The sequence below is a fragment of the Carcharodon carcharias genome, chromosome 5, assembly GCF_017639515.1.
Source record: "Carcharodon carcharias isolate sCarCar2 chromosome 5, sCarCar2.pri, whole genome shotgun sequence".
NCBI classification, from domain to species: domain Eukaryota; kingdom Metazoa; phylum Chordata; class Chondrichthyes; order Lamniformes; family Lamnidae; genus Carcharodon; species Carcharodon carcharias.
In genome coordinates this window covers 139253325-139325413 of record NC_054471.1, presented here as the reverse complement: position 1 = coordinate 139325413, position 72089 = coordinate 139253325, and the positions used below count along the sequence as shown (strand labels likewise).

General features: G+C 44.6%; 1 protein-coding gene across 1 annotated transcript; it reads left to right on the top strand.

Annotated features, from left to right (window-relative positions):
- The first annotated feature begins 39189 nt into the window (after positions 1-39189).
- LOC121278263 (amine sulfotransferase-like) lies at positions 39190-69528 on the top strand. Its single transcript, XM_041188506.1, has 6 exons — positions 39190-39328; positions 44562-44764; positions 50922-51048; positions 52444-52538; positions 60280-60451; positions 69413-69528. Exons 1-6 carry the CDS (start codon positions 39190-39192, stop codon positions 69526-69528), a joined length of 852 nt encoding a protein of 283 aa, XP_041044440.1.
- Positions 69529-72089: the final 2561 nt, after the last annotated feature.

Below are 72089 nucleotides of genomic sequence, written 5' to 3'. Positions count from 1 at the left end.
ATGTAGACTTGAAGGGAGGGAGAGGGAAGGGGGATGTGGATGGAAAGTGATGTAAGGAAGTGCTCGGGTATGGACTTAACTCTGAATGCCACAATAGGGGTAGCAAGGCCATGTGATGTGGCAGTTTTAAGGGGGAGGGGGTGGCCGTGAATATGAATTAGTGAGTTTATATGGACTTATTAAAGGAGGTTGGAGTACTCAGACATGAGAGAACCATGATGAGTTGAGCAGAAGGTTCAAATCACTGAGGAAGAACAATCACGATATGGATGCTGAGGGAAGAAAGCAGTGAAGATATATTGGTGTGAAATTTGGCATCGTATTTGTATGGATAGTGTGGATTTTAAATGAAAGATGATGAGATGGGACAAGGATCCAGAGGAGGAGAAAGTGCCAAAGGAGTAGAGAGACAAGCCAAGGTGTAATTTGGTGGTAAGGATCACAACACCACCACAACAGCCTGGGCTGTGCAAGTGGGGGAAGGTAGAGCCAGAAGAGAAGGCTTCATTTTGGGGGAAGTTGTTAAACCCTGCATGCCCCCCTACTCCCAGCTAGGTTTTTATCAAGGCCATGATGTTGATGCAGTCATCCATAATACGTTAATGCAGCAAGGGCCTTGTTCACAAGTGAGTGGACATTCAGGAGACATGCAGGGAAGGAGAGTGAGAGCTGATCCACTGGTCACTGTCCACAGGGTCAACTCTGGGAGAGGTGATAGGCAAGGTTAGCCACCAGTGGATACAATGGACGATGAGCGGGTAGGGTGGAGCAGTTAATATTCTTTTCGTAAAGAGGCAGTAATGAGTGCCTCAATGGACAATTGAGAGGCTGCCAGGCAATGGTGGGTGAGCACTCTTGGGGCAGGCCACATATCAGGAGATGAAGAGTGGGGGTCAATTATGTGACAAACACAAGATCGGTGATGTGGTGGGGTGGGGAGTAATTGAACCTGCAACACCCTGAGATGAGGGGTTTGAGGGTGGCCAGTTGCAGACAGAAGAAGGAATTGGCAAAAGGAAGGCTGAAGGTGTGCATAAGGGCATGGGATAGAGAGGATGGGCTAAAAAGTTCATGATTCAGGGTCACAATGTGTGGATAAAGGATCTGAGGTAAGAGATAGATGGTTCAATGATTATTAATAGAGTTAATGGCTACAGCTAGCACTGTTATGGAAGCTTCAAAATTGGCCATCAGATACTGCGTAAACCATTTTGTCCACCACTTTCCTGCTGGAAAGGATGAGTTTGAGTTCCAACTCTTCAGAAAGTTTTTTGAGGAGTTGGTGCTGCACCCATCAGTGTCCTTGACATTCACCACAGGATTTCTGGCAAGTTTTGCAATGCAGCAAGTATTTCATTGTGCATTTGCTTGGTTTGACTTTGAATCTGCTTATTTTCAATGGTGAAACAGATGTTTGCAACATCTGATGTAAAAATTGTCAGTAAAATGTTAAGCAGTTGATAATACAAGTAAGTAACATTTTTTTTATTCATTCACGGGATGTGGGCTTCACTGGCTGGGCCAGCATTTATTGCCCATCCCTAGTTGCCCTTGAGAAGGTGGTGGTGAGCTGCCTTCTTGAATCGCTGCAGTCCATGTGGTGTAGGTACACCCACAGTGCTGTTAGGAAGGGAGTTCCAGGATTTTGACCTAGCAACAGTGAAAGAATGGCAATATATTTCCAAGTAAGGATGGTAAGTGACTTGGAGGGGAACCTGCAGGTGGCGGTGTTCCCATCTATCTGCCCCTTATCCTTCTAGATGGTAGCGGTCATGGGTTTGGAAGGTGCTGTCTAAGGAGCATTGGTGAATTCCTGCTGCCCATCTTGTAGACCATGCACACTGCTATTGCTGTGCATGGGTGGTGGAGGGAGTGAATGTTGTGGATGTGGTGCCAATCAAGCCAACTGCTTTGCCCTGGAAGGTGTCAAGCTTCTTCAGAATTGTGGGAGCTGCACTCATTCAGGCAAGTGGGGAGTATTCCATCACACTCCTGACTTGTGGCTTATAGATGGGTGACAGGCTTTGGGGAGTCAGAAGCTGAGTTACTCGTCGCAGGATTCTTAGCCTCTGACCTGCTCTTGTAGCTACAGAATTTAGATGGCTAGTTCAGTTCAGTTTCTGGTCAATGGTAACCTCCATTACCAGGGTGTTGTTAGTGGGGGATTCAGTGATGGTAATGCCATTGAACATCAAGTGGCAAAGGTTGGATTCTCTCTTGTTGGTCATGGTCATTGCCTGACACTTATGTGGCAAGAATGTTACTTGCCGCTTGTTAGCCCAAGCAGCTGAAGATGTTTGGGCCTAGGTCACAACCCTGTGGAACTCCTGCAGTGATGTCCTGGAGCTGAGATGATTAACCTCCAACAGCCACAACTATCTTCCTTTGTGCTAGGTATGACTCCAACCAGCAAAGAGTTTTACCCCTGATTCCCATTGACTCCAGTTTTGCTAGGGCTCATTGAAGCCACACTCAGTCAAATGCTGCCTTGATTTCAAGGGCAGTCACTCTCACCTCACCTCCGGAGTTCAGCTCTTTTATCCATGTTTGAACCAAGGCTGTAATGAGGTCTGGAGCTGGGCGGCCCTGGCGGGACCGAAACTGGGCATCAGAGAGTAGGTTATTGCTAAGCAAGTGCCCCCTTGATAGCACGGTTGATGACCCCTTCCATTATTTCACTGATGATCAAGAGTAGACTGATGGGATTGTAATTGGCTGGGTTGGATTTGTCCTGCTTTTGGTGTACAGGACATACCTGGGCAATTTTCCACATAGCCGGGTTGATGCCAGTGTTGTAGCTGTACTGGAACATCTTGTCTATGGGCGCAGCACATTCTGAAGCAGAAGTCTTCAGCACTATTGCTGAAATATTATCAGGGCCCATAGACTTTGCAGTATCCAGTGCCATCAGCCATTTCTTGATATCACTTGGAGTGAATCGAATTGGCTGAAGACTGGCATTTGTGTTGTTGGGGACCTTCAGAGGAGGCTGAGATGGATCATCCATTCAGCACTTCTGGCTGCAGATTGTTGTGAATGCTTCAGCCTTATCTTTTGCACTGCTGTGCTGGGCTCCTCCATCATTGAGGATTGGGGCATTTGTGGAGCCTCCTCCTCCAGTGAGTTGCTTCACAACTGGATGTGGCAGGACTGCAGAGCTTAGATCTAATCCGCTTGTTGTGGGATCACTTAGCTCTATCACTTGCTGCTTATCTTGTTTGGCACGTGATTAGACCAGTGTTGTAGCTTCACCAGGTTGACACCTCATTTTTAAGTAAGCCTGGTGCTGCTCCTGGCATGTCCTCATGCACTCTTCATTGAACCAGCATTGATCCCCTGGTTTGATGGTAATGCTGGAGTGGAGTATATGCCGGGCCATGAGGTTACAGGTTATGTTCGAGTACAATTCTGCTGCTGCTGATGGACCATGTCGCCTTATGGATGTCCATTCTTGAGCTGCTAGATCTGTTCGAAATCTATTCCATTTAGCACGGTGGTAGTGCTACACAACGCAATGGAGGGTATCTTCAATGTGAAGGCGGGTCTTAGTCTCCACAACGACTGTTCTGTGGTCATTCCTACCGATACTGTCATGGACAAATGCATCTGCAGCAGGTAGGTTGGTGAGGATGAAGTCAAATATGTTTTTCACTCTTATTGGTTCTCTCACCACCTGCCACAGACCCAGTCTAGCAGCTGTGTCCTTTAGGACTTGGCCACCTACGTCAGTATTGGTGCTACCAAGCCATTCTTGGTGATGGACATTGAAGTCCCCCACCCAAAGTACATTCACCCCCCAGTGCTTCCTCCAAGTGATGTTCAACATGGAGGAGCACTGATTCATCAACCGAGGGAGGGTGGTACGTGGCAAACAGCAGATTTCCTTGCCCATGTTTGACCAGATGCCATTGGGTCCGGATGCAATGTTGAGGACTCCCAGGGCAACTTCCTCCTGACTGTATACACTGTGCCACCACCTCTGCTGGGTCTGTTCCGCTGGTGAGACAGGACATACCCAGGGATGGTGATGGTAATCACAATAAATAAGTATGAGCATCTTAAAATATAGATATTAAGATTTTAGATGAGTCATAGATGAGCAACAAAAGCCAGCGACACACACATCCCATGACAGAAAAAGAATCTGCTTGAAGATCCTGGCTGGTTGCCTCTCAATCTCTGATTGCAGCTCAACAACAAAGAAGAATGAAATTGTTGCTTTATTCTGTGTTTCAGGCCTTGTAAATTTAGCAAAATATCTTTAGGTTTTCGCCTTCAGTGCAATTCATATGGCAGTCAGGAAAGACTCCGAACTCTCGATGGATTCCAGTGCGGTTAGACAAGGCAAGCAGGAGGTAGGTCAGCGGGGAAGTCGGCCCCACATTTCTCCGGCCTCGCAGCCCTCCTGGAGGAGGTGGCAGCCAGGAGGGAAACCCTAGTCCCCAGAGACGGGAGGAGGAGGCCCACGCAGGTCACCAAAAAGGCCTGGGAAGAGGTGGCATCCAGGGTGAGCCGCCACGACCTGGCGAGGCACACACGGGTGCAGTGTCGGAAGCGCTTCAATGCTCTGCTGCGATCAGAAAGGGTGAGTACTGTGTTGACATGGGTCAGTGTGGAGAACCGTTAAGGGCTGGCCATCCCCCCGAAATCTCAGGCGTGTTAGAGTGTGAGTGGCAATCGTCAGTGACGCTGGAGCTGGCCAAGGGGTTGAGCCCTGGCCGCTTGAACTGAGTGCTTTGCAGCTTAACGGCCATGAATGGGTTGAGCCCAGCCAGGCATTCCTCAGCTGGGTTTGGCCAGGCTGCAATGGCGATGCAGATACAGAGTGAACTAATCAGTGCTCCTCTATGCTATCAGGAGAAGATATCCCATAACAATATTGAGGGGCCACAGGCTGGCAGGGGACCTCACATCTCCTAATCCTGACGCGCTATGAGCAGGAGGCACTGGAGCTCGAGAGGGGGCATGTGCCTCGGTCAACCAGCCGTGGTGATGTTGGGGTGCCAGACAAAGGTAAGAGTGCATTGAGGTGAGAATATCGGATATTGCAACCATTCTAGTGTGGTCTCTATATTGATGTGAGCCTCGTAACTGGATTCCTCATTGATAATGGGAAGACGAGGGCACCATGATGCAGATATTTGTTGTCTCACCAGGGTGCCTGGCATGCACACTAACAGTGTGATGACTTAAACTAGTGACATGTCCTTCTTCTCACTTTTAGGCTCACAAGCATGCACTAACAATGAGGACCCTGAAGACCCACCCCTGATCCCAGAGTTCCACCATGCTCAGCATGCAGATGTGTCACACCCTCTCTGTCAAGCAGGCACCAGTGCAGATACCAGCACCTTGATGGGCATAAGATTGCCGCCTAGTATCTCGGTGCACGTTGATGAGTGAATTTCACACTTGCTTGAGTTGCAGGCGGAGGCAGAGAGTTCCAAGAGTGCCAGCAGTCAGAAGACTGCTGGGGACCAGGACAATGCTCAGTCGTTGGCTGATGATGGGCTTCTGGAGTCGTACATTATGCAGCAGATGCTGGATGTCCAGCGGGGTGTGCGGGATGATCTGGCAAAGATACATGAGAGTATGAGTGCCAGGCTGTCTGTTTTGGAGGAGTCCCTGTAGAACATGACCAATTTGTTGACCCTCATGCTCGATCCTCATGTAATGCCTCCTTCATAGAGAGAATGGCGATTCTCATGGAGAGGCACAATCAGGGGTACCTGGGGATGCACTCGGACCTGCAAGCAAACACACCAACAATAACGTCAGCTGCTCAGTGTCAGTGTGGGAGATGAATTGGGCACCCAGTATCCCAGCTAGAGGCCCATCCATCAATGGTGAGCAGGGAGGAAAAAGCGACCTCACATTGGTGCACAAGCTGCCTGTCGTCTCTGCGGGGTCCTCTCAGGACGTTCTGGATGACACCAGCAGCTCCTCCACCCCACTGCCAGTGACAATGGCATCTGAGAGGCTGCAGGGCCTGGGGAGATGCCAGCCATGGCACTGGCCACTCCCTCCTTCACAAGCTCCATGGGCCAGAGGACAACTGCCAAAGTCATCCAGGCCAAACAAGACAGCAGAGTGAGCAGGCTGTCTCCAATGCCGGTGCCAGCGAGGGGGCAGCACCTAGACACAGCACCCACAAATGGAAATGTAGAGCACGTTAAGCACAAGGCCGCCATATCACGGGTGATATTTGTTCTTCCATTTTGCTTTAACTTTTTTAATGTATGATAAAGGCTGGTTAATGTTCATTTCGGCTATGTGTCACATGCACAATTAAATGAGATGATATTTTGTGCTGTTGGTCTCTGTAGGCTTCATTTGTTCTGTAGGTGCAGGGTAGGCCATTGTGTAATCGTGGACTTGTGTCTCCTGAAACTTTGTTGCACAGACACAGGCTGTATGTTGCTGGCCAAGGAAACGATCTTGTCAGAGATCGAGTATGGAGCCTGCAGCATCACCTTGTGGTGTTTCTTATTTGCTTAGCGAGCTGAAGGAGCATTGGATCAAAGCATCCCGGGTGACACTGCGTGCCTGGAGGTTACCCAGGTCAGCGTCCATGCCCTCAGCATTCTCCTCACCGTGCTCGTCCTCGGACTCACTACTGGACTCATCATCTGTTACTTGTGCAGCCACATCAACCTCCTCTTCCTCCACTGGGTCCCCCCTTGTCAGTGCCAGCTTGTGCTGAGCACAGCAGGAAACCACTATCAGTGACATATCCTCTGGGGGGTATTGGAGTGCACCCCCTGCACAGTCCAGGCATCGGAAGCGCATTTTGAGAAGATCTATGGTTCTCTCTATCACTGCCTTGTAGAGGCATGACTCCTATCGTACCGCTGCTCGGCTTCTGTTCTTGGGTGGCGGAGAGGCATCATAAGCCACCTTTTCAGGGGATAGGACTTGTCACCCAGCAGCCATCCATACAGTTGGGCTGGAGCACTGAAGAGACCCTCAGGATGTAAGTGTCATGGGATCTTCCAGGGTACACTGCACAAACTTGCAGAATCTGCATTTTGTGATCACATACTATCTGCATGTTCAGGGAGCAGAATCCCTTCCTTTTGACAAAGGCATCGGGCTCACCCGCTGGCGCCTTGTTGGCCACATGTGTGCAGTTGATGGCATCATGGACATGGGGGAACCCAGCAATCGCTGCAAGCCTTTAGTTCACTCAGCCTGGCTGGCCTCATCCATATGGTAATGAATGAAAGTCAATGCACGCCTGAACAGAGGGTCTGTCACCAGCTTGACGCTACTGTGGACAGCTGATTGGCACACTCAACACAGATTCCCCAATGAGCCCAGGAAAAAGCCAGAGACATAGACATTGAGGACCACAGTGACCTTCAGAGCAACTGGCATGGGGTGTCCACCCACACAGTTGGAGGTGATCTCAGGCCCGATCATCTGACAAATGGAGATCATGGTCTCCCTTGAGAGATGGAGCCTTTTCAACATTGCACCTTGGACATATTGAGGTAGCTGCATCGCCACCTGTAAGCCATGGCAGCAGGATAGAGCTGTCTTCTGTGACCCCTTCCGCTTTGGCTTGCCAGCTGGCCCTGCCCCCTAGTACCTGCGCCTCTCCCCCCCAACAGGTGTCTCCCCTGGAAGCTGCATTCAGACACCTGGCCTCCTCTCCCTTCTGTCCCTCTCTTCCTCCTCAGAGGAGGTGCCAGCAGCAAAGATCAGAATCCCCATTACCAGAGTTATGGAAGGCTGTCTGATACCTGGAAGGGCCCACATGGTATGAATCCTTTGGGGGCCTGGAAGACAATTATGAGTTCTGAAATGAAGCCTAGAAATGCTCTGAAAGCATCTCTGAAGCGAGATGAAGCTGTCCAGTTCACAAAAGTAACCAGTAGCACATGAGCTCCAAAACCCCTCATTACTGATATTGACAATGCTGCTGACCCTTCTTATCCCACCTGTGGATGAGCTTTTGCAAGTTGTGACCTGCCCGCCTGCCCGTTTTGCCCTTGCAACGGTCGAAAATTTGCATGAGCTATGTAAACTCAGAAACAAGCGGTGCGTCAAGGGCCGTAACTGGCCTCACAATTAATGGTTGGCACACTTCCATTGCCCTCACACACCTGTCTAGCAAAATATCACAAAAGTGCATGTTGACATCAGCACACTTGACCGAAGTCAATGCGTGTCATTTCATGCTCAAGCGGGTTGGGCACACGCCTGTCCACCAAGCAAAAAACTCTGCCCCAGATCAATCTGGAGGAAAATATCTGGGAAATTCCTCTCCGATCTCACTGGCTGATTGAAACTAAGCTCAGAGATCAGCCTGAATTCATTACAGTATCTATTTGATCTAAGAGGTTATTTCTGACCCAGACAAAATACTGGTCCAACTTTCGGTTCAAGGAATTCAGCGAATTGCTGTCTAGTGCACGAGCAGTGAGCCTGTTCCTGAAGTCCACTATTCCCTGGGAAGAAATCAATCTCCGGACATCTAACTTAGATCTGAACACAGATATCTTAAAATTGTAACCCCTGTTTCTCTATAATATATTTCATTGTAAAACAAAGTCAACTTGAACACAATCTAGCTCTTTCATCATCTTATAAACTTCAATCAGAGTGCCCCTAAGCCTATGTTTCCCTAAAGTTTAGAGTCTCAGCGCTTTTAGCTTCTCTTGATAACTGGGAATTAGTCTAGTGGCCCTGTTATGCACCCTATCGAAAGCCTGAACATCAACTAATATGTGAAGAGACCTAAACTTAGCACAGTATTCCAAATGAGGCCTGCCAAAAGCCTTGTACAAGGTATGCCTTATCTTATAATCAATTATTCTATGAATGTACCCAAACATCCTATTCCCTTTACATCACAACATTGCTCATGAACATCTAGAACATCAAGATCTCTTATTTGCTCCACCTACATCCATGTCTTTCACTGAAGGCTGTAGGTATGTTGAACATTCAGCCTGCCCACACACATAACACCACATATTTCTAAATTAAACATCATTTCTCAGGCATGAACACAATCCTTCAGATCTTTGAAGCAACACAGCATCACCTACAGACCTAACACGCACAGAGATCTTGGTATTATCTGCACATTTTCAGAATGTGCTCACAACACCTACATCTAGATCATTAATAAAAATAGTAACAGCAACATTCCAGACACACATCTTTACAGCCAGTTTTCAATCCAGCTCCATATATTACTACTAAAACCAAAAGCCTTGATCTTAAAGAAGCCTCTTGTGTGGTACCTTATCAAAGGATTTTAGGAAGCCGAGGCAGACAATGCCCACTGGGCTTGCCACATCCACTATTGTTCTTCTTCAAAAATTAGAGTCAAGTTTGGAAGCCAGCTTTCATGATCCCAGCTGGTGTTACCGCTGGACAAGTCAGATCCCAGGGTGGAGTCTGGCTCGATAGATTCTAAGTTTTATTTTTTGTTTAGAAAGCTGGAGGGTGGCTACAGAACAGAGTCACAGGGTGAAATATTCCCACTGGAGTTGGGCGTGCTTGGTAGCATGAGTGGACAATATGGGCGTGAAGGATAAAAATCAGTTTCAAGTTATGAAACTGGTTTGCAATCGCCCGCTCTGCCCGTCAATAGTGAGCCGCATTTCCCACCGTTGGAAGCTGGGAACTTCATTGCAATACATTTGCTTATCATTATAAGCCCAGCTCACCGGGATCATCACCCCTCACGCTGCATCAGCCGTGCAATCACACTGACGTGTTTCACAACTGCACACAAGCAACGTGCACTGGGTGAGCTGCACTTCACGTGGGTCTTTGAGGTTTGTTTGCCTACCTTGCTTCAGGCAGCTTTTGTAAACATCAGCATAAGGCTTTGCAGACAGCACCACATCACTTTTAGGGGGACTCTGGGGCCAATCTCTACCTACCGGACCCACCATAAGGCAGGGGTAGCTTCTCAATGGCTGCAGGACTAGGGCTTGCTTGGGGAAGGGGCCTCAGGCAAGTGAAGAGGCTGCAGGGCAAGTGCTGTGCAGAGGAAGGAGGTATCCTAGGATGTGCATGGGACACATGTTGATCTGTTCTGGTGGTCTCAAGATGGTGAAGGCTAAGCAGGCAGTCTTCAGAAGAGATGAGGCCAGATGGAGTTGTGAGGGAATACGTGAAAGAGTGAGTGGTGATGTCCCTTGAGCTGGCAATGAATGAGATGCCATGAATACCTGATGGGCTTGAGTGTTTGAGTTTAGAAGGATGAGATAGGTGACTTACCTTGGCTGCACAGAGGAGATCATTCATCCTCCATCTGCATTGGTTGGCCAATTTCTTCCATGTAACATTGGCACTGGTCACCACTGCCATCGCCTACCAAGCCAGCATGGTAATGTTGCTGCCCCTCCTGCGGCCAGAGCAGGGGTAGAGCATATCACAGCAGACATCCTAAAGGCACTCAAGGGATGTGTCACTGAACCGGGGGCTGCAGTCTTCTTGCCTTTTGGGGCCATGTCTTCTTTGCAGCAGTCCTCGGCTGGAAGCACTGAGAGGTGTGCGCATCGCTACAATTTAAATATGGCGCCCGGCATGATGAAGCAGCGAGGTGATGGTGTGGTGGGTGAATCAGAGCACGCCCACAATCAAAATGGCGTGTTTCCCAGGAATGCATGATTAACGAGGCAGGATTGGGATGATGCAGCGTGAAAAGCCACCATTGTGGCTGACAGGTAAAACGTCCTTTTTCCTGCCAATACTGCACTTAGTGCAAATTTGGGACAATTCCACCCACAGTGTCTGCTGATGTACTTTTGACAAAAAAAAACATTTATTAAATAAGAAAAAGATGAGCAAGATTACACTACTCCTTTACCTGTAATCATACATTTACCGACGTGTACAGATTTGTAAGAATAAGATAAGTTACAAAAATTCTATCCTATACGTTAATGTTAACATTAAGTATACAGTCCATGTAAACCAATAGGCAACCTGTGGTCAGACATACCACACTCCAAGATCAAATAACAATTGCCACCCCAAACAGATGCTACGGATCTCTCATCAACTTCCCCCAGACGCTTTTCATGCCATGAGCCAAAGGGACTCATTGAACTCTATCTTTGACATGAGGGTTCCAATTTCCAATCTCAAAGAACTCATCTTTGAATTTTCTCCCAAATTATGCTTTCTCTTGAACGTCTTCAACAAATATCCATCCCCAAGCTTTGATCTCTCCCTCCGATGTTCCGCTCCCCTGGATCGCCACATACATTCAAGCTTCGCCTTCCACACACTCTCTCAAACACTCAGCCACGCAGAACACCACTGCTTCACAGGCCTGTAGAATGGAGTCATCAACCTTTGGTTGTCTCCTTGGATCTTAGAACCATAAAACCATGGAAGAGTTACAGCACAGAAGGAGGCCATTCGGCCCATCTTGTCCATGCCAGCCTGAGGACACCCAGGTGTCCTTTCTAACCCTACCTTCCTGCACCCTGCAGCTTACAGAACTTTAGGTGCAGATCCAGGTACTTTTTAAAAGAGTTTAAATTTCTGCCTCTGCCACCAACTTGGGCAGTGAATTCCAGACACCCACTACCCTCTGCGTAAAAAAGTTCTTCCTCATGTCCCCCCTACACCTTCTGCCACTTATCTTGAATCTATGTTCCCTGGTTCTAGAATTCTCCATCAAGGGAAACAACTTTATCCTGTCCACTCTATCTATTCCCCCCATAATTTTGTACACCTCAATCAAGTCACCTCTCAGCCTTCTTTGTTCTAAGGAAAATAACCCAACCTATTCAATTTCTCCTCGTAGCTGCTCTTTTCTAACCCTGGCAACGTTCTTGTAAACCTCTGCACTCTCTCCAGAGCTATTACGTCCTTCCTGTAATGTGGCAACCAGAGCTGACACAATACTCCAGTTGTGGCCTCACCGGTGTTTTATACAATTCCAACATTATATCCTTAGTTTTATATTTTATACCTCTGCCAATGAAGGAGAGCATTCTATATGCCTTCTTTACAACCTTGTCTACTTGAACTGCTGCCTTCAGCAGTTCTTTTTCTTGTGTGCCAAGATCTCTCACTTTATCTACCCCTCTTAGTATATCCCTGTAACTGTTTGACCTCCCTAAATGTATGACTTCACACTTCTCTATGCTAAAATCCATCTGCCACTTTACCGCCCACTCCACCAACCCATCTATATTGTTTTGGAGATTATGGCTATCCTCTACACTATCCACTACTCAGTCAATCTTTGTGTCATCTGCACATTTCCCAATTGTGCCCCCCATGTTCACGTCCAAATCGTTAATATATAACACAAACAGCAAGAGTCCCAACACTGACCCCTGTGGAACACCACTTGAAACAACTTTCCATTACCCTTTGTTACTTGTTTCAAAGCCAACCTTTTATCCAGTTTTCCATATTACCCTGAATCCCATGGGCTTTTACTTTCCTGACCAATTTGCCATGTGGGACCTTGTCAAATGCCTTGCTAAAATCCATGTAGACAACATCCACTGCACTACCTTCATCAACCCTACTTGTCACTTCCTCAAAGAATTCAATCAAATTTGTGAGGCAAGACCTTCCTTTAACAAATCCATGCTGACCATCTGTGACTTGTCCATGCCTTTCTACATGATAATTAATCCTATCTCTCAGGATTGATTCTACTAATTTGCTCACCACCGATGTAAGACTAACTGGCCTATAATTGTATGGCATTTCCTTTGACCCCTTTTTAAACAATGGAATTACATTTGCATTTCTCCAGTCCTCCGGTACTTCCCCTGTATCTAGTGAAGATTGGAAAATCATCCACAGAGCATCTGATATCTCCTCCCTGACTTCCTTCAGCAGCCACAGAAACAATCCACCTGACCCTGGTGACTTATCAACTTTCAAGAATTTCATCCCTTCGAGCACTTCCTCTCTTTTTATGACTATCCTGTCCAATATCTCGCAAGGTTCCTCTTGGACTACTATATCTATATCCTCCCTTTCCTTTGTAAACACGAAGACAAAATATTCATTCAAAACCCTTCCCACAGCCTCTGCATCTACGCACAAGTTTCCATCTTCATCTCTGATAGGTCCCACATTTTCCTTAACTAACTTTTTAGCATTAATGTATTGGTAAATTATCTTGGGTTATCTTTAACTTTACTTGCTTTGATCCAACAGCGGGTGCTGGTGAGAAGTGACTGAAGCATTTTGGGAGAAGTCACCGCAGACACCGCCACTCAGGAGGGAATCGAGGAGAAGGACTCTTGATCTCAACAGGAGGAAGAGCATCCAACAGAGGCGCTGGTGAGAAGTGACTGAAGCATTCTGGGAGAAGTCACCACAGACACCACGACTCAGGAGGGAATTGAGAAGGACCCACTGTCAAAGAAAGAATAGCCCCAAATATTACATTGCTGTAGTGTTTCCATCCTCCCTCCTCCTTAAACCTAAAAAAAAGAGAGATGAAGAGGCAGTGCCTTCAGGAGTGCACCAGACCTGCAAGGGACACTCTTCTGAAAGTGGATTTTAAAGAAAAAGCAGCTGATTGGTGAGGAAATCCTAGGAGCAGACTTGGAGGGAGGAGCACCAGAGCGGTGAGTATAAATCTAACTTACCTTGGGGATTCACAGCCTTGTCTCCAGGGAGCAGACTCAGAGGGAGGAGCACCAGAGCGGTGACCTCAGGTCACAGAGTAACTGAAGCCAAAACTGAAAAAGTGACATCACAGGAAAGCAGTGACTTGATTGGTTGGTAGGAAATCTGCACCAAATTTGAAAAAAAATGCTGCAAAGCTAATTAATAAATTAATTAACTAAGTCGAGATGGCTGGGCAGGTGATGTGCTGTAGCTGTATGATGTGGGAGATAGCAGATCCCATTGCGAGCCACAGTGACCACATCTGCAGCAATTTTTGGTTGCTGGAGGAAATCCAGCTCAGAATTGATGAGCTGGAGTCCAAGCTCCAGATGCTGCGGCACATCCGGGAGGGAGAGAGTTACCTGGACGCTTTGTTTCAGGAGGCGGTCACACCTGGTAGATTAAGTACCTCAAGTTCGGTTAGTGGTCAGGGTCAGCAGGGTGTGACCACAAGTGAGGCAGGTAGAGGGATCCTGTGTTCAGGAACAGAGGAGCCTCAACTCTTGACCTTGTCCAACAGGTATGAGGTACTTGCTCCCTGTGTGGTTGAGGAACAGGGCTGTAGGGAAGATGAGGCAGCTGATCATGGCACCGTGGCACAGGAGGCCATTCAAGGGGGGGAGCAAAAAGACAAGTGGTAGTTGTAGGGGATTCTAAAATTAGGGGAATTGATAGCATCCTTTGTAAGCCAGATCGAGAGTCCCGCATGGTATGTTGCCTGCCTTGTGCCAGGGTGAGGGACCGTCTTGAAAGGATATTGGAGAGGGAGGGGAAGGATCCAGTTGTTGTGGTCCACGTCGGGACAAATAACATAGGTAAGACTAGGAAAGAGGACCTGTTTGGGTATTATCAAGAACTAAGAACTAAACTCAAGGGTTATAATCTCCGGGTTACTACCCAAGCTATGTGCAAATTGGCATAGGGATGCGAGAATAAGGGAAGTAAACACGTGGCTAAAGGAGTGGTGCGGGAAAGAAGGGTTCCATTTCATGAGGTACTGGCATCAGTATTGGAACAAGAGGGATCTGTACCGCTGGGACGGTCTCCACCTGAACCGATCTGGGATCAATGTTCTAGCGAAAAGGGTAAACAGGGTGGTCAACAGGATTTTAAACTAGAAAGTGGCGGGGGGGGAGGGAAGGGTAAAACTCCAAGAATTATGACTAATGGGAAACAATGCAGCAGGTTAGCATGTGGGAGGGGTGGATTCAACTTCATGGAAAATTATGAAAAAACTGAAAAGAAAGGAGAGCCCAGGAGAGGCTATTAAAGTCTCCAGAACACAAAATAAGACAGAGTGTTTGGAAAGGGCTAGGAATCTAACTTCAAGCACATCAGATAAAGGGACGACAATGAGAAAGGGGACGGGAAATACAGGACTGAAGGTGTTGTATCTGAATACATGCTGTATACGAAATAAGGTAAATGAGCTTGTGGCACAGATTGAAATTGGCAGGTATGATGTGGTGGGTATCACGGAGACATAGCTGCAAGGGGATCAGGACTGGGAGCTAAATATCCAAGGATATACATCCTATCGAAAAGATAGGCAGGTTGGCAGAGGGCATGGGGTTGCTTTGTTAGTAAGAAATGAAATTAAATCGAAAGCAAGAAATGACGTAGGGTCAGATGATGTAGGATCTGTGTGGGTAGAGTTGAGGAACCGCAACGGTTAAAAAACCATAACGGGAGTTATGTACAGGCCTCCGATCAGTAGTCAGGATGCGGAGCACAAGATACACCAGGAGATAGAAAAGGTGTGTAAGAAAGGCAAGGTTACAGTGATCATGGGTGATTTCAATATGCAGGTAAACTGGGGAAATCAGGTTGGTAGTGGATCCCAAGAAAAGGAATTTGTGGAATGTCTACGAGATGGCTTTTTGGAGCAGCTTGTGGTGGAGCCCACTAGCGAACAGGCAATTCTAGATTTAGTGATGTGTATTGAGTCGGATGTGATAAGAGAGCTTAAGGTGAAGGAACCCTTAGGAGGAAGTGACTATCATATTAATGATAGAATTTACCCTGCAATTTGAGAGGATAAAGCTGGAATCAGATGTAAAGGTATTACAGTTGAATAAAGGCTACTACAGAGGCATGAAGGAGGAGCTGGCCAGAATTGACTGGGAGATGAGCCTAGCAGAAAAGACAGTGGAACAGCAATGGCAGGAGTTTCTGGGAGTAATTTGGGACACACAGCAAAAATTCATCCCTGGGAAGAAGAAGCATACTAAAGGGAGGACAAGGCAACCATGGCTGACAAGGGAAGTCAGGGACGGCATAAAAGCTAAAGAGAAAGCTTACAATGCGGCGAAGAGCAGTGGGAAACCAGGGGATTGGAAAGCCTACAAAGACCAACAGAGGACAATTAAAAAAGAAATAAGAAGGAAGGAGATTAAATATGAGGGTAAACTAGCCAGTAATATAAAAGAAGATTGCAAGAGGTTTTTTTAGATATATAAAGGGTGAGAGAGAGGCAAAAGTGGACAATGACGCTGGAGAAGTAGTGGTGGGGAACAAAGAAATGGCAGAGAAACTGAATATGTACTTTGCATCAGTCTTCACGGTGGAAGACACGAGTAACATCCTCAAAGTTCAAGAGAGTCGGGGGGCAGAGGTGAGTATGGTAGCCATTACCAAAGAGAAAGTGCTAGGAAAACTGAAAGGTCTGAAGGTGGATAAATCACCTGGACCAGATGGTTTACACCCCAGAGTTCTGAAGGAGATAGCTGAAGAGATAGTGGAGACGTTAGTGGCGATCTTTCAGGAATCACTCGAGTCAAGGAAGGTCTCAGAGGACTGGAAAATCGCTAATGTAACCCCCTTGTTTAAGAACGGAGTGAGGCAAAAGACGGGAAATTACAGGCCAATTAGCCTGACCTCGGTCATTGGTAAGATTTTAGGATCCATTAGTAAGGATGAGATTTCAGAATACTTGGAAGTGCGTGGTAAAATCGAGAAAAGTCAGCATGGTTTCATCAAGGGGAGGTCGCGCCTAACAAATCTATTAGAATTCTTTGAGGAGGTAACAAGTAGGTTAGACAAAGGAGAGCCAATGGATGTTATCTTCTTGGACTTCCAGAAGGCCTTTGACAAGGTGCCGCGCAGGAGGCTGCTCAGTAAGATAAGAGCCCATGGTGTTAGAGGCAAGGTACTAGCACGGATAGAAGATTGGCTGTCTGGCAGGAGGTAGAGAGTGGGGATAGGGGGGTCCTTCTCAGGATGGCGGCCGGTGACTAGTGGAGTTCCGTAGGGGTCAGTGTTGGGACCACAACTTTTCACTTTATACATTAATGATCTAGATGAAGAAACTGAGGGCATCCTGGCTAAGTTTGCAGATGATACAAAGATAGGTGGAGGGACAGGTAGTATTGAGGAGGCAGGGAGGTTGCAGAAGGATTTGGACAGGTTAGGAGAATGGGCAAAGAAGTGGCAGATGGAATACAATGTGGACAAGTGTGAGGTCATGCACTTTAGTAGGAAGAGTAGAGGCATAGACTATTTTCTAAATGGGGAGAGAATTCAGAAATCTGGAGTGCAAAGGGAGTTGGGAGTTCTAGTCCAGGATTCTCTTAAGGTTAACTTGCAGGTTGAGTCTGTAGTTAGGAAGGCAAATGCAATGTTGGCATTTATTTCGAGAGGACTAGAATATAAAAGCAGGGATTTGCTGCTGAGGCTTTATAAGACTCTGGTCAGACCACATTTAGAACATTGTGAGCAATTTTGGGCCCTGTATCTCAGGAAGGATGTTCTGATCCTGGAGAGGGTCCTGAGGAGGTTCACAAGAATGATCCCAGGAATGAAAGGCTCAACATATGAGGAACGTTTGAGGACTCTGGGTCTATACTCGATAGAGTTTAGAAGGATGAGGGGGGGATCTGATTGAAACTTACAGAATACTGAAAGGCCTGGATAGAGTGGACGTGGGGAAGATGTTTCCATTAGTAGGAGAGACTAGGACCCGAGGGCAAAGCCTCAGAGTAAAGGGAAGACCTTTTAAAACAGAGATGAGGAGAAACTTATTTAGCCAGAGAGTGGTGAATCTATGGAATTCATTGCCACAGAAGGCTGTGGAGGCCAGGTCATTGAGTGTATTTAAGACTGAGATAGATAGGTTCTTGATTGGTAAGGGGATCAAAGGTTACGGGGAGAAGGCTGGAGAATGGGGTTGAGAAACTTATCAGCAATGATTGAATGGCGGAGCAGGCTCGATGGGCTGAATGGCCTAATTTCTGCTCCTATGTCTTATGATCTTATGGTCTAATCTTTTTTCATGCCCTCTCTTTGAATTCTTGGAGTTATCGACATACAGCATGCTGCACTCTGAGGTGCTTCAACACAATCATGATACATTTAGTATTCACTGCATACATTTCTTGTGATTCGTACAGCCTGAGGGGTCAATACAATTCCCAGCACCTTGGTGCACTAGGCCCTGCTGCAGAATTTGAATGAGCTGCAGTGAGGAAAGCATTTCATCTATCAAGCACATCAAATCATAACTACATTGAGGTGGTTCAATCAAGGACTACATGCATACCAAACAGCATAAGCAGCAAGCAATAGACAGAACTAAACAATTTCACAACCAATGAATTAGATCTAAGCTCTGCAGTCCTGCCACATCCAGTGGTGAATGGTGGTTGACAATTAAATAATTCACTGGAGGAGACTCCACAAATATCCCCATCCTCAATGATGGAGGAACCCAGCACATCAGTGCAAAATATAAGGCTGAAGCATTCTCAACAAACATCAGCCAGAAGTGCCAAGTGGATGATCCTTCTCAGCCTCTTCCGGAGACCCCCAGCATCACAGGTGCCAGTCTTCAGCCAATTTGATTCACCCCACATGATATCAAGAAATGACTGATGGCAATGGATACAGTAAAGACAATAAGTCCTGACAATATTCTGGCAATATTACTGAAGACTTGTGCTCCAGAACATGCTGTGCCTCTAGCCAAGCTGTTCCAGTACAACTACAACTCTGGCATCTACCCACCAATGTGGAAATTTCTCCAGTTATGTCCTGTACACGAAAAGCAGGGAAAATACAACCCGGCAAGTTACCGCCAGATCAGTCTACTCTCGATCATCAGTAAAATGATGGAAGGGGTCATCAACAGTGATATCAAGTGTATCTTGCAATAATAACCTGCTCACTGATACTCAATTTGGGTTCCGCAAGAGCCACTCAGATCCTGACCTCATTACAGCCTAGATTCAAATTTGGAAAAAAGAGCTGAACTCCCGTGGCAAAGTGAGAGTGACTGCGCTTGACATCAAGGCAGCATTTGATCAAGTGTGGCATCAAGAAGCCCTAGCAAAATTGGAGTCAATGACAATCAGGGAGAAATCTCTCTATTGGATGGAGTCATATCTGGCCCAAAGGAAGATGGTTGTGGTTGTTGGAGGTCAATCATCTCAGTTCCAAGACAGCACTGCAGGAGTTCCTCACTAAACATCTTCAGCTGCTTCATCAATGACTTTCCTTCCAACACAGTGGGGATGTTTGCTGATGATTGCACAACGTTCAGCACTATCCGCGACTCCTCAGTTACTGAAGCAGGCCATCTATAAATGCAGCAACACCTGGACAATATCCAGGCCTGGGATAATAAGTGGCAAGTAACATTCACACCACAAAAGTGCCAGGCAATGGCCATCTCCAACAAGAGATAATCTAAATGTCACCCCTTGGCATTCAATGACATTACCATTGCTGAATCCCCACTATCGACATCCTGGGGGTTACCATTGACTAGAAACTGAACTGGAGTAGCCATATAAATACTATGGCTACAAGAGCAAGTCATCGGCTAGGAATCCTGTGATGAGTAACTCACCATCTGACTCCCCAAAGTCTGTCCACCCTCTACAAGGCATAAATCAGGAGTATGATGGGATATTCTCCACTTGCCTGGGTGAGTGCAGCTCCATCAACATTCAAGGAGCTTGGCATATCCAGGACAAAGCAACCTGCTTGATTGACACCCCATCCACACAAACATTCAATCCCTCCATCACTGATGCACAGTGGTGGCAGTGTTCACCATCTACAAGATGCACTTTAGGAACTCACTATGGCTCTTAAACCATACATTCCAAGCCCATGACCACTGCCATCTAGAAGGACAAGGGCAGCAGAAACAAGGGAACACCACCACTGGAATTTCCCCGCCAAGCCACTCAGCATACTGACTTGGAAATATATCACCATTCCTTCACTGTTGCTGGGTCCAAATTATGGAGCTCCCTCCCTAACAGCACTGTGGGTGTACCTATACCACATGGGCTGCAGCAGTTGAAGAAAGCAGCACATCACCACCTTCTCAAGGGCAATTGGGGATGAGGAATAAATGCGAGCCTTGCCAGCGATACCCACATCCCATAAATAAATAAATAAAGAATGGGAATAAGTAGATAACTTCTCCAACCAAACAGGCATGGATGACAAGCTCCTAATTACCTATTTGACAGAAACAATGGGGTTCCCCACTCACCTTCAAACATACCCCAGGGAGAGCCAGAAGGGGTGGGATCACATCAGGATCCCAAACTGATGACACTTTCCAGGATTTTCCCAGCCCAATCAGATCATAATCCTAGCAGAGGCGTATTAGCTGTAAATGGTGGTATTGTAACTCCCTTTCAGCCTGGCCTGAAGAACAGGTACTGTCTGATGTTGTTCACTGCCACAGGGCCTGAGCAGGAGCTATGGTCTCTGGGAACTTTTCTATGTATCCTCTTTATTCAATTCTTATCATACTTGGCTTACAGGGAATCAATGAGGAATAGACACAGCTTCACCATCACCAGTGCAAGATTGGGTACTGAGTGATCAGCAATAGCATCATTGGAACCAGTCAGGGCCTTCTCACTGACTCAGCTCAGTGCAATTGCACAGGATGCATGGCCCTAACACTGTCCCAGCATGAATAGAGAGTTTGCTGATGGGCAGAAAACAAAAGATTAAGTTTAAAGGTCATTAATTACATCAGAGAAAGAACAGAAGACATAAGCCAGGATCAATGGACTTTTGCTGTCAATATGTATAGATAATTTGGACATATTGAACATAATAATCAAAATTTGCTGATTACACAGAAGAAGAGAGTTCGTCCATATGCAAGATAGATTAAAATATTTCACTAAGATATAGGTTAGTGGAATAAGATTTCTGGTGGCAGATGCAATTGAATGTGAGTAATTAGAGAGCAAATGGGAGTATCACATTTCTGGATTTTAACATTTTTCCATTGAAATCAGGTGGATAATGAGCTATTTTAATACTTCTTTTTTTAACAGTGATGTAGATTTTCACTTTTATTTTGAGAAAGACAGCTAGACAAAAACTGGTTAATATATTAATCAGAAGTAATTTCTGCATGAGATAAAAGCTCACACTGTTAGTTTAGTTGGAGAGATTAGTGGCCGAAATTAACAGAAATGCTTTCATCTTCTGCAGTCTGGCTTCCTGCAGAGCAGTGCACATGATATGCTTCAGCCTCACGGATGTGGTAGTAGGTACTATGGGGGCAGTACATGTTACACATGCTCAGGATGTCAGCACATCTGCTCCTTTACCACTCAACAACCAATAGCCTCCATAGTGCCAGAAATCCAACAGCTGAGGTACAGTAATCATCAGCAAGGTGCTTGAACACTCGAGCACCCAGAAATCAATATCCAAGCGAATGTTAAGGGTTCTGACAGCAGCTTCCCACCAGTTTTGTAGAGGCCACTAGTGTAAGTCATAAACTTCTACCCTTGACATGTATGGTTCAAACATGAGGATTATGATGAATAAAGACGCAGCACTCAAATGTCAAATTAAATACTGACATCCTTATAAGTTTGGTAGGAATATGAGTTAGAGGGAAAACTCTCCACTAATTGGAGTCATACATATCACAAAGGAAGATAGTTGTAGTTCTTGGAAGTCAATCATCTCTATCACAGGACATCACTGCAAGAGTTCCTCATGGTAGTGTCCTTGGCCTAACCATCTTCAGCTGCCTCATCAATGACCTTCCCTCCATCATAAAGTCAGAAGTGGGGATGTTCATTAATGATTGCACAATGTGCAGCACCATTTGCAAATCCTCAGATGCTGAAGTATTCCGTGGCAATATACAGCAAGACCTGGACAACATTCAGGCTTGGGCTAACAAGTGGAGAGTAACATTCATGCCATACACGTGTCAGGCAATGATCATCTCCAACGTGAGAGAATGCAAACATCTTCCCTGGATATTCAATTGCATTACCATTGCTGCATACCCCATTATCAACATCCTGGGTGTTACCACTGATAGAAACCGAACCGGCTCAGGCATATAAATACTGTGGCTACAAGAGCAAGTGACAGGCTTGGAATTCTGTGGAGAGTAAACCACCTCCTGACTCCCCAAAGCCTGTACACCATCCACATAGAGCCCCAGAGCCTGTCCACCAACTACAAGGCATAAGTTAGAAGTGTGATGGAGTACTCTTCATTTACCTGGATGAGTGCAGCTCCAACAACACTCAAGGAGCTTGACACCATTCAAGACAAAACAGCCAACTTGATTGTCACCCTATCCACCTCCTTCAACATTCACTCCCTCCATCACTGATGCACAGTGGCAGCAGTATGTACCATCTACAAGATGTGCTGCAGCAACTCACCAAGGCTCCTTCGACAGCACCTTCCAAACCCATGACCTGTACTGCCTAGAAAGACAAGGGCAAAAGATGCATGGAAACAGCACCACCTGCAATTTCCTCTCTAAACCACACACTATCCTGACTTGGAACTATATCGCTGTTCCTTCACTGTTGCTGGATCAAAACCCTGGAACTCCCTTCTAAACAGCCTAGTGGGTGTATCTACATCACAGGGACTGCAACTGTTCAAGACCGTGGCTCACCACGACCTTCTTAAAGGCAATTAGCAATGGGCAACAAATGCAGGCTTAGTCAGTGATGCCCATATCCCATGAAACTTCTAAAAATTAGCAATATAATAAACCCGTTGGCAATACACCCATTAGTCACAAATGCTTTACATGAGATTATACAAGCAATCAAACTGATGAATGGTCAATCCCTGTTGATTGTATTCTTCAGCTGACCAACATGCTTGGCTGCAACATTGAATCACTCTTCATAATGATCTTTATACTTTTCTTTCCAAGGTGGACATGGGTGTTCCATTGATAGGATCATGCTGTCCTATCAATAACCACCTTAAGCTACAATGATACTTTGAATTCTTTGTTTAAGTGATCGGGTTAAATCCTTCCTTGATAAGCTTCATATCTCTTAAGCTTTTTTTCAGTACAACTTGCTTCTGAAATCAATTGCTCTGTATTTCAAAAGAAGACAAACCATGACATCGTCAATCAATGTTACCTCGTGGCACGTTCTTTCAGCTTTCAAAACACATTTTGCACCACTTAAGCATTCTGAATTAGCATTTAAAAAATTTCAGCAATTCCTAATTTTTTTATAGATTTTCCCACCCATTTCCATTATTTTTAAATGTATTCCCATCCATTGTTTTATCTCTACCTTTTAGCCTTTTTCAATTCCTTCAACCCACCCCACTCCCACTAGGGCTATCTGTACCTTGCTTGTCCAGCTTTCTACCCTTAATTAGCCCATTCCTTAGATAATATCACCACCTTCAACACCTCTTTGTCCTTTTGTATATGACATCTTTTGGCTATCTCCACCTATCACTGGCCCTCTATCCAGCTCTACTAGTCCAACACCAACCCCACCCCCCCCCCCCTCCATCCCCCCCCCACAACCCTTAAACCAGCTTATATTTCACCTCTCTTCTATTTTTACTTATTTCTGTTGAAGAGTCATATGGACTCGAAATGGTAACTGTGTTCCTCTGCAAATGCTGCCAGACCTGCTGAGTTTTTCCAGGTATTTTTATTTTTGTTTTGGTTCATTGAAGACTTCAGTTTGTCCTGCATATTCAAAGATATATACTCAGCTTGTATCTAGCACTTCAAACCTTCCATCTTAGCTCTGATGTGAACAGTTTCATTTACTTTTTGCCCAGTTTGCTTCTTTGATATTTCTTTCTTCTGCACTAAACTCTTTGGCTCGTGCATTTCACTACACTGACATGGTCGGCAACCATCTTGTGGTTTACTTGAATATTGTCTCCCTCATTCTGGGGTCTTCTGGCTTCCCCTTGCTGGGGTTTTCTGTTGCCCTCTCACTAGGGTCTTTTGTTCCCCTTTCTCTGGGGTCTTCTGTTTCCCTCTCTCTGGGGTCTGATTTAGCCTTTTACTTAGCCAAAATATGTCTGGCTTTTCTAAATTTCTGTCCATAGCTGTTTTTTTTCTTGCAGTTACTGCTTTAAATGTCATTGCCCCTTTAAGGATAGCTTTGCAATAACCATTTTCTGCACCCTTTGTTTTGAGTTCCCCTTGCTTTTATAATTTTGGCAAGATCCCCAGCTATTGTGCCCTTTTTTTAATTTTTAAAAACTTCAAAAAAGTGTTTGTTTTCTGGGCAATTATTTCTTTTTTTTCTTTTACTTCTGCAGGTCGTTTTTAATTTGAACATCACACAGTCTAAGAGTTTCAGCAGGTACACGTTTTCTTTAAAGTGATGAGCTGTTAAGTCTGCAGCACTTCTCTCTCTTACACAATAAGGCAGGAACCCAACTAAAAAGGATTCTCTTTCTCTTAAACCCTGCAGGCTTTTCCCTATTTTTTCTTACTGTGCTCCGAAGTTTTCTCTTTTTACTCTGTAATTTATTTTTAAAATTTAACTTCTCTTTGTTAACTTTAGTGTAGCATGGCCATTGCTGCTGCAATCCGCTGAGCCTCTGGTTCTGCCACCTATTTCATAATGTAAGTACAGCTTTTTTTTTTGGTAATTTTTGCTCACCGTCTTCTGAGCTGATCAAGTTCTTTGACATCAGAATCACAGAATCACACAATGCAGAGGAGGTCCTTCGGCCCATCGAGTCTGCACCAGCACGTGAGAAACGCCTGACCTACCTACCTAACCCCATTTACCAGCACTTGGCCCATATCCTTGAATGTTATGATGTGCCAAGTGCTCATCCAGGAACTTTTTAAAGCATTTGAGGCAACCCACCTCCACCACCCGCCCAGGCGGTGCATTCCAGACCATCACTACCCTCTAGTTAAAAAGGTTTTTCCTCACATCCCCCCTAATTCTCCTGCCTCTCACCTTGAACTTATGTACCCTCGTGACTGACCCTTCAACTAAGGGGAACAGCTGCTCCCTATCCACCCTGTCCATGCCCCGCATAATCTTGTACACCTTGATCAGGTCTCCCCTCAGTCTTCTCTGTTCCAACGAAAACAATTCAAGTCTATCCAACCTCCTTTCATAACTTAAATGGTTCATCCCAGGCAACATCCTGGTGTATCTCCTCTGCACCCCCTCCAGTGCAGTCACATCCTTCCTATAATGTGGCAACCAGAACTACACACAGTACTCCAGCTGTGGCCTCACCAAGGTTCAATACAACTCCAGCATAATCTCCCCACTTTTGTAATCTATGCCTCGATTGATAAAGGCAAGTGTCCCATAAGCTTTTTTCACCACCCCACTAACATGCCCCTCTGCCTTCAGAGACCTATGGACACACACACCAAGGTCCCTTTGTTCCTCAGAACTTCCATGCTGTTCATTGAATACTTCCTTGTTAAATTACTCCTTCCAAAGTATATCACCTCACACTTTTCAGGGTTAAATTCCGTCTGCCAATTATCTGCCCATTTGACCACCCCGTCTATATCTTCCTGTAGCCCAAGACACTCAACCTCACTGTTAACCACCCGGCCAATCTTTGTGTCATCCGCAAACTTACTAATCCTATGCCCCGCATAGTCATCTATGTCATTTATATAAATGACAAATAATAGGGGACCCAGCATAGATCCCTGTGGTACGCCACTGGACACTGGCTTCCAATTACTAATGTCTCCTTCCATCATCACCCCTGTCTCCTATAACTGTGCCAATTTTGAATCCACCTTATCAAATTACCCTGTATCCCATGTGAATTTGCCTTCTTTATAAGTCTCCCATGTGGGATCTTGTCAAAGGCTTTGCTGAAATCCATATAAACTACATCAACTGCACTACCCTCATCTACACACCTGGTCACCTCCTCAAAAAATTCAATCATATTTGTTAGGCATGACCTCCCTTTGATAAAGCCATGCTGACTATCCCTGATCAAAATTGCCTTTCCAAGTGGAGATAGAATTTTCCCCAATAGTTTCCCTACCACTAATGTGAGACTCACAGGTCCGTAGTTCCCTGGTTTATCACTCAATGTTTTGCAATTTTTATAGTTTTTCTCACTGTCATGTGAACTGACCAGCATTCTTCACACTGCATCACTCAGAGTCTTGCAATTTTGTATTTTTTCTCCCCATATTGTGAGCTGACCAGTATCCTTCACACTGCATCACACTCAACTTTGTGATCTGACCAGATTTTTTGTTTCTTTTTTACTCAGCATCACTCAGGGCCTTGCAACGGAGTTCCACTCACTCTGGTGGATTCCTCAACTTCTAAATCCATAGCGAAGCTTCTTCAATTGTTTCTTCACTGTTTCTTCTTCGGTCCAGGTCTCTGTGGTCTGGCTTCAGTTGCTTTTAGCTTTTCATATTTTGGGATTCTGTTCTGGGTTTGTCATTTAAAATGCCACCTTTTATATCACCACCGATCACCATGTTGTGTGCCACCGCTGATCACCATTTTGTGTACCCTTGCTGATCACCATGTTGTGTTATAGATTGGTTTTATGTCTCAATAATGAGATCTTGAGACTTTAAAAATGAACCATTTATTGTTAATCTTTAACTATGTACAGGTCCCAATTAATGTCATGTATGGTTCTGCTAATCCATGCAGGCTGCTTCTAGATTGTTCTCTCAGTCTATTACCAAGGATTCTATAAATCATATCGTGGGCAGTGCTGTTCTTCGATCCCATGTTAACTCTTGCTCTGCAGACCCCTTTACATTACAGTGGCATGCAGGCACCTAAAACATCATGCAACAACATCCCCACATTCTTTGGATTCAGTTTCAATTCTTATCAGGCATATCAAAACATGAAGTTTCACTGATGTTCTAACTTGGTTTCAAAGCAAAGCACAGTTTTAAAATTTGGCATTACCATTACTGAAGGCATGGCACCAATGGTGAAGCTGTGAAAATTGAGGATGCGTAAGAGGTTTAAATTGGAGGAATACAGCGACCTTGGAAGGATATAGGACTGGAGGTTACAGGACTAACACTGGATGAGGCCAGGAGAGATTTGAAAACAAGGATGAGAGATTTAAAATGGATGCATTGCCAGACCAGGGAAAATCAAGCCCAGTAATCAAAAGGATGATGAGTGAACAAGGTTGGATGTGAGTTTTTAAATCAGCAGCAGAGATTTAGGGCGGAATTTTCCCAGCCCATTGGCGGCGGGTGTGATAGGTGGCGTGCGCGGAAAATATGGCGGGACCCACCCCACGACAGCCTGAAGGCAGGCCGTGATCTTCCGCTCAGCCCACCAATGGCGGGCCACGTTTCCTGCCATTGATCAGCCGGGAGCTAATTGTAATACATTAACATATAATTAAAAGACCATCCCGCCAGGCTCTTGGAACCCGTCGTATTGTCCGTCCACGTCGGTGGGAAAGCACGCTGACGTGTTTCACAACAGCACGCAGGCGACGTGCACTTGGCAGCCTTCAATTTGGGGAAACTGAGGTGAGTGAGCAGCAGTGTTCTCCATAGCTAGCCTGTTGTTTACAGGCCCCAGGGGTGCCGGGGGGGCAGGGGAAACTGATGCGACTGTTGAGGGGTGGGGGTGTCTGGGGGCGAGTGCTGACCAGCCTCAGAGGCAACTGCTGAGGTAGGGGTAGGGACTGTGGTCAAATGTTGCCCTAGTGCTGGATTCCGTGAACAGGGAATCAAGGTGGAAAGTGAGGGAAATTGCCACGCGTTAGGGACACCTGTATAAACTGACCAGGCCTCTACAACTAGGACAGATCAGGCGCAGCTGCAGTAATATGATTGGGGTTGGGCTCCCAGCCTGCCCACCCATGCATGCAATGCGGAGGCACCAAAGGGCCACCAAGCGCTCTATACCTTATCACCCGCACCCATTCCCACACCCCCCCACCCCCCCACAACCCCACCCCACCACCGACTCAGACTTCGAGTCCGCCAACACTTTATTGGACTGCAGAGCACTTGGATTGCATACATTGTACAACCTCCTTGTCAACGCTGGCCACTGCTGGAGATGCTCACAGCCCCTTGCAACCTCAGCATCCTGATTTGGACCAGTGTCCCCCATGTCGCAGGTTGACAGGGCAGCCATGCAGCGCACTCAACTCTGGCCATCCCATGGCAACGAGCACTCTCCGGGAAGCTTTAATGGATGGACACACAGGGCCAGGAAAGGTGCTAAGTACAGCCATTAGAACCATATCTCTCTCTCTTTCACGCTGCAGGAGGACCATGTCAGGATAGTGGATCCTGGTGACCTAGCTGTATGTCTGATGGCCTTCAGAAACCATAGAAGACGAAGGAAAGAATGACTGAGGCACCTGGCTGCACAAAGGCAGGATCAGCAGCCTCATGAAGAAGGGGCAGCAGGGTTTCCCACACACACTGCCCAGGAGCAACAGCAAGCCCTGACTGGTCAGCACCAAGTGATACCCAGGGTCTATAGATTCCGCCTGCCATTCCTGCAGATGACTGAGAACCAGTGCCTCCAATGACTGAGCATGTCTAGGGACCTGGTGGCTCACATCTGCCAGTTACTGCAGGATTTGGCGCCAAGGGGACAAGGAAGGCATCAACTGACAGTAGCCGTGACAGTGTCCACGGCACTCAACTTCTTTGCCAGTGGCTTTGTTCAGGGCTCCACATGTGACCTCTGTGGGATTTCACAATCCACCATTCACAAATGCATTCATGAGGTCACGGATTCCATCTTCCCCATGGCACACAACTTTGTCCCCAGTGAGCTCCTCCTCCCCCCCACCTCCATCCACTGGGGGAGGTTAGGTCAGGGGTTGTGCCGATCCGGCTCAGCCGCAAGGGTGCAGCCCTCCGCAATATGTACTCCTTCCAGCACCAGGTTTTCGTCCGCCAGGCCCAGGAGGAGTGCGTGGAGGGGGCCTTCAACCTGGAATTCGATGGGGCCACCTACAGAGTTTTCTGGACTGCAGATGGCGTGCGGTATGCCATGACTCCAAGGAGGTGGGACATGTCCGAAAGAATGCCCCACCTCCAAGGCAGCCAGCACCATCCAGGAGGCCACAGCTGACACGGCCACACCTCCTCCCGCCACCACTCCATCTCCCTCCTCACAAGGGGAGGTGCTGCCAGCAGCCATCATCATCTCGGTTGTCAGCGAGGCAGGGGTAGAGATCCCGGTCCTCAAGAAGGTGTAGAGGAAGACCCGCCACCTGGGGGTGGCCCCCGAGACTCCTCAAACCCCCCAAAACAACCCTGAACACCAGAGACCTGAAGGCACCGGCTCAGGGAAAACAAAAACATCCGGCCCTGGGGTCGTTTCTGCATGTCTCCAGGGCCCGTGTGCACCTCAGCACCATGTGCTGGGCCTTGGCGTCGTCCCCATGCGGGTTCCCAGGGCCAGCAGGGGTGAGGTGCACGACCCCAAGCTGGTTGTCCCATTTAAAAGAGTGGATATGCCCAAACCTCAGAAGGCAGAGCACCCGTGAGGGCTGGACAAGGCAGAGGGGGCCTCACAAATGGAGGTCTCCCCAGCCCTCAGCCTACCCCGGAAGAGAGGTCACCCCTCGGAGGAGGAGGACATTCCGACTGATGAGGTTGGATGTGTCCTCTCCCCCAGTGAAGAGGTGGTGGCGTCTCCACCATGCAAGTCCTCGCTCTGCCCTCTGGGGGGGGAGCCCAAACCCCTGTCACCCCTATTACTTTGCCACAGTGTCCTGAGCAGGGCCACTTGGGAGTCACTGAGGGTACCATGCTTCCGGTGGTGCCCCACCCTGACCCACCCTATACCCCTGAGATGTCATCTGGCCCACCAGGGGACTGTGGCAGTCCCTTTTTGGCCCCTATAACTGGGTCATTGGGTGGTAGTGGTGAAGAAGGCCTCCTTGTTCCCTCCCAACCTTTAGCACTGGACGTCACTGTTTTAGGCCCAGAGCTTTTTCCAGGCTCACCGGACGACCCGGTGCCTGAAGGGGAGCGGGGCTCTGAGTCGCCACCACCCTTTGACCCAATTCCCCAAGATTGAGACCAGAGAAGATCCCTCTGGCCTCGATCCTGGGGGTGGAACTGAGGTGGAGGTGGAGCCGACTGGCAGCTCCGAACCAGCCCCCGTACTCAATACGGGGGAGGGGTTGGAAGCTGGAGGCGATGACCTGGAGGAGGGCGGGATTTCGGCGGTGAGCACCGGGGACAACTTAGAGTCATTGCCTGGTGAGGTGGTGGATCCCCTGGTGCCCCCCGCCAACTCTCCCCTCATCCCTTTGTGGAAACTCCAGGGCTTTTTAGCGAATAATCGTGGTCGCCGAGACAGGGTGCAGTTGGCCATGGACCGCTGGCATTCATTTCCGCTAGTGTCCTGGTCCACTCGAGAGGCTTTAAAGGCCCCCGAGATGGAGAGGAACGCCTGGCGGGATTTCCATACGTTTCTCGCTGGACTCCTGAAGGAGAGGAAGACTTAAAAAAATCCTCTCCTTTTATTTCGGGTGATGTTAGCACATATTTCTGACAATGAAGGCTACCAGAGCCGCCTCAACATCCACAGCAGCAGAGACGCACAGCGCAGGTGCCGGAACTTCTCGGTCCTCCGGGATGGGAAGTATGTCGTGTGCTTCCTGCAGGAAGCTCATACCGTTCCGGAAGGCAAAGCAATGTGGCTCCTGGAGTGACTAGAGGGGATCCACATGAGTCACCTAGTCTCCAATTATGGCAGGGTGGTTATCTTGTTGGCCCCACATTTTCAGCTGGAGATCTTGGGGGTTAGGGAGCCGGTGCCAGGCTGGTTGCAGCCCCTCAGGGGCGCAGTGCTTCACTTTGTGAATGTGCACTCTCCCCTGGGCATGCAGGTGCAAGCGAGCTTCTTTGATGAAGTGTCCACTCATCTGCGCTCCATCGACGTGGGCTAGGTGTGAGTAGGTTGTGGGACCTGGTTGGGTCTTTCAACTTGGTGGGCATCTGGCGAAATCTCCATCCTGAGTCCAGCATTTTCACTTTTGTATCACCTGGAGTCAGAGCGTCCAGACTCGACTGCCTTTACGTTTCTAAGTCGTAAGTGTCCTACGTTCCATCAGCTTCTGTGCAGCAGATGCCGTGCATAGACCACCATCTGGTGTGGGCGGAGCTTGCTCTGTTTTGCGCTCGGACGGGGTCTGCGTACTTTAACAACCTGCCACTGGAGGACGAGCGGTTCCTGGACTCATTCCATAGTTTCTGGGCCGGCTGGAGAAGGAAGAGGGGAGGCTTCCCCTCCTTGAGGCTCTGGTGGGACGTGGGCAAGACTCACATCCGAGTTTTCTGTCAGTACATGAGGGTGGCGACAAAGTGGCGTAAATCTAGGTTCAAGGAGTTGGAGAAGGGGGTGCTCAATCTGGAGGCACATCTCCGTCAGCCCGACGTGGACCCGGCTCTGTGGCTGGTGTCCGAAGAGAAGAAGGGCGCGCTGCAGGACCTGCAACGTGTCAGGTCCCGCGGTGCGTATGTGAGGTCGCGGATCCGTTTCCTCAAGGACCTGGACCGCAGCTCCCCCTTCTTCTACTCGCTGGAAAAATGGCACTGGGTCCGTCAGCAGCTCCTTACGCTGCTGGCCAATGACGGATCCCTTGTCTTAGATCCGGAGGGCATCAGGGCCATTGCTAAGTCCTACTATACTGCCCTGTTCTCTCTGGATCCATCCAGCGAGGATGCTCGCAGAGGTTTATGGGAGGACAAGCTGCAGGTCGGCCCAGAGGGCGCCAGAAGGCTTGACTCCCCTATAAGTAGGGGAGCTGACCAGCGCCCTCGGGTGTGTGATAGGTTTGTGAGTGTGTGATTTGGGAGTGATGAAATGAGTGACTTCCCCAGGTGGAGCAGACATCATTCATCCTTTTGCTGCACTGGGTGGCTGTCCTCTTCTGAAGGGCGTTGGCACTGACCACCACTGCTGCCACCTCCCAAGTTAGGTTGGTGACATTGCTGCCCATCCTACAGCCAGAGCGGAGGTACAGCACATCCCAGAGGCCTCCACAGCATCCAGCAGTCACTCGAGGGACCAGTCATTGAAGCGCTGGGGGGCTGCAGTCTTTTTGCCTTTGCTGGACATGTGTCCCAGGCAGCAGCAGTGAGCTGGTGGCATTGAGCGCTTTGCTGGCGGCTGCCTTTTAAAGATGGCGGCCGGTGCGATGCAACAGCGGGGAGATGGCAGCGGGTGAATGAGAGCCCGCCCACCATGGAAACGGCCTGTTTCATGGGAGTGAATAAATAATGAGGCGGCCTCCAGAAGATACGGTGTGAAAACCCGCCATTTTCATCGGCGGGTAGGGCTCCATTTTACCTGCCCGCTACCCCACTCAGTGCAATTCTGGGAACATTCAGCCCTTGGATGAGCTCAGGTTTACAGCAAGTGCAACATGGGAGGCCAGTCAGGAGAACATTGGAAGAGTTGAGTCTAGCGGCATGGTTTCAGCGGCAGATGAGCAGTGGCATCAGTAAAGATTGGCAAATAGATGGTTTTGGAAATGAGGGCATATGGGGGATCAGAAGTTCATCTCATAATCAAAAAGCACAGCATGGTGGCAAACTATCTGGTGACCAGTGGCTAGGGAGAGCCTTGGCATTGGTGCTCAGAGATTGGAGTTTGTGGCAGGGCTTCACAATATTTAAGAGGAGGGAATTTCTGCTCATCTGGTACTGAACATAGGAGAAGCACTGTGACAAACATGAGGCAGTGTAAGAGATCAGTCACCTAACGGTGAAGTAGAGTTGGGAGTAAGGTAAAAACAAATGTCAGAAAGAAGCAATCTGGAAGTTTAGAAACTCTCTTAAGAGTGCATTGAGACACAGATTATTACAAAGCCTGCACAGTTAAAATTGTGGATAGTAGCTGAGCATTACCAGATCAGCAGGGAGAAATAGGGTCTGCCTGTCACTTCTGGTCAGGATTACTTTTATAAAGGCAGCTAGAACCTTCTTGGAGGGAGGTGGGGCTGGGGGTGGTTCCATAGGCACTAGTTTTGGATTTTAAAGCATCTCCAACTGTAAGGCCACCTCAGCTTCATCCCAAATCCACCAAAGCTATTTATATCACAGGATTTTCCTCTGATCCGCCAACTTTGGCCAAGACATGTTATTCCGCAGATTTATATTTTTCTTATTTCCATTTAACTGAAACAATTCTTTTATGAGGACAATTTTTTGAAACCATTTCTTCAGGTGAAAATCCCTTTAAAACAGTCCATTTATTTCACCTTGATAACCATTTGCATTGAGTGACTGATGATTGGCAATGAGGTGCTGATATTTGAATACGCAATGAATTACTCTATCATAAATTGTGAGTTGCTGTGGGGAGAATTTTCTCCCTGTCGGGGGAGGGAGGGGGGTTGGGTTTATGCAGGGGCGGGCGCAGGCAGGTGCGCAGCCGACTGGTGCCCCCGATCGGCTGGGCTAACTTCTGGGCGCACCCAGAAGCCCTGACCGCCACCTGTGCGGACAGGGTGGGGGCATTGCCTGAGTTGGGGCCTGCGCTCTTTCACGCATATGCAAATAAGAGAGCAGAAATCTCCATGGGGCACCCGTTTACTTTCACTCATGAAATATTGAAGAAAGGTAAAAAAAAAAATTATGGACACGTCCCCTCATGTGAAACTGTCACATGAGCTGGGATGTCCATTAATTTTATCAACAACTTTCAAAACACTTTAAAAACGGTCATTGAAACCTCATCCCAATTGTGGATGAGGTTCCATGAAAAATGCGAAGGCTGCCTGGGCTCTTTGCCTGCCCACCAACCTTAAGATTGTCAAGCAAGAATATCAAAATCAAGGCGAGTAGATGTAGTTATCAACACAGATCGGCTGTGATCTCATTGAACAGCAGAACATGTCTGGCTGAATGGCCTATTCATTCCCTGTATAATTGCTGAACCATACATTTAGGGAACATATGTTTAGTGACGTGAAATCTGAGATTGATCCATATATCAAGCATAGTTTCTGCAATTAAGCACAGGTAGAAAGACCAAAGACAAATCTTTCTTACTGGCAGCATTGCAATCAAGTTGATTTTTTTTTCATGGCCTCAATAGGCCTTTGACAGTTTGGCAGATGTGTAGCCACCTCCAATGCACACCCGCCAAACGCAACATCTAAATGACATGTGGTGACATCGGGACGCATGCTCAATGTTACCGCGCATCATTTTACGCCTCAGCATGCGGGCCCTGTCCCCCCCACTCACCGAGTCAAACAGAACCCCCCCTCTGCTCACCGAGCCAAGTGGCTCCCCGAACCGAGCGAGCCCCGAGCCAAAGATGCTGCTGTCCAGGTACACAGGTCAGTTTGGAAGCAGGATTGTGAGTGTTGTTTAAATCATATATTTTGTACATTTAATTTACCTTCTACTATTTAATAGCACTTTATCTTTATCAAGATTGTCATTGCAGTACATTAAAGAAGTTGTCTGCTCTTGTTTTTTGATTGTCTGGTTCAGATTAACTGGATCACTGGAAAATCTTGATAAAATTAACTTTTAAATCTTATGGTGCTTCAAACAACTATGAAAATGAACCCCTCTGTCCTTTTGTCTATGACATCGTTGGCAATCTCTGTTTGCCTCCACCTATCACTGGCCCCTATCCAATTCTACCTGTTCCACCCCCCTCAAACAGCTTATATTTCACTTCATTTCTATTTTTCTTTAGTCCTGATGAAGAGTCATTTGGACTCGAAACATTAACTGTCTTCCTTTCCACAGATGCTGTCAGACATGCTGAGTTTTTCCAGCTATTTTTGTTTTTGTTTCAGATTTCCAGCATCCGCAGTATTTTGCTTTTATATAAAAATGAACCTTCAGTCTTAATTTTGTAGATATATTTGTGGATAACTTTGAGTATTATGAATTCCAAATCAAAGCTGGATTTTCAATTGGGGTAAAATTGGAAATGTGGGCTAGTTTATGGCATGTTTTATGTGTCATGGTGGTGTTTTGTAAGTGGCATCCAATTAAAGGCCAGGGATTGGGCTCCTAAATGGGGTTGGCTGTGACTCAGTTGGTGACTCATCCCTGAATGACAGGGTCCTGGTTTCAGGTCCTACTTCAGGGCTTAGTGCATAAAATCCACGCTAACACTCCCACAGTATTGCATTGTTGGAGATGCTGTCTTTTGGATGAGACGTTAAAGTGAGGCTCTATGTATCTGTTCAGGTGTATGTAAAAGATCTCGTGGCACTACCTTGAAGAAGAGCAGGGAGTATATCTCTGATTTCCTGGTCAATACCTACCCCGTAATCAAAGTCACAAAAAACAGATTATCTGGTCATCATCACATTGTTAACAACTTTCATAATAAAAATATTGGTGAAATATGGATGTTTTGTCTGTGATCCTGAAAAGTGTACAGGTAGACAATCTACAATCATCAGTCATGTCAGAGTATGCTGAGAAATAATTATGCAAACATGGAGCAGGAGGATGCCACTTGGCACTTCAAGCCTGCTCTGCCATTCAATAAGATCATGGCTGATCTGATTGTAACCTCCTGCCTACCCCTGATAACCTTTCACCACCACCACTCCCTGCCGCACCCCCCCCCCCCACCCCACCCACACCCCACCCTTGTAAAACAATAATCTATCTAGTTCTGCCTTAAAAATATTCAAAGGCCCTGCTTCCACTGCCTTTTGAGGAAGAGTTTGTATGTGAAGCCTTGTGATAAATCTTATCCTGTACATAGTTAGAAGAATGAGCAAGAGTTAAAGTTTGCCAACAGCCTTGTCTCCAGCAGTCTTTCTAAATTCTGAGCTAAGACCGACAATCATAATAACAGCTTGCCTGTCCATGATTCTGGAGGGGCAGCCCTTCTAGGGATGGCCAGTGGCTGTGGTGGTGGCCTGACAGTCAAAACTTGTGACCTCTGTCCTCTGCCTCCTATAGTGTTCCAGTGCAGCTCACTGTAAGCTTGAAAAACAGCACATTTTTTCATTTGACTCTTTATAATTTTCCTCCTTAAGGTAAGGGATACTAGTATTGGGGAATTGAACTTTCCACCATTTCAGATTATAATCTCTGGCACCATTGGTTTGCTTTGGATATTTCAGTTTTATCCTTTTGTTCATTCTGCATACACATCTGCTGTTGGAATAACTTTTTGTTTCTTTATTTCCTTGCTACATTGCCAGTCCCTTTAGCCCTGCATGATTAACTTCCTTCATTTAATCTTGTCCACTCTCTTATCTTCCATCCTGTCACAGACTATCTGTTTTGCTGTCTCCCGCATATTTCACTTACTTAAACCTAGTGACATTTCCAGTTTCTCCTAGCTTTGATGAAAGGTTATGGACCTGAAATGTTAACTCTGCTTCCATCTCAATCATGTTACCCAACCTGTTTAACCAACATCTGCGGTATTTTATTTTTGTTCACTATTTTTAAATTGGGCGTATGTGGTATGAATGCTATCTACCACTTGTGTGCCTATTCCTCAATGTTATTCAGATCCCATTGTAATTGGTGTGAGGTGCTTCATTGTCATGTAATTCCCATGCTCTCCAAACTTTTTTTTCCAATGCATCCAGGTGACGCTTGGGCACAGGCCCTAAAGGCAAAAATTCAATAACAATTTATCTAAAATGTCAATGCATGACCCAGATTTTACTGCTAAGTGTTTAACACAAATGCCCTTCCTGCTCAGTCAGATGTCTTGGGAGCTGTACTGTTATCACTTGCTCTGGAAGTGCAAAAAAAACCCTTTGAGCTGAATGGTAAGGGGGGGAAAAGACCCAACAGGGCATGCAACAAGATGCCCTGCTTTAGCTAATTCTAAACTAACAAATGCTATTTGTTTTTATTCTTTCCCTGAAATAATTTAAATGATATATCCAGGCAGTGGAAGGGGGGCCAAAGAAGTATCCAGCTAAATGTAAAATGTTTCTCATTCTGGCCAACTGGAATACCTCATCAATGACATGACTTATTTTTAAAAAGTCAGTGATATAATTCATTAGGATGTCTTTTCATCTCTAGAGTTCAAAAGTTGGTGGAATCTGCACGATCTAGGGGGAGAATTTTCGGGTCGGCTGAAGAGTGGCAGGGCCCACTCGCCAACGTGTAAAATGACATGCGGTGATGTCGGGCTGGCGTCCCAATGTAACCGCGTGTCATTTAGATTTTCAGGGTCCAGCGGGCGCGCAGCCAATCGCTGCCCGCGATCGGCTGGGCACCACCGTTTTACGTGCGCTCCCTGTGTGGGCGGGGGGAGTAGGCAGAGTCATAGAGGTCTACAGCACAGAAAAAGGCCCTTCGGCCCATCGAGTCTGCACCGGTCAAACAAGTACCTGACTATTCTAATCCCATTTTCCAGCACTAGGCCTTGTATGCCATGGCATCAGGGAGTCGCACATGTGTGTGAAAGAGTGCAGAAATCTCCTTGAGGCACAGAGATGCCTCAGAGAGATTAGTTTAAGTTCGGAAAATTTTAATAAATAAAAACAAAATTTTAAGACACGTCCCCTCAAGTAAAAGCACACATGAACTGGGACATGTCTATGAATGTTATTATAACATTTTAAATACCTTCATGAAACCTCATCCCGCCCGTCGGCGAGTGGGCCAAAGATTCTGGCCTATGTTTTTAATGGAGGAAAATATTGTGAAACAATCTGTTAAGTGAAGGTCCTTTTAAGCAGTTTATTTGACTTATGGCTGATTTGTTTACAGTGATTGCTGATTGGTAGGGAGGTGTTGATCACATGAATATGTCATACATCGCAATCATAAATTGAGACTTCCTGCATGTCTGTGGTATACAGACAAGTTTAGAAGCAGGAATTTCCCCCAAGGTAAGAAAACCACAAAGAACTTTTTTTCTGCATGTTATTTGGTATTTTCATGATGTTTGTGATTGCTGTTCATTGAAAGAAGTTGTGTTCTTAATTTTTGGCCAGTTCAGATTAAATGGGTTGCCAGAAAGCACTTATTTAAAATGTAAACTTTATTTATAGGGTTTCAAACATCTAAAAATGAGCTTTCAATCTTAAAAGTTTACTCATTTTAAAATTGTCAAATTCCAGGAAAACATATGAAATGTAGGATGAATGCCATTTTTAAAAAGTTTTATAGCTTGAAAAGTTTTTCAATGGTAACATGTTAACATTGAACTATTGGAATAATTAGTTTATTATGGAATTAAATAATTCTGATGGTAAATTGCATTCAATACTTATTCATGGTATAAAATATTTCAATGTTTGGTTTTTAAAAAGTATTTAAAGAGCTTTATGGCTCTTGAGTTATTTCATACTACTTATAGCAGTTAGATCAATGGGGAATAATGGAAGTAATTTGAATTGTTTTTATTTGTGGGATGCGATAATGCTTTTGTTATTGCCAGCACATCCAGGCAAGGGGTGACTATCCAATTGCACTCCTGACTTGAGACTTGTAGGTGAAGGCTTTGACGGGTCAAGAGGTGAACCATTCATCAAGTACCCAGTTTCTTACTTACTCTTGGCTTAGTTCAAACTTTGGTCAATGGTATCCCCAAGTTGTTAATGAGTTGGGAGGTGGGGTCAGTGATGGCAAATCGAGGGGAGGTGATGATATTCAAACTAAGTGTTGGAAATGTTCAGCAGGTCTGGAGAGAGAAACTAAGTCAACATTCAGATTTATTGGACATTTCATAGGAACCAGATGAACTTGGAAATATAATAGCATTTAAGCAGGTGAGATGGGGAGGATGGAGAAAAGAACCCATTCTGTTATCACTGTGGGTCTTAGCTGAGGTTATCCTTGGTCTGGATTGATTGAGACTGCTGAAGGCCAGCTGGCTGTTGGTAAACTACCTTTTGTTGAACATTCTACTCCACTATGTGCGGTACAAGGCTTCATACAGAATTATCTCTCAGCATGCTCTGTATGTGATCTTACATCACTTCAGTCTGTCTAGTTATATATTTAACTTATACACATGGCCTGTGATAGGGTGGGAGAGATTAAATGAGTTAATCATCCCAAATGAAGTGGGGCAAGAGAAAAGATCATGTGTGAAAGGCAGAATGATGTACATGGGCTGTTAAACCAATGGAAAAATGAGGGTAAGATGGTAGCATGCAAAGAAAAGGAAACAAAATAGGGGTGGGGGCAGTTCTGAAATTGTTAAATTCACATGTCCTAACAGCTCAAGTGACTTATCAAATTTTTTGTAAGGCTCCTGTATGTTTGACCATGCTTAAAAGATCTTTATAGAAATGCAAGCCATTGTATATGTGTTACATGGATGTAAGTTGTTGGTTGAGATTAGATGTATTGGTTTGTTTGTTTTTTTTACTCTAGGATTCTCAACAATGTCCAGAAATTATGATCTTTATCAGTACAAAGGCTGTAACTTTATCACCAGTATTCACCACATAGAAAAACTGGAAGAAATGTATCATTGTGAAATGAGGGACAGTGATGTGGTTGCAATCACATATCCAAAATCTGGTAAGAAAATATTGTATTTCCCCAGAATTATTTTTCCCCTATATTTCACAACGCAGTGATTGTAATTGGATACAGTTCCCATGGAAGCCTGCAGTCTTCATGTGTGTGCTTAGAAAATGAAAGGAGAGGATGAGAGCTAGGACTAATCCTGTTTTCACTTGATCACACATTCACTTTCACCAGCGGTCACTGGATGGCTAACCGAGAGAATTTTCTGACTTAATTTTCTCTCCTGCTGCCCAGAGATTTGTTGAAAAATTAATCTGAAATCAAGCTAAAAGCAATAACTGAATGTAGTCTAGGCCATGATGTTGTGTCCAGGATTAAAATACTAATGGCAGGGTATTTGGCAGGATAGTATGTGAAATTTTGGGTAGGCTGTCACGTCTGTGCTAGAGCTGGAGTGCAAGTTAATGATACTCATTGATATAACGAGGAAGGAATTTTTCAATTGATTTCAGGGTACAGTCATATTTGAGGAAAACACAGGTAAAGAAAGGTGGGGGCACTGTGACTGGTGGTCAGCAGAATAAGGAGTGATAAAGATGGAGCTCCTGCAGACACTAGTTCATTCAAGCAACAGACACAATGTACTTGCATCTGTATCTTTACAGATGGTAGGCTGTTGACTGCATATTCTTAACTAGGGAGCAGGAGGCAGTCCTGGTGGTGAAGGGAGAGGGCTATAGGGATGAAGAGCAGATTAGAAAAGTTGAAGTCTCAAAAAATCCTCAAGTGTGTTGCCTTTCTCAAAAGTAAAAGCTATCCGTAATTTCAGAAACTTGGGGAAAGGGAGTGGGAAGGTGCAGTTGTGATCTGTCAATACCAATGTCACAGGGAAGAAAAGGCAGAAGGCAATATCAGAAGTTAGGAACTAAACAGAATCTTACAAGCGGGAATCCCAGGATTCCAGCCAAGATATAGCTAGATCAGCCATGCATTCACGTTCCTTAAAGACTGGGTTGAGAAGGGTTAACATTTTGTGAGACACTGACAACAGTACTGGGACAGGAGGGATAAATGAGGCTGTCAATAGGACTTTAAACTCATGGATCTAAAGGACTGGATTTTACTATCCCTCTAGGGATTGAATTAGATGGGAGGCAGGGGATGGGCCACAATATGACTAGGAAAGATGGTGGGTGGCGTAATGTGCCCATTACCTTCCTACCACCATGGCATGGTGGGAAGATGGAAGATGGTCTTTCCTCCCAGAAGCCAATTAAAGAACCAATTAGGGCCTCCTCTTCAAATTAGTAGCTAGATGGGTCACCAGGTATCCATTGGCTTTTTTATTGCCAGTATGGCAGGCTATAAAGTCTAAATGTCCCCTCCTTCATTGCAAGCATGTCCACCTTTGCAAGGCCCATACGCTTCAAAGAAGCCTGCCAACATCAGTGTTGAACACTACTTCCAGGTTGCTACCATGAGTTCTTTGCCCCCTCCAGAGAATGCATCACCATCCTGGAAGACCTTTATCACCACTCTCTCCACCTACATCTTGGTGACCCATTATGCCATCAACTCGATCAGTCACTCATTGATATCTCTGTGTTTGACATGGATGCCCCCATTGAACGGTCAGTTAGCTACTTCTCTCCAGAACGCACCACCACCCCACCCCCCACACCCCCCACAGTCTTTCATCCTCCAGAGGTGGTTGAAATTTCATTTGCTGTGACATTATCAAATCACAGCACAACTTTTAAACTTGTGCCTTCATTCCCAAGGCCTTTATCCTAGGGAATGATGAGGCCAGTTCACGAACATGCGGATTCCTCTGCCTGACAAAGGGATTATTGAGACCCTACTTCACTCTGCCAGGTCTATCACCCATATACGAATACAGCACTCACTTCAGTTGATGTTGGTGACCTGGACAATAAATGTTGACCTAGCCAGTGGTGCCTACATCCTATGAACGAATATATTAAAGCCAAGCACAACAAGTCACAGGCCTGCCAACGCTACTTGGTTACCTCTAGTTGGTGCAATATTGCACCATTTCATTGGTTTTCAACAAGTGAAGAGATCAGAATGCTACAAGGTCCCTTCTTCCTACAGTGGTTCTGTGATCTGCTCCACTTCCAACTATGGTTCTACCAGACAGTGAATGCTCTCCACCCATCTGGTCTGTTCCTGCAAACTCTTGAATGGGAACAGGAGTAGGCCATTTGGTCTGGTGAGCCTGCTCCGTCATTCTATTATATGGCTGACCATTTATCGCAATGCCACTTTCCCATGTTATCACCATATCCCTCTATGTCATTAGTCTCCAGAAATCAATGGATTTCTTGATTGAGCTTCCACAGCTCTTGGGGTAGAGAATTCCAAAGGTTCACCACCTCGAGTGAAGAAGTTCCTCCTCATTTCAGTTTCAAATGGCTTGCTTCTTATTCCGAGGTCATGTCCCCTGGTTTTAGACTCACTACCCAGGGGAAACATCTACTCCTGGTTGGTTCCCCAGAGGTCCCCCGCCTCTCCAACTCCTATACCAGCTAAACTGTCAACACCTTCCACAGCTTCAGTGCTGTCAACTCTGGGGGTCAACCATGTAAACTCTAGAGCCTATGTTGGGTCCCCCGACTCACTGATTGGACCAGGTTATTGAGCTGCCCCCTGATGTGGAGACAGATGCCTGATTCAGAGCCACTCTTTATCATCCGATCCAGTCTTGCAGCAAACAGAACAGGCCCATGATCTTTTAATATTGGCTTTTAGCACACCTAGTCATTCATCTACATAATACTAGCCTTGTTCCTTCAGTGCCTGCTTTGAAATACTGAACTTGTAAGATGTCTCCCAAAACATCTAACAGATTTTATGCTTCAGGATTAATGCAGATATTTGGGGTCAGAATAAACCCATGTGGCTGGAGGGTAATCCACATCCTGTGAAGGGTTTATTTATATGCATACTATTCCTATGTCTTGCAATGGAAAAGCAAAGACACTTTTTTTGTTTCTTGAGTTTGTGCTCAAAAAATGCCTCATATGTTTGCTGTTGAGAATTCATTCTGATGCAATGAACTGTTTTATTAAAAATTACAAGAAGGGAATTTCAGGTAAGAGGGGGGAAAATGTCATGCCATTGATATCCTTCTCTGGTGGCTGGGTGCCTATGTAGGTGCAGTCATTTTGTATTGCTTATATTATACGGCCTGATCTTTTGCCCTGAATTAAGGCTCACCTTTTTCACTCAAATACTGACATTGCAATCCAGTTTGTGCCAACATGAAGGTAAATACAGCCTACTGCCACAGATTCCCTGCACCAGCTACCAGCAACCTGGTTAAAATCAGGAGGAGCCTACTGAGGGGAACATCCACTGCCATTTAACAGCCAATTGGCCATTAATAGGTTGAAGATGGGACTTCCACCCTTCTGGATCAGGAAGTCTTACGCCAGTGCTGTCAGCTAATCAGAGGCCAGCAGCTCTACAGTGTTTCAAGAGAAAGGCATGCAGCACTGGATTCATAAGAGTACAGGGGTCTTGCTGAGTTCACATGGCAGGGTGGGAGGTAGAGGGCTGGGGTTTGAGGCCATGGGAAGAGGGCAACCTGGGGGCCAAAACATTGAAGGGGGGTGCTGTTAAGGTCAGGCCCCTGCCCACCAGGTGGGACCATCTGCACAGGCAAACCTCAAGACTGGGCACTTGGCATGGGTCTCTCAATACCAGTTAAATAACAGCAAGATGAAACCCTTAACTGGGCATTAATTGGATACTTGAGGGCCTCACACCACCCACCGGCAGGCTGCCTGACATCACGGGAAGAATTTTCGGGGCGGCGAACAGGGATGGGGCCTGCTCATCAACACGTAAAATGATGTACAGTGATGTCGGGCGGGAGTCCCGATGTCACCGCGCGTCATTTAGATTGTCAGTTTGGCGAGCACACAGCCGAGTGGGCGATGCACTTGCCGAACTGTCAAAGGCCTATTAAGGCCATTAAGAAAGTAATTAAAGTTGTTAAGAATGCTGCCTGTCCAACCTTAAGGTTGGTGAGCAGGCAAAGAGCCCAGGCAGCCTTCACGTTTTTCATGGAACCTCATCCAGGGGCGGGATGAGGTTTCATGAAGGGTTTATAAATTAAGTAAAAATTTTTGAAAAAAATTAATGAACATGTCCCAGCTCATGTGACAGTTTCATATGAGGGGACATGTCCTTAATTTTTATTTTTTTTACTTTTCTCCAATGTTTCATAAGTGAAAGTAATCTCCCTAAGGCACCCCTGTGTCTCAGGGAGATTTCTGCACTCTCTCACAGACATACGTAAAAGAGTGCAGGCTCGGACTCAAGGAATCCCCTCCGCACCCCTCCTGCACAGGGAGCACACAGCGCTTCCGGGTGTGCGTCATGCTGGGCAGGCCTTAATTGACCCACCCGTGTAAAATGGCGGCGCGGCGTGGATCGGGTTCGCACCCGCCCCCGCACAAAATTTCTGCCCCATGTCCCCGTTCCTCCCACCTTCAAAGGGGAGTATTAAATCCAGCCCAGTATATTTGAAATGAGTAAAGGATATAGCATACTAGAAATAAATATGGAGATTTTGACAACCCCCACAAACAGGCATGATGTAGCGAAAGGGGTACAGGATTGTGTTCAAAATGACATTGTTACCCTGTGTGGTTAAAAAGCCCAACCATGGATGAATGAAATGAGGGGAAAAATTAAGTGAAAAAGTGCACACGGGTGACAGAAAGATAGAAGGAATATGAAATGATTGCGAAAGAAGGCATAAGAACAAAGAAAGGTGAAAACTGTCAAGTATGAAAAGAAGCAGTATCTTAGAGGACTCATAAGGAAAAATTAGGGACACATATCATAAACTCATAGGTAATGATTGTCAAATGACATCAATTATTTTGCCTTGATAATTGAGAGACTAACTTGGCAGACAGAGATCAAAGATTGGAAAAGGAATAGGGTTAACTTTGAAGAACTGACTGAACCAATTTGGAACTATTGTAATTTGAAACATTGTGAATTGAATGGTTGATTTGCCAGAACTGAAATTTCAATGCAGCACATTTTTTTTTTTGTTGTTGTTGGCAGGTTTGAGAACACAAATTGGTTTACTCAGGTATTCACTTCTTCAGAGATTTTGCAGATGACACAGTCAACTTGAGGGTTGAAATCATCTAACAATTTGACCACTTTTTATGTAATATTTTGTAATTCTAGGGTTTACTCTGTAACCACTTCTTTACAATCTATTTCTATCTCGTGCCAGGAACTGTGTGGATGCAACAAATTTTGAATTTAATTTATTCTGATGGTGATGCAGCTGCTGTACAAAGCAAATCAACAATGGAACATGTTCCCTGGATGGAAATACCGCCCTCAAATTTTCAGACACGGCCTTCACCTCGTTTGTGTGTCTCACATTTGCCTCAGCATCTTGTTCCAGCTGGTTTGAAAAAGAAAAATGGAAAAGTAAGTACACCTTTTATTGCTTTAAATTTTTCTTTGCTCTCTCGTTGTTTTAATCAGATGTTTTTTTTTTCCTTTCTTAGCTCTGTTTTTCCTCCATATATATTCATTCTATTTCCTGAGCTGAATAATATGTTGAGTTAGTAATACATTAAGGTTAGAGGTAGCCTTCTAGGATACATCTGAGTTGGATACATACATCCAAGGATACATCTGAGACAGCAAAGATGGAAACTGTTCAGCCTTTTCTCCAGCCCAGCATGTGTTGCCTATGCTCACTAATGTAGAGGGGTACACTGAGGACACATACTTAGTAGACTCTCAATTTGGTGCCCTCGGTCAGGTTGCTGATGTTACCCGGTTTGGACATAATAGCTGCAGCTTTTGCAAGTGTTGATTTTCAGCATCAAGTGACAGTTTAGGCTCCAAATCAATCAACAATCTCCATCATATTGTCAATGCTGATAGCATCATGGCAACATCCTAGACTATGATGTTTGTCTTTCTGCTGATGGTCAAACCAAGCTCTTTACAGGCTTGAGAGTCTGTCCACTTGCTGCTGAATGTGTTCCTCGGTATGGAAAATGTTAATGCAACATTGTCAACATAGAACAACCGTGAGAACTTGCTGCACTTTTGACTTGGATCTCAGGTGGGCAAGGTTGAACAGCTTTCTCAGTTCTGATAATTAAGTAGATACCCTCAGATAATCTGAAGACCCATGATAGTATCAAAGAGAAGAATATACCAAAGAGTCTCAGTGCCAGAGCACCCTGTTTGACCCCACTGTGGCTCTCAAAGGGTTTTGATGTTACCCCATCATCTGGTCAGAGAAAGAGGAAATCATATTGAGCAGCTTCAGGCAACCAATTTTCTCCAGCTTAAATAGACTGCTTCTGCTCATCTGGTTGAATGCTTTGTGCTCAATGAAGCTAATATATAGTATCTCCTTTTCATTCACATTTCTCTCTCAGTTGCCAGACAGAGAAGATCACATCAACTGTAGATCCTCCAGTTCTAAGATCACTGATTCAGGATAGATGCCTTCAGCCAAGAGCTGCAGTCTGAAAGGGCAAGATCAGCAAATACTTTTCCCACAGGGAGCTGCCTCAATAGTTGTTGCAGTCACCCTTGTTCTTGTACAAAGCACAACCTTTGCATCACGCATAACCTGGGGCACCGCTCCTTCCCTCAGACAGTTGCACAGATGCTGGAGGAGTGCCAGTTTCTTGTGCTTGGAGTTCAGGCAGTATAACATCACCTGGAGTTTAGCCCATGGTAAGCAAGACAATAACTTTGCCAAGTTTGTTAACCGTGGGTTCGATATACAGCTCTTCCCTGATGGGCAAGCTTTCTATGGTTTCTAGAGTGTCCTCTGTCACAGTATTCTCCATAGTGTACTATTCTAACACTCCAGCAATCTATTCCAGTTGATGACCTCCCCCATATTTGTTTTCAATCGAGATGTTTTTCTTTGGACTTGTTTTTTTGATTGCTCCATGCATGCCCCTAACATTCCCTACATTGGAGTCATTATCAGTAGTCATTCACACACCACATAGCAGGTGGAGTTTACTTCAAGCAGCTTTTAATACATTGAGTTTTCTCACTCAATCGCTTGTAATTAATGAGAGGGGACCACTTGGCTTCAATGACATGTTCCATCGTAGCATTTTTCTACTCTTGCTTCGTATATGTATTGTGGTTTCTGTTCCATTTTGTGAATGTGTTGTGTGGGAATGTTGGGAGTGCCTGTTCAATCAAATTGTGAATCTATTGGTTCTTATCTGGGTACACAGCATGGCTGATGTTGATAAATGCAGCATTTCTGCTTTGAATGAAAAGTTTTCCAGTATTATGTCCTCACCCTTGTGCACACCAGGGAGTGACCTGTTTCACAGTCAGTGAAGTGGTAGCTGCCTGGGTTCAGAGTTATATCTGGTGATCAGATCCAGCTGATGTCTTGGATATCTCCAGGATACCTTGTGGTATGGCTTGCTTTAGAGGTGTTTAGTTACATGAATCTCAGTAGTCTGTGTCCATTCTCATTTCTTTGAGGATCATGCCTCATGATCCATGCCCACTCTTGCATTGAAACCCCCGAGTAAATAAAGATGTTCTGATTTGGGGATTCTGCTGAAAGCAGTGTCGAGCTCCTCCTAGAACTGATCATTCACTCTGTAGTGGAGCGTTGGAACATAAATACTCATGAGGTTAACTGACCTTGTTTGAGTTGAGGCAGAGAGAAAACACATTCTGAACCATTCGTAAGGCATTCTATCATCGATAGTAGCAGAGCCTATATTTTGCAGCCTTGCAAAATGTTTCCTCTGAACTGTTCCCCTGCCAGGTGAACATTTTAACGTCTGTCTTTCAGTGATCTGCTCCGTGAGCATGGTCTCTTCACAGAATCTCAGAACTGTTTCAGTGCAGAAGGAAGTCATTTGGCCCAGCATGTCTGCACCAGCTTTCCAAATAAGCATTTCACCTAGCACCATTCTTCCACCTTCTTCCCATAACCCTTCATATTCTTGGGTAACAATGTAATTCCCTTTTGAATGCCTTAATTGAATCTGCCTCCATCACAGTCTTGGTCAGTGCTTTACAGATCCTAATAAGTCATTGCATGAAAATGTATTTTTCTCATGTATGTCATCATTGCTGCTTTTGACAATGACCTTTTAAATCTGCCCACTCGATCCCCAAGTCCCATGTTGATCATGGCTGCCTTGTATGCATTATCAACTAGTTGTTTACTCCCTTAGCCTTAAACTCTCCTGGGATATCCACAAGGTAGTAGAAGAACTGCTTTCCACCCACCCCCACCCCCCACGCCACCGGCCCCCAACACACCAGGGAGCTTGGTTCACATCTGCCAGGGCTGTGTTTTGGGAGGGACCATCGTGTCCCATTGGTCAGCCACTGCTCTCCTTAACTTGGGCAGCCCTGACTAGTAGGTTGCTGTCCTTCCATGGTCTAGTCAATATGTCGAGGTGGTTAACAAAGCTGTGGGTTATGAATCATATAAAATAATTTGAACTGACGAGATCACCAGTGAGCTACAGTAACAGCTTTGGTATGGATCAAATTCCACAACTTGTTTATGGAGTAATTTTGAGGTTCTCTGCCACCATCACATTCAAAAAATGACTCCCTGTGAGTTTGTCACTATCAATAGCAATAGGATGCTGAGTTGGCAGCCTGTTTTTTACATCTCTCCCCATTTCTGTTTTCATTGAAGTCCATAGAATTAAAATTGAGAGAGTTGTAAAGTTGTTAAAGTGCTTTCACTATCCCATGAAAGTCAAGATCAGCCTAAATCTCTACTTTGTACTTTTAGCTGAAGATAGTTGTAAATGCTTTAGCCTTGTCTTTGCATGTGGTGGGCTCACACATTTGAGCATGGGGTTATTGTCCACCATCACTAATGACTGGATGTACCAGGACTGCAGAGCTTAGATCTGAACTGTTGATTGTGGGATCCCTTACCTCTGTATCGCATGATCAATCTTGGCCTCCTCCAGTCCCCAACATCTCAATGCCAGTCTTCAACCAATTAACTTTCCTTCATGTGATATCAAACTGCTGAAGGCACTGTATATAGCAAAGGCTATGATCCTGGACAATAGCCTGCCAGCAGTACTGAAGACTTGTGCTCTAGGATTAACTGTGCCCTGAACATACTGGGAATTCAGCCTACCACGTGCAATCTGTTTGCAGTTTCACTAGATTGACACCACATTTTCAGATATGCCTGGGGTTGCTCCTGACATGCTCTAAAGTATTGAACCAGGGTTGATTCCTGGTTTTCTCCTGACCATAAGACTGCAGGATATGCCAGGCCATGAGGTTACCGATTGTGATTGAATACAATTTTGCTGCTGATGGCGCTCGGCCTCACGATGCCCAGGTTTTGAACTGCTAGATCTGTTCTGAATCTATCCCTTTTAGCACAATGAGAATGCCACATAATGCAGTGGAGGTATCCTCAGTATGAAAACAGAGCTTTGTTACCACAAGGAATGGTAGTCACTCCTATGAATACTAGCATGGACCTATGGATCTGTGACAGGCAAATTGGCAAGCACGAGGTCTAGTAGTTTCTCCCCTCTTTGGAAAACAACTAAGAACTAATCTACCCTGTTATCCAGTAATCTTGAATTTTTAAAAACCCTCATGAAGTATCTTTGTCTCTTTTCACTGGCGAGTTTCTTAATCCCCAGGACATCCAGAGTTATTAAATTCAATTCCCTGGAGAAATGTCTGAGAGACATGATGAACCACCTCAGCTGAGCTGGTTACATGTACACAGCTTCTGTTAAAACTGGAAGTGTGCTCTTTGGAGGAGGTTGGGGTTATATTGAAGAATTTAACAGTTCCTTACCATCCTATCAGTCCCCAACCCACCTTTTCTTAGCAGGGAAATTGTCACTAAACAACAATAAAGAAATGGACAACTGTTGGTATAGACTTAAATGCTGCAGATGCTAGATATCTGAAATAAAAACCAAATGCTGAAGCCACTCAATTAGATCAGGCAGCATCTGTGAAGAGAGAAACTGGATTAATGTTACAGGTTGGTAACTTTTTGTTGAAACTGGGAAAAATTAGAAATGGGAAAGTTCGAAATGTAATGGTGTTTTGAGCAAGTGAACGGGTGGGATGAAGAACAAAAGGGAAAGTCAGTGACATGGCAGAAGACCGGAGGGATTAAATAATGATCTATGGTGCAAGGCCAAAAGGTACGGTAATGGAAAAGAAAACAAGAAGAGAAGGTGTGAATGGCAGGATCCTAAATAACTGCTGTCCAAAAATAAATGAAATAAAGACATATGAGAGAAACCAAACCATATTGAGGCACAGGTTACGATCTAAAATTGGGGGAACAGAATCGAAGGCTGTAAGAGAGCCAAGTCAAGAGATGAGGTGCTGTTCTTTGCTTGCATTGAGCTTTGTCGGAAACCTGCAGCAGGTTGAGGACAAAGGTCACAGTGGAAGCAAGGTAGAGAATTGGCAACTGGAAGCACAGGGTCATGCTTGTGGACTGAATGAAGCACTCTGCAAATCTGACTCCCAGTCTGCCTTTTATCTCCCCAATGTAGACGCAACCACCTTGATTAGTGAATACTACATGCCAAGTCAAAACAAATAACTCCCTGATTCACCTGGAAGGGTTGTTTGGGCTCTTGGGCAGTGAGAAGGAAGGAGGCAAAAGGGCTGTGTTGAAATTCCTTTCCTTGCATGGAAAGGTGTTGCAAGGAAATGGGGGAGTGTTGAGGGTGATTGTGGACAGAACAAGGCATCTCAAAGGGAACAGCCCCTACAGAATGCTGGGAGGGGAGAATTGTTTGGTCCTGGTACCATGCTGGAAATGGCAGAGGATGATCCATTGAATATAAGGGCAAGATGTACCCTATCATGGTCCTGGGAGAGGAATGGATTAGAGCAGAAGTGCCTGAAATAGAATTGAGATGTTGAGAGAGAATTTATCAAGGCACTAGTGTGGCAAGTTGCATAATCTATTGGTAGTTTGGGTGCTTTGAAAATACCCCAGACAACAATAGTTTACATTTTATAGCATTTGTAGATAGTAGAAACAAGTTGGAAGTAAGATGTTGACTGAAAATGTGGGCAAAGATTTGGAAATTGTGGACACTTCTGAAAGTGGGGAGAAATACAAGCAAGGTGAGTAAGTTTAGAGACATTTGCAGATTACTGAGGATGGTGGCTGAAGGCCCTGCCACTAATTAATGAAGCAGCATGATGTCGCAGGAGTAGAAGGTGTTTGTTGCAATCTTTTCAAACCATACAAGTCCAACAGTGCAAGAGGACAAGACCAGAGAGATTTGAAGAGGAGGATCACTATTTTGAAACTGGTGGACTGGAAGGACATTGGGGCTAGCGAGGACAAAAGATTGAGACAAAATTAGCTTTGTTTAAACTACTACCATTAAAAGGTAACCTCATAATTTTAGCTCCAATTAACCGGACTGCAACAATGGGGAGCAACAAATCAATGAAGTTCATTTTGACAACTTTGTTATTTCATTGCATGATTTCAAACATAAAGCTATGAAATATAAGTTACATGTAATCACCTTCTAATAGCATATTAGAATATTTATAATGTTACATTTGACTGATCTGATATTTTACACAGGTTATTTATGTAATGCGAAATCCGAAGGACGTTGTTGTGTCTTTATATCACTTTCAAAATTATATCACAGTATTGAGTACACCATCAAGTTTTGAAGATTTTCTGGAGAAATTCCTGGAAGGAAAAGGTAAATAATAGCATTCATCATATTGTGTATTTCATTCATTGCCATTCCTTTTTTTTCCTTTATCAAGTTTCAGTTGAACTTGCCGATAGACTTTCAGTCCTATGAACCAGTCATAAATTTGACAGATTCACATTGCACGTGCTTCTCTCTTTCTTCCTTCGTCCTTGGTTTAATGATTGCTTCTACGGCAATAAGAGTAGTGGGGATTTGGAAGCAAACCTCTGACATTCACAGGGAATGCCCCACACCCTCAGCTTTCAAGGCTGAACGATTTAGCCATTTTCATCATCTGAGGTTGTGAGCTCTATTTTTTTTATTTAGTTGGTAAAAGTAATCCTTTCCTTGGCTTTAACTTTTTCATGTATTTTCCTTTATGCATTTCTTGCCAGTTGCACCCATAATTATATTCAATTGAAGTGATCTGCAGTCAGGTTTCTTTACTGAGCATAGGATTACAGAATTACTGACCATGTACTACTAAATATTATAGTACCAAGTCTAATTTTAACCACGTCAGTTTGTTATCTGTATCGTTACATGATTCATAATAGGTTTTAGGTTTCAACAGTTATTTAATTCTAACAATAGCAATGACAACTTGGATTTTTATATCCCCTATAATGTACTAGACCATTCCAAGGCACGTAACAGTAGAGTTATCAAACAAAATTTGGAACTGATCTACAAGAGAGATTTGGACAGGTGGCCCAACTCTTCTTCAAAAAGGCAGATATTAAAAAGCACCATAATGAGGAGAAGGACAGAATTCCATAGCTTCAGACTTGGGCAGCTGAAGCCATGACCACCAATGGTGGAGTGATTAAAATTGTAGGGGGTGGGGAAGAAACTTGTATTTATATAGCACTTTTCACAACCACTGCAAGAGGCCAAAATGGGAGGAGAACAAATCTTGGGGTTGTAGGAAGTTCCAAGAAGGGGATAGGCAAGGTCCATGGAGGGATCAAAAAATCAGTATGAGAATTTGAGTTTTTATGTACTGTCCCTGAAATTGGGTGCTTTGCATTTCCGTTGGCCATATTTTGGGAAAACCAAGATTGGCTCTCAAGACATCTGAGGTCAAACCATTCTTTGCTATATAGAATTCATGACTTTTGCTGCAACCTCAGCAGGACCAAAGTGTTTGTGTGGGAAGAGCTGCATACATGCAAAGATAGTCAGATCTACCACATTCCTGCCAGGCAAATGTACAGAAACTGGGTCTTCTAGCTGCTGCTCTGCATGCAAATAATCCAGGACCAAAGATTAGCAAAAACTTTACCTTCTGCAGGTACAATAACCTCAAGCACATTTGCATCCAGCAGGTGTTAAATTTGTCTCGTTGTTGCATTATAAAATTCAATTTTATCATTTATCATGTATTTTTTTCTCTAATAGTGATATTCAGCTCTTGGTTTGACCATATCCATGACTGGTACACCCACAGAGATGAATTCAACATCCTATTTATAAGTTATGAGGAATTGAAGCAGGTAATTAAGAACATAAGAAATAGGAAAATGATAAGGGCATTTGGCCCCTCGAGCCTGCTCTGCCATTCAATAAGACCATGGCTGGATCATCTTGTGTTTCGATTTCCACATTCGCATCTAACCCTGACAACCTTTGATTCCCTTGCCTAACAAGAATCTATCTACTTCTGCCTTAAAAAATATCCAATGACCCCGCCTCCACTACCTTCTGAGGCAGAGAATTCCAAAGTTGCACTACCCTCAGAAAAAATTTCTCCTCATCTCTGCCCTAAAAGGGCTACCTCTAATTTTTAAATAGCACCCCATAGTTCAGGACTCACTCACAAGAGGAAACATCCTTTCAATGTCCACCTTGTCAAGGCCACACAGGAGCTTGTATACTTCAATCAAATCACCCCTCACTCTTCTAAACTCCAGTGGAAACAAGCCCAGGGTGTCCAACCTTTCCTCATAAGACAAACCACTCATTTCAGGTATCAATCTAGTAAACCGCCTTTGAACTGCCTCCAATGTATTTACATCCTTCCTTAAATAAGGAGACCAAAACTCCACACTGTATTCAAGGTGCAGTCTCATCTTTACAAAGATGCCCTGTATAACTGAAGCATAACATCCTTACTTTTATGTTCAATCCCTCATAATAAAGGATAGCATTCCTAAGCTGCCTTAGTTACTTGCTGTACCTGTATATTAACTTTTTGTGATTCATGTACCAGAACACCTAGATCCCTCTGTACCTCAGAGTTATGCCATTCCCCATTTAAGTAGCACTCTGCTTTTTTATTCTTCCTACCAAAGTGAACAACTTCACATTTTCCAACATTAAATTCCATTTGCCAGATCTTTGCCCACTCACTCAACCTATCTATATCCATCTGCAACCTCCTCGTGTCCTCTTCATAACATACTTTCCTACCTTTGTCATCTGCAAATTTTGCTACCATGTCTTCACTCCCCTCATCTGAGTCATTGATGTAAAAAGTTGAGGCCCCAGTGCAGACCCCTGAGGGATGCCACTCATCACATTCTACCAATCAGAAAAAAACACATTTTTTCATACTCTCTGCTTTCTGCCAGTCAGCCAATCTTCTATCCATGCTAATATGTTACCCACTACACCAAGCACTTTTATTATCCATAATATGCTGCGGCACCTTATTAAATGCCTTCTGGAAATCCAAGAACAGTATGTCTACGGCTCCCCTTTATCTGCTGTGCATGTTACTCCTTCAAAAAACTCCAATAAATCAGTTAAATATGATTTTTTCTTTTCACAAAGCCATGCTGACTCTTCCCAATTGCCTTGAGGTCTTCTAAGTGCCCAGCTATAACCTCCTTAATGATCGATTCTAATACCTAGCCCACAACAGATGTCAAGCTAACAGGCCTATGGTTTCCTGTTTTTTGTCTCCCTCCCTTCTTGAATAAAGGGGTTATACTTGATACTTTCCAATCTGACGAAATCTTTCCAGAATCTAGTGAATTTTGGAAAATTAACACCAGCACATCAACTACCTCATTAGCCACCTCTTTTAAGGCCCTAGGATGTAGTCCATTGGGACCCGGAGAGTTGCCAGCCTGCAGCTCCATCAATTTGCTCTGTACCATTTCCCTAGTGATTTCAATTTCACCAAGTTCCTCTCTCCCGTTCACCTCCTGATTTGTAGTTATTACTGGAATGTTTTTTGTATCTTCTATAGTGAACACAGAAGCAAAATATTTGTTCATTTCTTCTGCCATTTCCTTATTATCTATTAAGTCCCCACTCTCACTCTCTAGAGGACCAACACTCACTTTACTTACTATTCTTTTTCTTTTTAAGTACCAGTAGAAACTCTTGCTATCCTTTTTTACATTTCTAGTCAGCTTCCTGTCATTCTCTAATTTCTTTCTCCTGATTAACCTTATAGCCATTCTCTGCCATTATTGATATTCTGTCCAATCATCTGTCCTGCCACTCATCATTGCAGAGTTGTATGCTTTTTCTTTAAGTTTGATGCTTTCCTTAACATCTCTAGTTAACCACGGATGGTGGGTCCTCCCCTTAGAATTTGTCTTTATAGTAGCCGTGTACTTATTCTGAATGTTCTGAAATATCCCCTTTAAATGTCTGTCACTGCTTCCCTATTGATCTATCCTCTAGCCTAGTTTCCCAGTTCACTTCAGCTAGCCCAGCTTTCATTCCCATATATTTGCTCTTATTTAAGCTTAAGATACTAGTCTTAAACCCACTCTTCTCCCTTTCAAACTGGATGAAAAATTCAATTGTATTGCCATTGCTCCTACCTAGGGGTGCCTTTACCCTGAGGTCATTAATTAATCCTGTCATGTTACACAATACCAAATCTAATATAACCTGCTCTCTGTTTAGTTCCAGAAAATGCTGCTCTAGGAAACTATCTCAAAAGCATTCTAAGAACTCCTCATCCAGGATTCTACTGCCAATCTGTTTTTTCCAGTTTGTGTAGATTACAATCACACATGGTTATTGCCATTCCTTTATCACAAGCATTTGTGATAATATCACAATTATTTAATGTTTAACCAAGAACAGCTAAGCCCATATTTCCAGTGAAACATTAAGTGCTGACTAGGTTTTGTCAATGTTACAATTGGGCTGAGAAATGAGACCTCAGTTTTCTGGGCTCCCTCCCATTTGCCACCCAGAATGAGTTCTAAATAGAAAGGGGAAGGGTTATGATTACAAACCATCAGATTGGATAGAGTGGATTTTAGAATTGAATGAGGAAGGAACTAATATGAATTTCCCTTTCATCTTGCCAGCTAGTTCCTTCCTCACTTATTCCAAAATCCACCCTATCCAATCTGATGAGTTTTTATCTATAACCCTTTCCCTTTCTGTTGAGAACTTTTTAAATCTTTTGATTACTTCTGGACAGAAAAGTGTGTGTGGCACATGGAGTTCAAAGCATCAACTGAAAAGTAGTTTATTCTTGTTTGACTGTATATACATAAATGGCCACAAGAGGATACAATTATCCTTAATAAAAACTTTACACTAAAGTTCAAAAGCCATACAACTTGTACAACTGCAATCAGTCTTTCCTTGCCATCACCCAACACATGAAAGCATAGCATCACATGCCAGCTTAATCTATTTGGATGCACATAATGTACAAGCATTGTACTATATACCAGTTGACTTTTGCATAACTTGAATGCTTTTCACTTTTTTTTTGTCCAGTGCTGTGACTCATCCATTCTCCAGTTGCCAAATCTGGTATGAATATACTGTAGTGATCCACTAAGCCCAAAAAGATCTAAGCTCTAGTACTGAATAGTGCACTTCTTATCATTTGAGCCTTGCTTTTGGTAAGATGTAACCCATCTTTGTCTACCCTGTGACCCAAATACACTACAGAGTTTTGAAAGCTTTCACATGTGTGCCTTCCCCTGAACTCCATGCTTTTCCTAACATTGGAGCATCTTATTTCAGCTCCAAACAGGCAGACCCCATGGACCAGAATATTGCCGTCAGTGTGCAGGGGCGGGCCTGACAGGCCGACATGTAAAATGACGCGAGATGACGTCGGGCGTGTGTCCCGACATCATTGCGCATCATTTTGATATTGTGTTCGGTTTGTCAACGACCTATTAAGACCGTTAGAAAAGCAATTAAAGTGGTTAACCATGCTGAAGTAGTTAACCGGATAAAGAGCCCAAGCAGCCTTCGCGTTTTTCAAGAAACCTCATCGACGGGCAGGATGAAATTTCCTGAAGGTTTTATGAAATAAGTAATTAAATTGTGCAAAATTCACAAACATGTCCTTGCTCATGTAACACTGTCACATGATGGGACATGTTTAAATAATTTTTTACTTCCCTTATTCAAAAGTTTTATTATGAACTTAATCTCCCTGAGGCAGCTCCGTGCCTTGGAGACTGCTGTGCATGCCCAAAAGAGCGCAGGCCCCGACTCTCCCTCCTCCCCCGCCGGCACAGGTAGCGCTGAATGCTACGGAACTTGTATTACGTTGGACGGGCCTTAATTGGCCTGCCCATGTAAAATGGCAGCGCACAACCGATCGTGGGCGGCCATCAGCTCCACCCCCACCCCCGCCCGCTCCCACCCAGCCCTCCTGACATAGGTAAGATTCAGCCCATGTCAGACTAAATAAGTGTCATCCAAATAGCATACTACTCCCTGAATTCCTTGCAAAATTTGTCTCATTTCCAGGGACTGAAGAAACACTAAACAGCAGCCTATGAAACTGAAATATTATGCTTGGACTCATCTAACTCAAGTTGCAGATAGATATTTCAGACCTGAAAAAAATCTGGCCTCCTGATGACATTGGGAACAGATCCTTCACATTTGGCAAAATATTGACTGGATTACATTGCAGTATCGTACTTATAGTTACCTTAACACCACACATGCTTGCACTACCATCTAACTTGGGCTGCTCCCATGGTGGTAGTACCAAATTACTCCGCTCTACTTTAGCAAAGTTGGCCTGAATCTTACGTTCAGGGTCGGAAAGAGCATTTCTGGCCCTGATCAGATGAAAAATGACACCCATGTCTTCTTCCAATGTTTTTGGGCAATCTTCCAATGGAAGATCCAACCGAAATCACTCTCCTTTTATTTTACAGCATTAGCTGTTGAAATGTCCAAAAGTTTCTTTGGAAAGCCATAGAGAGAAGGTAAGTGGGTGAGGAGGTAGGGTGGTGAGGTCAGGAGTTGTAGTCAGAAGTTTGAGGCTAGTCGGGTCAGGAGGGTGTTGGTTGGAGAGTAGGGGAGAGTTGGGGAGAAGTGCGAGTGATTTGATGTGTCTGGTGTATGGTTACCAAGGTACTTAGACTACGGGTGCGGATCATCCCAGAAATCGGCAAAGCCCGATATCGGGCAGGGAAATTGGTGTGTGGCCTGCCAATGGCAATGGCAGCTTTTTCCACCATATCATGTGCCACTTTGTTTCAAAAAAATTGAGAGGCACAGGTTTTTCATCATATCGCTGGCAGGGCAGCCTCTGATTCCCATGCCCTGCCGTGAAATCAAGACTTTAGTAAACCAGGTACCGTTTTAAAGGCCGCCCCTGCACAGAGCTTGCACTCTTCAAGGGATAGGAGGCTGCTGGGAACTGATGGCTGGCAAAGGGAGGAAACATGCTGCCCCCAAATTTAGCAACAATTCCCTTGAGCGTCTACTGGCTGTAGTGGAGGCCTGCCACGATGTCATCTCTCCCCACTCTGGGCAAAGGATCTTATCCAAAGTGACAAACCCAGCCTGAGAAGCAGTGGTCAGCATCATCTCCCTCAAAGAGGACAGCTACCCTGTGCTGAAAGAGGATGAATGATCTCCTCTGCTCTGCCAGGGTAAGTCACTCTTTTCATCACACTCAGCTCTCACCTCTCACACTCACAAACCCATCACACATCCAGTTCAAGAGATACCACCAATCTCTCTCACCTTCATCTGCCCCGCAGATAGTGCCCTCATCCTGTCCATGGCCCAACTCACCACCCACATGTCAGGCATCCTTCTTGCCTGGCAGGCAGCATTGTCCTGCTTACTCTCTGCATCTGTATTCATAAAGGACAAGCTGGCACACAACAAAAGGGAGAGGTTGCAGAATGGTGAAGGAATGCCTGACATCAAGGCCCCCTCATTCTTTGAAAGTAGAGAAATCTAGCTGGCCAGCAATGATGTTGACCATTCCTATGCTGGACAGTGAGGATCCAGGAGTGCATCATCCTCAGACGACGATACAGAGTGAGGTCTCCTGCCATACATAATTATCTCCCCTTGCTTTTGTAGGCACACATGGGAAGCAGCTGAGGGGGTCTACCAGCCAGGTCCTTGACTCCAGCCTCAAAAACACCTTGGAAGAGGAATCTGACACCCTAGTTGAAGACCCATCATGACTCAGGCACACCCTTCACCAGTGCAGAAATGCACTTCAGTGGGACCTAGTTCTAAAGTAGCCACGGGGTCACAATCTAGTGAGCACATCACACCATCTGATCCACAGCAGGCAGTGGCAGAGACTTTCCAGGTGTCTTGCACTTGGAGGACTGCTGGAGGCCAGAAATCTGAGTCCAAGTCAGATGATGAGCCTCTGGACTCGGTCATGTCACAGTTGCTGGAGCTGAAAAGGCAAGCTTGGGAACATTGGGAAGGAATGTCTGCTGCATTCCTCAGACTGCAAGGCATGATGAAGGAGTCCATCTGAGATGAACGCCAGCACGCTAATGTGCAGAGGTCAACACTGGCAGGATGGCAGCTGCCATGGAGACCTTGGTCCAGGACATCAGTTCTACACTGCTGCAGGAGCTGCACTCCATCACTGAGGCACTTCCTGGCACTCATCAGTATCACCACAAGGGGAGCTGGGTATCTCAAGCTCAGTCCAGCTTTCCCTTCCTCTCAAGGAGTCAGCCAGGGGCCATTGGGCAACCATAGGGAGGAGGATCAGCAGGTGCACACCCCAGGGCCATCCACCCAGGTGACTCCAGGAGTGTCCAGCCCATCTGAATCCAATCTTTATCTGACTCCAGCTTTGTAGGCCAAGGAAGATGGCACTGCCACACAGCAGGACCCCAAATTAGGCCAGGCCCTCCAGGTCTTGGCCTTCCATAGGACATCCACCAAAGTCATCACAAACAACCGTGTGTAGCAGTATCAGGATTCTACTCATTGCATCTCATCATCCTCCTGGAATCTTGAAGCAATGTGGGCCTCAAGTATGCCTACCTCATCTGGTTGGTTCAATGGCTTCATCATCTTCACCCTCATTGGAGGAGAGGTGCAACTCTTGCATCTCGTCATCATCCAGGTCCTCTCCCCATCAGAACTGGATGATGTATAGTATGCAGGAAGCCCCTGTAATGTGTGACATCCTCTGGAAAGTGTACTGGGTTGCTCCAGCAGATCTGTCCAGGCACCGGAACCTCATTTTCAGGATTCCAATGGTGTGCTCAACCAAACTCTAGGTTTTGGCATGAGCTTCATTGTACCTTCTGTCTCTCTCTCTCACCATGAGCCTGAGGCATTGGTAGCATCAGTCATGTCCTTTGTGGATAGCCCTTGTCCATGAGGACCCAACACTGCATTCCATCTGTTCCCTGGAAGATCTCAGGGATCTGGGACCCGAGGATGTACTCTGGAAGTATCCCCGCCTCATATCTTGCGTGCACGCACCTGCATGAACCATTTGTTATGGTCGCAGAACAAATGAACATTGAGAGAGTGGAAGCCTTTGCAGTTCAGGTACTGACTGAACTGATTGTTGCCAGGGAGATTTAAAAGCCTTCTTGCTTCCTGACTTGCCTGCTATCTGTTGAAGTTGACAAAGGTGAATGCCTTAGTAAAAAGGGCATCCATGAACTCTTGGATGCATCGTAGGATTTCACAAGCCTCCACCTATAAAAGGTCAGGAGAACTTGCTTTAGCATAAGAGTCAAAGTTTTTCCAGATCATTGGGGTGTGGTTTTTTAAACTTGGGGCCCAATATTTAGATCCCTGCTCTGGAAGCAAATTCACCTTTGGACCAGGTGCTACTTGTTCCTTTTAGACCCACTTTGTCCAGGTTATATTTTTGGAGTTTAAGTAAATATATTTTGTGATTTAGCTCATGGGCTAAATTGTGATGAATTTCTCAAAGTGTGTTTGCACAATATTGGCGTTACCATCATGTACCATCATGAAAACTGGTGTTATCCTTACCTTTGAGCTGCCAAGGCTTAGTAATGAATTGACCACATTTATATGCTACAGGATTTAAGAACATCAGTACAAAAACTATGTGACTTTCTTGGGAAAAAGTTGGATGATGAAAAACTTGACACCGTTGTGAAACAAAGCACCTTCAAAAATATGAAGATGAATCCATTGGCGAACTATGAAAATGTTGAAAACAAAAACCTAAGTGGGGCCTTTCTTAGAAAAGGTAATAATTCTAAATGTTGAAATAAATACATTAATTGGTAATTTAATTAGCACTCATTACTGGATTAGAGGGTTGAGTGCTTGAGCAGATAGTCTAGACTGACAGTGCAAATAGAGATACGTAAGTATGATCTGTTAGCCATTATAGAAACATGGCAGCAGGATGGCATAGATTGGGACTGAATATTGAAAGGTATGTGAATTTAGGAAGGATAGGAAGCTAGAAAAAGTTTGAGGGGCAGCTCTCTATTAAAAATGACATTACCACAATTGAGAGGGATGACCTAAGTTCAGGAAACCAGGATATAGAAGCAGTTTGGGTAGAGATGAGGCATGATGAAGGCAATAAGTCACTTCATCAGGCCCCCTAACAGTAATCACATGGTAGGACAGGGTATCAATGAAGAAGTAGTGGCAACCCATCAGAAAAGTACACTGATTATCATAGGGGATTTTAATCTACATATAGGCTGGAGCAAACAGATGGGCAGAGGAAGCATAGATGACTAATTCATAGAATGTTTTCAGGATAATTTCTTAGATCAGCACGTTCTGGAGCCAACCAGTGAATAGGCTATACTAGACTTGGTATTGTGCAACAAGATAGGATTAGGTAATGACTTCATAGTGAAGTACCCCTAGGTAGCAGTGATCATAAAATGATTAAATTTTGCATTCAGTTTGAGGGAGAGAAGACTGGGTCTAAGACTGGTATTTTAAACTTAAATGAAGGCATGAAAGCAGAGCTAGCTGAAGTGAACTGACAATTTAGGTTAAGGTTTAGATCAATAGAGATGCAGTGGCAGACATTTAAAGGGATATTTCAGAATACACAATAGATACATCCCAACGATAAGGGAAAAATTCCAATGGGAGGATCCACCATCTGTGGTTAACTGAAAAAAGATAAAGACAGTATAAAACTTGAAGAAAAAGCATATAATTGTGCAAAGATGGGTGGCAAGATTGGACAGAATATAAAAAACAGCAAAGAATGACTAAAAGATTGAGGGAAAAAATAGAATGAGAGAAAGCTAGCTTGAAACTCTTACTATCTTTATATTTCTATAGATTTTTAAATAATAAAAGTTAACAAACTGAGCATTAGTCCTATAGAAAATGAGTCTGGGGAGTTTATAATGGAAAATAAGGAGATGGCAGGGCAGATGACTTGAACTTGCATTGGTCTTCACTATCGAGGCTATAAGTAACATCCCAGAAATAGTGCTAAATCAGGAATTAGGAGGGAGGAACTCAAAATTACAGTCACCAGTGAAATGGTACTTGCCAACACACAGTTCCAACAATTTGCTAAGTCCCTGGGTCCTGATGGTTTTCATCATAGGGTCTTGAAAGAAGTGGCTAGTGAGATAACTGATGGTTTTAATTTTCCAGAATTCACTAGATTCGGGAAGGTTCCGTTAGATTGGAAAATAGCTGAACTAACTCTATTATTCAAAAAGGGAGGGAGACCAAAGGCAAGTAACTGCAGGCCAGTTAGCTTAACATCTGTCATAGAGAAAATGTTAGAAGCTATTATTAAAGATGTTATAACAGGGCACTTGGATAAGGTAATTGAGCAAAATCAACATGCTTTTGTGAGAGGGAAATCCTGTTTAACCAATTTACTGGAGTTCTTTGAAGCAGTAACAAGTGCTGTGGATAAAGGGGCACCAGTGGATGTACTGTACATAGATTTTCAAAGGCATTTTATAAGCTGCCTCATCAACTATTTATTGTGGAAAATAAAATCTCATAGTCTAGGGGTAACATTGGCATGGAAAGAGGATTGGGTAGCAAACAGAAAACAGGCATAAATGAGTCATTTTCTGGTTGGCAGGCTGTGACGAGTGCTGTGCCGTGGATTACTGGAGCATCAGCTTTTTACAAATTTTTATATAATGATTTAGATGAAGGGGCCAATTGGTGTGGTTGCTAAATTTGCTGACACAAAGTTAGGAAAGTAAGTTGTGAAGAAGCCATATGGAGGCTACAAAAAGGATATAGATAGCTTAAGTGAGTGGGCAAAGTTCTGGCAAATGGAGTATAATGTGGGAAAATGTGAGGTTGTCCATTTTGACACGTCAAATAGAGCCATATTATCTAAATGGTGAGAGATTACAGAGTTTGGAGATGCAGAGGGATCTGTTTGTCCCAATGCATGACTAATAATAGGTTAGTATGCAGGTGCGGCAAGTAATTAGTAAAGCTAATAGAATGTTTATTGCGAGGGGAATTGAATACAAGAGTAGGGAGTTTATGCTTCGGTTATACAGGGCATTGTTAAGACCACATCTGGTGTACTGTGCACAGTATTGGCCTCATTTAAGGGATGATATAAATGCAGCAGAAAGCAGTTCCAAGAGATTTACTGGATTAATACCTGGAATGGGCAGGTGGTCTTATAAGGAAAGGCTGATCAACTAGGTTTGTATCAGCTGGAGTAAAGAATAAAAGGTAGCTTTATTGAAACATAAGACCCGGAGAGACTTGCCAGGGTGGAGGTGGAAAGGATGTTCCCTCTTGTGGGAGAATCTAGAACTAGAGGTCACTGTTAAAAAATAATGGGTCGCCCATTTAAGACAGATGAGGATTTTTCTCTCTCTTTCTTTTGCGGGGCTGTGAAACTCTGGAATTCTCTTTCTCAAAAGGTGGCTGAGCCTTTGAATATTTTAAAGGCAAAGGTAGGTTCTTGATAAGCACATAAACAGGAGAGAGCTCATCCTGAGTGAGATATAGCCAGAGTGAGCATGGGTATTGGCAATTTTGGTGCGCAGTGGGAATTGAATTTCTCTTTACTTTTTGTAAGTTCAGTAGTCTAGTTAAAAGGTTGGTAAGGTAGTTGACTCAGCTGACTGTGTGACAGTTAACTGTCATTCACCTGATGCCTGATTAGGGCCTGAATAGGTGTTAATTACTATTTGAAGCTTAGCTAGTGTGAGTCACCTCAGCTCTATTTAAGAAAGGGACTATGTAGAAGCACACTACAGTCTGCTTGCACACAACAGGGGAGAGAGCTCATCGTGAGTGAGATACAGGCAGAGTGAGTGTGGGTATTGGCCATTTGGTGCAGAGTGGGAATTCAGTGCATAGGGGAAGAGGTGCTCTTTGCATTTTTTTCTTTGCTATCCAACTTCTGAAGTCTTCAGCGAGTAGTCTTGCCCTGCTGCAGCAGTAGGGACTGCAAGGGAAAGGAATGACTGGTAAGTAGTAGGTCAGGTCGGGTAAGTGTTTACTACTTTAATCGTATATAGTTTAAGGTCTTTTTGTGGTTTATAGTTTTTTTTCTGTAGTAACAAAGATCAGGAAAGAAGGGCCCTAGAGTAATTGATTTAAAAGGTTTAATTTAAAGGGATAAGTCATGGCAGGAGAGCTCAAAACCGTGGTGTGCTCCTCATGCTCCATGTGGGAAGCCGGGGACATTTAAAGTGCCCGGGAGCAGCATATGTGCAGGAAGTGTGTCCAGCTGCAGCTCCTGGAAGTTTGGGTTTCAGAGTTGGAATGGCGGCTGGGGCCACTGTGGAGCATCCATGAGTCTGAGAGCATCGTGGATAGCATGTTCAGAGAGGTGGTCACACCACAACTGAAGGGACTTGAGGAAGGAAGGGAATGGGTGACCACCAAAGTCCAACAGAAACAGGCAAGTTGTTCAGGAATCCCCTGAGGTCCCACTCATAAATTGGTATTCCACTTTGGAGGCTGATAAGGGTGCTGGTTCCTCCAAGGAGTGCAGACAGAGCCAAGCTTCTGGCACCACAAGCAGCATGTCTGTATAGGAGGGGAGGAAGCGAGGAAGAGCAATAGTAATAGGGGATTCTATAGTCAGGGGAACAAATAGGCGCTACTGTGGCCATCACCTTCACTCCAGGATGGTGTGTTACCTCCCTGGTGCCAGAGTCCGCGATGTCACTGAACGGCTGCAGGGCAGCCTGAAGGGGGAGTGTGATAAGGCAGAGGTCATGGTACATGTTGGTACCAATGACATAGATAGAAAGAGGGATGAGGTCTTGCATCAAGAATTCAGGGAGTTAGGTAGTAGAATAAAAAGCAAGACCTCCCGGGTTGTAATCTCTGGATTACTCCCAGTGCCACATGCTAGCGAGCTCAGAAATAGGAGAATAGTGCTGATGAATACGTGGCTTAAGAGTTGGTGCAGAAGGGAGAGTTTTACATTCCTGGATCACTGGGACCATTTCAGGGGAAGGTGGGTCCTGTGCAAACGGGACGGTCTATATCTGAACCAGAGCGGGACTAACATCCTTGCGGGCAGGTTTGCTAGTGCTGTTGGGAGGAGTTTAAACTAATTCAGCAGGGGGAGGGGATAAAGAATGTTTGCAGAATAGGGACACATCATAATACAGTAAAATAATCAAGTCAGAGAGAGTACAGCTGCAGTAAGTTTCAAGGGAGTAAGGCAAGGCTGGATGGCCTCTACTTTAATACCAGGAGTATTACACGTAAAACAGATGAGTCAAGGGTAACGATTGACACGTGGAATTGTGATATAGTAGCCATCACTGAGACCTGGCTGAGGGAGGGGCAGGATTGGCAGCTCAACATTCCAGGATATAGAATCTTCAGGTGAGAGAGGGGAGGGGGTAAAAGAGGAGGAGGCATTGCATTATTAGTTAAGGAGTCAGTTACTGCAATAAGGAGAGATGATATCTTGGAGGGGGCATTGAATGAAACTTTGTGGGTAGAGCTTAGGAATAAAAAAGGGGCAGCCACAGTGTTAGGTGTTTATTATAGACCCCCAGATAGTCAGCGGGAGATTGAGGAACAATTATGTGCACAATTTGCAGAGGTGTGTCAAAACAATAACAATAGGGTAATTATATTAGGTGATTTCAACTTTCCCAACATTAATTGGGATAGACATAGTGTTAAGGGCTTGGATGGAGTGGATTCCTTGAAATGTGTACAGAACTTTTTAGGTCAATATGTAGAGGGTCAAACAAGGGACGGCGCAGTGCTGGACTTAATTCTAGGGAATGAAGCTGGACAGGTGGCTGAGGTGGTGCTGGGGGAGCATTTTAGTGATAGCGATCACAACATGGTACAATTTAAGTTTGTTATGGACAAAGAAATAGACAAGTTGCAAAAAAATATTTTGGATTGGGGGAGAATGGATTTTAGTAAAAAAAAGGCAGGATCTGGCCAAGGTAGACTGGGAACAGCTACTTGAGAACAATACGGAAGAGCAGTGGGGGGCATTCAAAAAGGAAATGGGGAGGGTACAGGCTCAACATGTTCCCTCTAGGGTGATAGGAAGGAATAAAAAGCCCAGAGAACCATGGATGACCAGAGATATTCAGGTTATGATGAGAAGGAAAAGAGAGGCAGGTACAAGGGATGCAAATCAGTGGAGGCATTAGTGGAGTACAGAAAGTGCAGGGTGGAGCTTAAGAAAGCAATTAAGAGAGCAAAGAGGGGATATGACAAAGCACTGGCTCATAAAAGTAGGGAATATTCCAAGATATTCTATAAGTATATCAATGGGAAGAGGATAACCAGGGAGAGAGTGGGGCCCATAAGGGACCAAGGGGGCAATCTATGGGTGGAGCCAGATGACATCGCTACAGTGTTGAATGAATACTTCACATCTGTCTTCATCCAAGAGAATGAGGATGAAGGTATCGAACTCGGGGAGAGACACTGCAAGGTTTCTGGGCAAATTGATATTGGGAGTGAAAAGGTATTGGAGTTATAGGCAGGCTTAAAAGTGGACAAATCTCCAGGGCCGGATGATTTGTTTCTCAAACTGCTGAGGAAGGCAAGGGAGGAGATTGCAGCGGCTCTGACCCAAATCTTTAATTCCTTTCTGGCCACGGAGGAGGTGCAAGAGGACTGGAGAACAGCTAATGTGGTTCCGCTATTCAAGAAGGGTTGTAGAGATAAGCCAGGGAACTACAGGCCAGTGAGTCCACGTCAGTGGTAGGGAAACTATTAGAGAAAATTCTGAACGACAGAATCTATCTCCACTTGGGGAGGCAAGGTTTGATAAGCATGGCTTTGTCAGAGGGAGGTCATGCCTAACAAATTTGATTGAATTTTTTGAGGAGGTGCCCAGGTGTGTAGATGAAGGTAATGCAGTTGATCGAGTTTAAATGGATTTCAGCAAAGCCTTTGACAAGGTCCCACATGGGAGACTTATAAACAAGGCAAATGCAAATGGGATATAGGGTAATTTGATAAGGTGGATTCAAAATTGACTGAGTTGTAGGAGGCAGAGGGTGATGACGGAAGGATGCTTTAGTGACTGGAAGCCAGTGTCCAGTGGCATACCACAGGGATCTGTACTGGGTCCCCTATTATTTATTATTTATATAAATGACATAGATGGCTATTTGAGGATAGGATTAGTAAGTTTGCGGATGACACAAAAATTTGCCAGGTGGTTAACAATGAGGTTGAGTGTCTTGGGCTACAGGAAGATAGAGACGGGTTGGTCAAATGGGCAGATAATTGGCAGATGGAATTTAATCCTGAAAAGTGTGAGGTGATACACTTTGAAAGGAGTAATTTGACAAGCAAGTATTCAATGAATGGCATGACACTAGGAACTTCTGAGGAACAAAGGGACCTTGGCAGGTGTGTCCATAGATCTCTGAAGGCAGAGGGGCATGTCAGTGGGGTGGTGAAAAAGGCATATGGGACACTTGGCTTTATCAATTGAGGCATACATTACAAAAGTAGGGAGTTGTATAGAACCTTGGTGAGGCCACAACTGGAGTACTGTGTACAGTTCTGGTCGCCATATTATAGGAAGGATGTGATTGCACTGGAGGGGGTGCAGAGGAGATTCACCAGGATGTTGCCTGGGATGAAACATTTAAGTTATGAAGAGAGGTTGAATAGACTTGGGTTGTTTTCATTGGAGCAGAGAAGACTGAGGGGCGACCTGATCGAGGTGTACAAGATTATAAGGGGCATGGACAGGGTGGATAGGGAGCAACTATTCCCCTTACTTGAAGGGTCAATCACAAGGGGACATAAGTTTAAGGTGAGGGGCAGGAGGTTTAGGGGGGGTGTGAGGAAAGATCTTTTTACCCAGTGGGTTGTGACAGTCTGGAATGCACTGTTCCTGGGAGGGTGGTGGAGGTGGGTTGCCTCACATCCTTTAAAAAGTGCCTGGATGAGCACTTGCCATGTCATAACATTCAAGGTTATGGGCCAAGTGCTGTCAAATGGGATTAGGTAGGCAGGTCAGGTGTTTTTCACAAGTCGGTGTAGACTCGATGAGCTGAAGGGTCTCTTCTGCACTGTGTGATTCTGTGAAGGGGGTGAAAGGCTTTTCGGGGTAGGCAAGAATGTGAAGTTGAGGTTACATTCAGATCAGCCAAAATCTTATTGAATGGTAGAGCAGTCTTGAGGAACGAAATGGCCTACTCCTGCTCCTAATTGGTATGTACGTTACAATGCTGAAGGAAAGAAGTAATATTCTTTGAATTAAAAAGTCCTGATGGTCATTAAAGTTATAATATGAAGATGTTAGAATTGGTATATTGGGAGGATAAGATCAAATGGGCTGGAAGGTCTTTTTCATTTGAATTATCCAATTTAGTTTCTTCATCCATACCTTTTTAAATGTTCTATTTGGGCACTTATTCAGTACACAATGCTAAGGGTGGTCAACGTTTAAGAAAAGTTGGAATTACAAGAGCTAATTTCACTAGGGAACTGTCTCAGCATGAGGCCCTTGGAATTTGGGTCCTAACTTCCTATGTATTTAGCACTGAACTCCTGATTCCATTAGAGGAAAGGCTGTTTTTCTTTGAAGCAGTGCTACATTTATGCACTGTCCTCAGTTAAACTGTTAAAGTTTCTTAAAAGCCCTTTTTTGACCAGGCAGTTAATACACCAATCCTCCTGCTTTTATCTCTTTTTTATTTGTCACTTGGTCCATTATCTTTAAAAATTCTGTGAAATGTCTTTGCATTCTCAAATGGAGAGTCTACCCCTACAAAGGAGGGAAATGCTGCAGCAAGAGATCCACTGCAGCACTAAAGGCAAGGAAGCTCCTAATGGAGGAGAGCACTCTGGAGCTTTGGAATTGTTTGCGCAGAAGGATTTGGGCTGGTCTTAAGTTTCTGGTCCCAGAAGTAAGAGACCACTAGTAGAGCCATTCCCTGGTCCCCTCATCCAGTTACCTAGGGAGCTTCCTAACAAGTCCAGGAACAACCACCATTCTCACATTCCCTTGGGTTGACCGAGATTATAGGATCAATTTGTCGGGAACCTGCACCATACCTTGCTACTTCTATTCTTATGCTTAGTTGGCTTAAGAGGTCAGATGGAAAATTTTGCCCTGATATCTTGCTTAATTTGAGGTGGGTATGTGAAGGGAAATCAAGCCCTTTTAATGCTTAACCTGTGGCCAAAACTAGGAGCAAGTGAGGATGAAATTCATTAGGCTGCACAATGAGGGGTTCTGTCTTGGAGATTTTATTCAGATGGTATCTGATCTAGCGACATTATTAAATGAGACCACTGCAGTTCATGGTATCCACACTCTGAAAGAGGAAGGATTCAGTGGGTGCCTTTTGGAAGAGCCTCTGCAGAGCAGGGAGATGCAGTATCAGTGATTGCTGACCCAAATGTGAAACATGCTAATGGCAGGAAAGAGTTTTGAGCTCAGAGCCAGAGCATGTTTGCCATTCACATCTGCCCTCTTCCAGCTGTACAATAAGTACTCAAGTGAAAAAACAAACCAGTCAGATTGGCCGTGTTCCACAAATTGTTGGTGTAGAAATACTGTCAGATTCTGCGGCATGAAAATGCACCAGACAGACCCAAATTAGAAACTCAGTAGCCTTTTGGGAGATATCATTGTTATGCCCATGATTGTGCACAATGCTGAAAAGTGTGTAAAATGCCAAAGTGCATTTGGTTTGTTGTTTCTATTTATTCTGCTCATTTCATTTAATAATTCCAAAAGTGAATCTTCTTTTTCCTTTTACAGGCATAATTGGAGACTGGAAAAATCTTTTCACTGTGGCTCAATCAGAAAAGTTTGACCAAGTGTTCCAAGAAAGAATGCAGGACATTCCTTTGAAATTCATTTGGGATTGCAAATAACTAAGAAATCAATAGATTATTATACATGGAGAATATGTATCTGAACTTTAACCATAAACAATGATGCTTTAAATTTTGCAATCATTTTACACATTGTTGATCTACAGTTTTGTATTCTAATTTCTTTCTGCTCAGCTGGCTCACTCATCTTTTCAAAAATCTGCCCTGTTCTAATCTGGTGACCTTGTTTTTGTATCCTATGTTTAACTCATCGGCCTGATTTGTTTTTCATAACTGGATCTACCAACATCTTCCTTTCTCAGCATATGAACCTGTTTTTTGAGGATGAAGTATACAGTTTAGAAATTCCATTCCTATTTTTCCATCTGTTCCATCATTCCCATTCAAGGAGCTGGTAATATTTTTACTTGCCCATCTTCCTCGTCTTACACGAGGGAAAAATATTGAGCTATAGAGAGAATAGCGGAATGGGAATAATTGGATGGCTTTTTCAAAGAGCTAGCACAGGCGTGATGGGCAGAATAGCCTCCTTCAGTCTAGAATGCTATCAATCCACATGTTTCTCTCTCTGAATGCAAGGATCTGTGGTACAGCCACTGGTACTACAGAAAGCCTTTATCTATCCTTGATCTCTAACACTTTGTGTACACACGTCTAGAGTCTGTACTCACTCACTCACCACTCACCAATATCGCCACTATTCTTTTCTGTGCATCTTAAAAACTAAAAAAAAATTGAGATTTTATTTTGCAGCCATTTTTCTGATCAGAATGGCATTTTTTTCTAATGTGCCCCCATTTCCACCTTACCCACCCATGTTTATTTCCCATACTGAGTGTTACCTGCTATCTTTTTGTCCCTTGGGTTAAAGACATCCTTTTCCCTTAATCATTTTGTTAAAGCTATTAACTCCATTTCTTAAACTGCTTTTTTCCCTATTAAGGGTTGGCTTTTTTTCTCTTCCCCTCTTCTTTCTGCCTGCTATCATTTTTGGTGCTTTTTATTCATATTTTCATGTTTACTTACTTCTACATTCTCTACACTTTCCTGTCTCCTAGTCCTTTCTCATTTAAATGATTCTTCACTTCACCAATTATCTGTTTTGCCAGTTCATTAGCTTCCTCCTTGTTTGAAAACAGCTCATGGTACAAATCTGTGAACTAGACAGACAAGGAAAGAAAAACATATTGTCCATCGAGCCTGTTCTACACTTCTGATAGCTGGGGCAACTTGACTAAACAATGAGCTACTGGTAAAGATAAGGAAAAAACACAAACACTGGACAAATAAGGGGGGAACAAAGCATTCTGAAAAGTTCCTGACTCCCTGAGGTGATCATTTGCCTTCTAATAGGATCCCATCTCTGCCTCAGTAAAACTACTCTAACTCTCAGAAGAGAATAAGCACCTAGCATTTCCAAGTGGGATCCCATCTTCACCAGATCTGGTGCTAACTTTCCATAAAAATAGACCTAAATCCACACCTTTAGCGATTTATTAAACTCCCTTCCTATCATTCAGCTCATGGTTGAGATGGCCATCCTTGAGATACTGCTTACAAGTGTGCCTTCTAATATCTTTAAATTCTTTTTCAGGGATTCAGGCCTTTTCTTTCCTAAATATTTTCCTCCTAACTTGGCTGCAATGACTGGGGGGGAAAAAAGCCAGTCTTTCCCTTATCCTGGCACCTGAGGCAACAAAGTATTTGGGACTGAACTGAGGCCCAAGAAATGTTAGTGGTTAGGGCCAGAGAAGAGGAAGCAATTGTTGCTACTGCACCCTCATCCTTCAGCAGACCACCCAGCACTGCTTCAGGCTGGAACACCACTCCAGGGTCAGCAGGGAAATCAGCCAGTTTCCTGAGCCTTGTCACCCACCACCCCAACCCATCTCTACTCGAAGTTGTCATTTAAATGGAGTAAGGGAGGAAGTCAATATTGCAGCACCTGTTGTACTGGGTTTTCCCAGCAGGTTCCATGCGCAACATCAAGTCATTTTCAGCAGCTATGCCACCATTTAAATGTCCTGATTTTTTTTTTTACAATTATCATAGAGCAAATATGATATGAGCCCAAGGCAGAAAATAGCTTTCCTTCTACTGTGAATGATAAACAGACCTAAGGCTTACTCGCCCATTTTCCAAACCCTATTTGTTTGATTAGAGCCAGCACGACTGACACTCCCAATTAGGAAATCTCTGCAGAAACATCAAATGTTGTCATATAGCACAAGTTAAAACTTAATAAATAGATAGAAAAATAAGCATATTGGATCAAAAAGAGGTCCAGTAACAATAGCCTACAACATTGCCTGAGGAATACTGGAAATGAAAATAGAAATTAATTTTTTAAAAATAAAACATGTAATAATTGAATAAAAACTGAAGATAGGGGCCAAGACTTCAGCAGCAAAATGGTGCATAACTTTCAAGCTGTGAATGGTTGGACTTTCAACATGGCTCAGCAGTAACACTGGGCTCTGATTAAGAAGTTTCAAATTCCATTCCAGCAACTTCAGCACAAAATCAAGGCTAAGATTTCAATACAATACTAAGAGTAGTGCTGCACTGATGGTGCTGCCAGTGGTAAAATGTTAAACCGA

Coding starts and splice junctions, on each gene's coding strand:
- LOC121278263 (XM_041188506.1), top strand. CDS start 39,190: ATGTCCAGAAATTATGATCTTTATCAGTACAAAGGCTGTAACTTTATC. Junction 44,765..50,921: donor TGAAAAAGAAAAATGGAAAA/GTAAGTACACCT, acceptor TATTTTACACAG/GTTATTTATGTAATGCGAAA. Junction 52,539..60,279: donor GTTATGAGGAATTGAAGCAG/GTAATTAAGAAC, acceptor TATATGCTACAG/GATTTAAGAACATCAGTACA.